General features: G+C 47.0%; 3 protein-coding genes and 3 pseudogenes across 3 annotated transcripts in view; 1 reads left to right on the top strand and 5 right to left on the bottom strand.

Moving 5' to 3' along the window:
- LOC137155684 (olfactory receptor 51G2-like) overlaps positions 1-483 on the bottom strand; it is a 1,008-nt gene extending 525 nt beyond the window's left edge. Inside the window, exon 1 of the mRNA XM_067552032.1 lies at positions 1-483. This exon is cut by the window's left edge and continues 525 nt beyond it. Coding sequence (XP_067408133.1) covers positions 1-411 — 411 coding nt within the window. The 5' untranslated portion in view covers positions 412-483.
- Positions 484-14,974: 14,491 nt separating this feature from the next.
- LOC137155679 (olfactory receptor 52N2-like) lies at positions 14,975-34,721 on the top strand. Its single transcript, XM_067552027.1, has 3 exons — positions 14,975-15,317; positions 15,438-15,891; positions 33,764-34,721. The coding sequence occupies exons 1-3, from the start codon at positions 14,975-14,977 to the stop codon at positions 34,719-34,721; spliced, it is 1,755 nt and encodes a 584-aa protein (XP_067408128.1).
- Positions 34,722-39,208: 4,487 nt separating this feature from the next.
- On the bottom strand, positions 39,209-40,444 carry LOC137155678 (olfactory receptor 52P1-like; annotated as a pseudogene).
- A 7,083-nt stretch (positions 40,445-47,527) lies between these two features.
- LOC137155677 (olfactory receptor 52P1-like) lies at positions 47,528-48,493 on the bottom strand (annotated as a pseudogene).
- A 5,037-nt stretch (positions 48,494-53,530) lies between these two features.
- LOC137155675 (olfactory receptor 52P1-like) lies at positions 53,531-54,289 on the bottom strand (annotated as a pseudogene).
- A 16-nt stretch (positions 54,290-54,305) lies between these two features.
- Positions 54,306-61,151, bottom strand: LOC137155674 (olfactory receptor 52P1-like). The gene is made up of 2 exons (XM_067552026.1): positions 61,061-61,151; positions 54,306-55,287 (listed from the first exon to the last, which is right to left on the bottom strand). The coding sequence occupies exon 2, from the start codon at positions 55,242-55,244 to the stop codon at positions 54,306-54,308; it is 939 nt and encodes a 312-aa protein (XP_067408127.1). The 5' UTR covers positions 55,245-55,287; positions 61,061-61,151.
- Positions 61,152-71,442: the final 10,291 nt, after the last annotated feature.

Raw genomic sequence — 71,442 nt, 5'->3', positions numbered from 1 at the left:
GATGGAAGCATATCTCAGCGGGTTACAGATCGCCACAAAGCGGTCAAAGGCCATGCACAAGAGCACAGAGGATTCAATTAACGTAAGCGAGTGGATGAAGAACAGCTGGGCAAAACAGGCATCGTGGCTGATCTCCCTCGAGTGAAACCAGTATATGCCCAGTGTCGTTGGTAGGGTGGATAATGATAAGCCAACGTCTGTGACGGCCAATATGGAAAGGAAAATGTACATGGGCTCATGGAGGGATGGATCTGTTTTTATAATGAATAGAATTAATGAATTTCCTAATATGGAAATAACGTACATTAAGCAGAAGGGGATGGAAATCCAGACATGGACGTCTTCCAGCCCAGGTATTCCGGTGAGAAGAAACACTGCAGGTTGGAATTTAGTGTCATTGACAGCTGGCATGGTATCCTGTGTGGGACCAAGGAGTTTTGAACTTTACTTCCTGAAAGGAAAAGTAACAGAGACTAGATAATATTGAAGGAGACATCATTCTGCTCTCAGTGCATGTCTAGAGTCTTCTAGAAGGTCAAGGAAGATCAACCAAAAGATCTCTTGAATTTACATATGATGATTACCTGTTCTGTTCATTCCCTCTGAAGCAACTGGCATTGGCCATGTGGAAGACAGGATACTGGGCTTCATGGGCCATTGGTCTGATCCTGTGTCACCGTTCCTATATTCTCATGTACACCACTGATAGGGAATGCCAGATTGGATCAGACCTGTAGTGCATTTAGCCCATTTTCCTGTGGCTAGGAATAGAAGTTTCAAAGGAAGGTAGAAGAAGCCGTACAATAGACAGATGTGAGATAACCTGCTCCCAGGGGGAAATTCCTCTTGACACAGTATGCAGCAGAAGCAGAAGCAGGGCAGACACTGCAACACCCTGCTACAACTGGTTTTGCATGAATATCCAGTTGAGAGTGCAAGTTACTTCAGACATGTTTACATAACTAGTGATGGATGTAAATTACATACAAACACAGTATAATCCCCTTGACTGCACCTCATCTCTACTCTTAACTGAAACATAGACCCGCTGTTCTCTTGTTTCATGACTTTTTGGAATGTCTCACCCAATTGTATCAGAATTATTGTGTGCATAAGTTTGAATGTCACTGTTACATGCAGCTTCTGGTCTCTTACCAGGAGACATAATCATATAACTGCTCACTGAACAAAGAATTAATAGCACAAACCCATTGCAAACAGAATTTGGAATACCTCTGAAATATTTTCTAAAGCAAAAGCCGTTATGTAGTACAGTTACTCCTGCTCCAACACCTCCGCTGCTGGCTTTTGATAGACATGCATGTAAAGAAAATTTGTTTTGTAGTAATTGTATTACAATGAGAATTTTTGGCATAACGTTTCTAGAATCATACTTTAGCACACACGTCAGCCCATTCTTTCCCCTTCGAACTTCTTTCAGGGATGATTTTTCAGGTTAGAAGGGGATCTAAAACCTAACATGTGTCATCTTGAATTCTTGAGAAACTGAAAAGATTGCAGCGTGTTGGCCCTCATTCAATCACCTGTCAGCAAACAAAAGTCTGCAGAATCCTTTGCTGCTGCTACCTTCTCTATCCCTGGGTTCTCCGCTGACTGGTTCTCCGCTGGTTCTCTGTCAATCTGCAGCCTTTATCGGGACAGGTGCAGGGTTTGGGATCAGCATATACAGTATTTATTTCCTGGGATCCCAATTTCTAGTACACTGGTTTTCATCCTTTTTTAATATCCGTACCCCTACAAAATTTCAAATGCAGGCGCGAATAATTTTGGAAATCGTACATATAGTCTGCAGACCCCCAGGCTCTGGTCTAGTCCATTGTACAACCACCAGGTACAACCACTGCTCTAGTAAATTGTAACACAGCACCTGTTACTCAGCTATGATGAGGGTTTGCGGGAAGCATGTTCAAATGTAAAATGCCTGAGTATTTATGGACATCAAACTTCATTTCACAGATGAAAGTCATCTATTGCTCTCTCTCTCTCTCTCTCTGACTGTCAGTGCACTGTATTATATAGTCCTAGTTTAATATCAGGCTGCTGGAAAACAAGCAGGAAGGGAAACAACAGCTCAAGAAAAGCCAGCTCTCACTGCAGGGAGATTAAGAGAGAGCACCTGAGCTTCACGCTGAGACCATCCTATTTCCAGGCTCCAGCCAAGTTACACAGCTTGTTTCGCCAGGGCTAGGAGTCAGTTCAATGGTTGTGCAGCTGGTTCTGTGAAATTCTTTACACACACACACACACACACACACACACACACATAGAGTGTGCGGAAGTTAGAAGATGCTCATTCTCCTTACTCCCAAAGGAGTGGGGGGTGCTTGAGATAAGAGTCACGTACAGACTGTTGATTTAAAACCCTTTTATTCTCCCATGTGAGGCATTTTTTCCTGTTGTTCAGATTAAAAGATAATTTGGTTCAATAAGACTGGCTGGTCACCTCAGGTCACAGACTCCCAAAGGGAAGAAGCAAAGTCACACAACAAGTTTGACCTGCTGGTCAAGCCCAGTAGACCCACAATGTAGCCCAGGGTGAAGTCTGAGGATGGAAGAAAGGTGGGATTCCCCCACAGGAGAGGGAAAGGGACGAGGCTGACATCTGGCATTCAGAGACCAGAGAGGGGGCAGAGATGCAGGATGACCTGTAACTGTGAGGGGTTTCTATAAGACAGAAATACCCATAAGCAAATAAACCTGAGTTGTTTTGGGAAAGACTCATATTCCATTGGCTCTTCCCTGGCCCAGAGCACACGGCACCTCTGGAAATGGGACCCATTGAGAAACCCTGACTTGGGGCATTGGGGTTTTCAAACTCCGAGCTGCCTTTGAATCTGAGATTTCTGTGTACCTGGAATGATCCCACATGGAGCACAGACACATGAAGTGGAGGGTCCCCCAGCTACCTAGTGCTACCTGCTCTCCAGCCCCTGTCACTGAGTCACACCCACAGCCCAGCAGTCAGCTGCCGTTGCACAGAACATCTGCCCACGTAAACAGCTGACAGCCTTTACCCTTCCCTTGGCATTTGAACGATCTAAAGACAGAGAAACCTGGCAACGTACCCAATGCCTGCGAGAAGAGGAGCGGCTGCCAACAGAGATCTGCACCCTAACGGAGAAGGAGTCAGGCAAACTGCAGGAAGCCCAGTCACAGGGGATACTCGGTGATGCCACCGACCTGGACAGCAGCACAATCCCTGCCGCAGGCTCTATTCCTGCAATCCAGGCTGTCAGCGCTGTGCGTACGCCTCAGAGGAGTCTCCGGGCTCCCTCGAGGATGGCCGAGAGGTACCGATGATGCTGTTACAGCTGTAATCTTGCTGCAATGCAGTAAAATAGACTAATAATAGTTATGTAGGGTCAGATTTCTCCCCAGCAGCCCCCTTTCCTGCATTACAAACCCAGGGTGCAGGCTGGGGGAGGAAGATTCCACACAGCTCCTACCTGGAAATTTCCCTCAGATGAGGAATACAGAATGGGAGACGGCATCCATGGATTCCCTCAGCTATGCACAGATCTCCGTGATCCCCTGATAGCCAGGCCCTCCCACCCACCATGTTTGTGCCTCCACAACTGCTCTAGGACCCTCTCCAGCCCCTTGGGAGCCCAGGTTCATTGGCGATGTGCCACCAGGTCCTGTCACAGTAGCCACTGCCCACAGGATCTGCTGAAGGGGCCGTTGTAGGGGATGGAGGGGGCAGCATGGAGATGGGAAGGCTGGTTAGAGTAGCTGTTTAGGCATAGACTGGGTGGGACGTTTAGACCTTTCCATACCCAGAGTGCAGCCATAGACTCAGTGTAAGATTCATTGCTGTTACGAGAAAGAGGCAGATGATAAGACTCCAATTTCTCACGGGGATATGGGCAGGGACAAGGCAACTGAATTTTCAGTTAAAATGATCTATAAGCTCTGCTCTAGGAATTCCCTTGGGCAGGTCTCTGGCCTGTGCTATACAGGAGGTCAGACTAGATGGTCACAATGGTCCCTTCTGGCTTGGGTAATTGTGAACATGTCCCTACAGCACATACGGGAGTCAGCTGGAGGCATTTTGCCTGCAAGCTGGTGCCTGAGTTTACTGAAGGCATTTCTTTTTTTCTCATGACAGGGCTGAATTTCGTCCCAGGGGGAAAACGTCTCAGACTTTGGAGCCTGGAAATCAATATTCTGGTCGGTTTTTCACACGCTTTAGGCATCCCATGAGACACGGCATGGATGAACATTTCAGATGAGAATAATACTAACATGACCCATAAAATCTCTGTCCTGAGGAATGTATGTACAACTGTCCCATTAATGTCCAACAAAGCTGGCTAACCCAGAGAGTGCCGGGTTTAGCGTCTGTGTCCCAGTGGCTCACTGTGTCAGCCGGCGGAGGCCCCTGCATGTGGCTGCTGTATTTACCTAACATTGACATGACCCAGAATTCCCAGCTCTCATTATATCCTGTGCACACCTCTCACCTTGCTCGTTGCTGCTGTGCAGCGGCCCCCGAAACCCCACACGGTGTGTGTGGGAGGAACAAGAGCAGCAGCACAGCACAGGTGCCTTGGCATCTGCTATTCGGGGTGTGACGTTCCTCACCGAAGAGAAACCGTCACTGATCCCCCCTTGCCAAGGGACAGAGGGGATGGGGGCACCTCATCCCTGCAGCGGAAGAGTTGTGGGGAGCTTGGGGCAGCTCAGGGGCTGTGGGGAACACAGGTGACTGGGAAGACTGGAGAAGATGCTGGCTCACAGCGTAGTGTTGGAATCGGGGAAGCCTGTCAGATCTCTCCTGAAACTTGTACTATTGAACCGAATCCTATCTTGATGAATTCCCTTTATGGGAGTGAGGAATGTACGTGCAGGGCATCAAAAGACACCAACCTAAACTGCTCTGACAACAGAAAGGGGAGTAAAGACATTGGCTGCCATCCTGCCCCTGAAGGGTGAAGAATACCTATCAAAGACCCTAAAGTGCAAATTAAAGACCCTAAAGCACAGAAGGTTCCACCCAGGGAACAAAGAAAGTCCAGAAATAAGAAGCTCATCATGCTTGCAATTAGCTGGTAATTAACAACTATACTGAACCCAGAGGCAGCATGACACAGCAAGTCCATAGACTGACATGAGAGCCAGCAAGTATCACAGATGGGTAAAAACATGGAAACTTTGGGTCTCATTCTGCAATTGTCATCTGGAGCATCGGATTCGCAACTGACAGAGGCTCGGCTCCCTCCTCGTACCCAGCTTAGTTGGCCACTAGGCTGGCTCGAGCAACACATAAAAGGACTGGTCATTATATCACACCAGCTTGCAGAACTTTATGGATGTGTGTGTGAATGTGATGGCTTTTTGATATTCTTACGTGCACAATAAACATGGCATAGTGCCTTGTCGCCCTGAATAAGTCTTTTCTTTTACAAGTTTAACAAGAGGACTTGAAGATTAAAAGGACCCAGCACCAGTAACTCTTCCTCAAAACGACACAAAGCTTTAGTATGTACCCGCCAGTTAGAAATCCAGACACAACTTCCTGCTGTTGCTTTTCCATGTTGGCAATTGCTGAAGTTTGGTCACAGGAGGAGGGATGGACTGGTTGGAGGAAGGGGTCAGAGACTGACATGGAAAAGAATCACACTGCTACATTTTAGAATTGGATCGGGAGCAGCTTTAATTGTGACACACACAATCACACAACCATAGATATGGGGAATACTATAGCCATAGGAAAAACCCAGGTGGCTATAGGGAAGTCAAGCAGCATGTCTGGATGCTGGGCACATGTACTTCACCTGGCTACCAGATACAAAAGACTTATATAGGGTTGCTTAGGTTCATTTACATGTCCATTGTATAGTGGAATTTAATTAACAGTTCAGGAAAGACAATTATATGTACAATGGGGTACACCAGCTGTTTTCACAGGAAAGACCAAAGAGCCATTTGATTATACAATGTGTTTCAGGTACCCCGGCTATCACCCAAAGATGGGTGGCTACACAATACATGTTAAAATGCTAATCTGTATGGAGTAAGTTCCTATGGGGCCAGGAAGACGGGGGGGCACATACCCCCGATACTTATCAGAACAGGAGATGTCTGTTCACAGACTTCAGAAGGGCTAGAGTTCACAAAAGGAGTTTGCATTTAAATTGTGGTCCTGAGACATCCTGTGGGATTTTAGCATCTTTATCTCAGTCTCAGTTTGGGGCATCCTGTCAATGATTTAACCTGAGGGCTTCCATCACAGTTCAGGCTACCCAGCTTCAGGCCAGGCCCTCTATAATCAATTTCAGGCCAGGCATTCTATAACCAATTCTCTGATTAATTCTTTGATTCCACAAGACAATCTACTACAGTGTGTCCACATTACATTACAGTCTGAGACACCCCACCTCAGGAGATTGCAGGAGGCCTAGTTACACCTCTTTGGTGTGTGAATTAGGCAGGGTGTCCATTCTCTATTTCGCCCTGTTTCAGGACCCTGTGCCACTGCAATCTGGTTATTACACTTCCCGCCCCACACACACACACACTGTGTGTGCCTGGATCTCCTCCAGTGAGATTTCCAACACTGCCTGGTTTCCTCTAAACCAGAAACATGTTTTTATTTTTACTGCATTGTGGTATTTTACTGCATTTACATCCTTTATGGAACTAGAGAGGCAGGGGAACACAGAGAGCAGACTCCCCCCCACAAAAATTTTACTCTCATTGTTTTGAACCTCTAAACTGTGAGTTTAACATTTCAGCTATTCTCTTGTCAGTCTTTTCCTGCTCCAGATAAGCTCACAAATCCTCAGAGGCCGCAGGACGACTCCAGATGAAGCTACTGGAGGTTCTTGGCTGGTGAAAATTAGACTGTCTATTTATGTCCCTAAATGTGGATTTCGGATGAAATTCTGGCCCTGACGGAAGTTTTGCCACTGATCTCAATGGGACAAAGATTTTACCCTTAGTGTGAAACTTTAGGCTCCCTGCTGTGAAGATCCTGGCTTCAAGTCCTGCAGCAGCGAGAGCTATTCTGTTACGGTGCTGAAAGAGTCTGAAGGAAGATCCCCAATTTATGTGGCATCCTGAGACCTATCATGAAAGATGGGGATTTCAAAACAAAGGGGCCCTGATTTTGCTTAAATCAACGATACCAGTGTCAATCTGGAGTGAGCCACTGAAGGCAGAATGTGAGAGCAGAATCTGGCCAGTGTGTAAAACCCTGTGTGACCCATTCGTGTTCTGAAATTTGGGTATCACAAATACCCACTGCAGAGGTTCTGGTTACACTTCTTAACCTGGCAGTAAAAGTGGCTGAGTTGTAGAACTTGAACGTACCAGAGAAAAAACTCCACAGACCAGAAAAAGGGAGATACTGGGACAGAGGGAAGGATACAGTAAGAGACAAGGAAATTATCTGAAAGAAAATATTTGTCTAAACTATTTACAACAAATCTTCAGTTCCAGTTTTAAAACCCTTCATGTTTCTGACAATATTAAACAGTTCAAGTCTCTGCGCTGGAGAATTCCTGCCCAGATTATTCTTGACTGGAACCTTCCCAAGCTCTTAGCACTAACATTATTGCAGAAACAGGCAACTCACCAGAATCCCACGCAGCAGAGAGAGGAAATCTTGTTACTGCGACCCGAGAATGAGTGTACGAATCTCACATCTGACACTCGCGGTGCTGGACATGGATCTTTATGATTGCCCTGTACAAACCCTGTGGACTCTCAGGTTGGCCAGGACTCCGGGACAATTCCCTGTGCTCTGTGAGAAGTAGGAACAGCAGCAAACAGACCCTGGAGAATTTCAGCCAAAGAGCCTCCCCCGAGAGTGAAGAAATGATTCACTGATAACAAAGAGTTCCAGAGGGGTAGCTGTGTTAGTCTGTATACAGCAAAAACAAGGAGAGTGCTGTATCACTTCAAAGACTAACACATTTAATTTCAACAGGCATAAGCTTTCGTGGGCTTCAGCCCACTTCCTCTGATGCAGTTGGTAGAAATAATAGAGCAAATATTGGCAACATATATAGGAGGCAACATCTACATTTCCAAGGGCATAGACAGCAATGGGGTAGGTGGATGAAAGGCATCAAGCAGACGGCTGTTATGGCCAGTTCCAGGAGGCGTTTGATGACTTGACGGTGTGACCCTGCTGCTAAGGGTGTGGTTCTACACCAAGGGGCTTCAGCTAAGAGCCGTCCCATTCCATAAAACACACAGCGTTTATGGAGTAATACACAGCACACATACACAATAGTAAAAATGCCCTGGATGTGGTTTACCTTACCTAGCTCTGTTCTTGCTGCCAGAGGCCCTCCGGATCACAAGGCCTGGTGTTCCCTGCTTGTCATTCAGTGTCTGTGGAACAAAACAACTCCCCTCTGTGCCCTGCCCGCTACACTCCAAACAAACGAATGCGCTGCACACGTACAAACTTACAAATCAACCTGTCTGGGGACAAACATTTGTCAATGTCCCACCAATAAACAATGGTAACCGCCTACTATCAAACCATTGTCTATGAACTCTGGACGTGGCAGAGCCGCGCTGTCTGCCTAGCTTTGGTCTCGGTGCACGGTCCAAGGGCACAGTTAACTTTCTCTGCAGTGGGGCCACGGATGCGGGAGACGTACAAGCCCTGTTAGGATCCCCAGTCCTGGTACCCACAGTCCTGAAGGTGAGGTCAGGGGGTCTCCGCCACCAGCGCAGGAGAGCGGGGGTTCGGCAGAAGGGCCGGGAGGAGGTTTGCACTATCGGCAGCCACCATGGACCTGGTTCCAGAGACCAGCTTCCAGGTCAGGTAGAAAATCAGCAGCTGCGAGAGCTGTTGTAACAAGGAGGGATTAACCCCATTCCCTTCCCACACCTGCTCTGACAGAGCCAGAAGTCCCTGTCCAACCTTTCTGAGTGAAAGCCCCACTAGTTAACACTAGGTAAAAGACGTGTCCCCCCTGCTCTCCCAGCCCCTCACCGGCAATAAACACATAAACATCATAACATTAAATTAGATGAAAATAATAATAAATCACTCTTACCTGAGTAAGAAGCTGATGTAAGTGGGAGGATGGTCCCGCTACTGTGGGGAACTTTCCTGGCTCACACACTACCCGGGGGAGTTAGCTAGAGAAAAATTCTGAGTCCTCACCTCCACGCCTTTTCCCCAGAGACCAGCCTGACCTTGAGGGTTCCCCTCCCACAGTCCTGTGTGCCAAGGTCCTTGTAACCCCGACAAGGCTGGGCCCATGATCCCTGAGGGGCTCGACCCCCAACCTTGTCATGGTCACTTAGGACAGGGTCAAGGGTGCTCTCTCCGCTGGGCATTTCGCTGACCCACTGATCGCTGCGTATGGTTCAAAGCAAACACAATTTATTAAACAGCCACCAATTAAGAAGAAAGAGAAAGGATAAAGGAAAACACCCAGCGTGTCTCTGTGGTATGAGGGACGTTCACAGTCTGGCTCTCACACGTTGTAGGTCCCCTGCCCAGCCCTGACTGTGCGGCAGGGATGCTGCGGGTGGGACATGTTCTCTGGTGGTGGCCACGCCCCCAGGCTCTAGGGGGCAGGGCCCTTCTCCCAGTGTCGCCCCCATCAAAGTCATGACCCCCTCCCAGACCGGCCTGCATGGCCTCTGGGCTGGGGCATCACCCCGCCCTAGGCAGTGCCCAGGATCCTCCTCGGCCTCCGCAGCCGCTCACCGCAGCCAGCTTCGGACGGCTCCAGCCCCAGCTCCAGCCGCAGATCCAGCTCCAGCTCTGCTTCAGTGCGGCTTGGCTCAGCTCTGCTCAGCTCCCTGGCCTGGCTTCTCTGACCTCCCAGCCGTTGGACTCTTTTCAATTTGTGCACATCTTTTCTGTACTGAGTGGCCCAAAACTGGACACAATACTCCAAATGTGGCCTCACCGGTGCTGAATAAAGGGGAATAATCACTTCCCTCCATCTGCTGGCAATGCTCCTACTAATGCAGCCCAATATAGTGTTAGCCTTCTTGGCAACCAGGGCACACTGCTGACTCATCTCCAGCTTCTTATCCACTGTTACCCCAGCTCCTTTTCTGCAGAACTGCTGACTTGCCAGTCGGTCCCCAGTCTGTAGCTGTGCCTGGGATCATTACATTCATCTTTTGCATGTCCAAAAATGAACTGGTGATTGAAGGCAGATTTCATGCCTTTGGGGGGGACGAATCAGATGGGAAAACTCCAAGTGTCTCCTAGTTCAGAATTTGAGAGTCTGACTTGTGGACACTCAAGATGGAAGGGATTGTTGGGGCCTGTTGCATGACAGAAGTGAGGACCTTGTGAGGGCAGAGAGGGGCAAAAGAGTGAAAGATGGAGGAGAGGGAGGGTATCTCTACACTATAAAATCGATTTAATTTCAGTCGATGTTCACCGACCGAATTCACGAAGTCGGAGGAGCGTTGATCACACCATGTTCATTGCGTGAGGGGATTGCATCCACTAGAGCTGTGCTTGCATTGATAAGCAAAGCAGTGCACTGTGGGTAGCTATCCCTCAGTGCAACTAGTCACAGGGACTTTTGGGAAGGTCTTCATCCTTCTATGATGCAACGTCCTCCCTCCTGCCCTCCCTTTCTTTCCTAAACAAACACACAAACAGTTTTTGCTCCATTTTCTGGGAACCCTGCCTGTGCTGCGTGTTCGCTATTGCCGGAGAGGCGTTGAGCCCCCTCAGCTCTGCACTACCATTGTCAGCATCACAAACACCTCATGACTGATCTTTAAGTACTTGCAAGGCTGAGACAGGAGCTGCAGCATGGAAAATTGTCATGTTACTCAAGCCACCCTGCTACAAGCCATAGAACGAAACAATTCCCGGTTGCTGCTGGTTGTCACGCAGCAGCTGCAGTTGGTGTAGTGCCTCTTCTGGTGCCGGGATACAAGCACTGACTGGTGGAATTACATCGATATGAAGGTCCAGGAAGATGAGCAGTGGCTGCAGAGCTTTTGGCTGCATAAAGCCACTCACCTTGAACTCTGCGCAGAGCTGTCCCCAGCCCTGAAGAACATGAATACTCACTTGAGACCTGCTCTGACAGTGAAGAAGCGAGTGGCCGTCGCTCTGTGGAAGCTGGCAACGCCAGACAGAAATCAATAACGAATCGATAAATCCAGCATGGGAGCTGTTGTGATGCAAGTGATGCAGGTGTGCAGGGCCATTAATAGACTTCGGCTAAGAAGGGTAGTGATTTTGGAAACGTGCAGGACATAATGGATGGGTTTGCCACAATGCGGTTCCCAAACTGTGGTGAGGCGATAGATGGCACGCATATCCCTCTCTTAGCACCGGAGCACCTTGCATACATAAACTAAAAGTGTTTCTCACCAAAAGAAACAAGGGAAGTAACAGAGCACAAAGTCCCAGCCTGGCATGATAGTGTCTGTTTCCATGGGGAAAATGGCTCCTTTCCAAAAGAGGAATTGCATTATGGATCAGACCTATGGTCCATCACGTCCAGTGTCCTCTCTGACCGAGACAAACCCAGGGGCTGCCGAAGAAGGTGTTGGGGGGATAACCTGACCATCATGAGGCTGTCATCTTAACACCTAACAGTCAGAGACTGGCTTTTTTCTGAAACACGTGGGTGTACAGGCTTTCCAAGATATTTATTTAGCTGTAGCTATTGTAACGGAACATTCTTACTATTCATGTACATGTCTAAAACTTGTCTAATTCTTGCTTTGCTCCTGGCCTCAGCTTCATCTTGTGGCAATGAGTTCCTCTGTCTAATTATGCACTGAGTGAAGAATGCATTGTTTTCTAAATCAGTTTTGAATTTGGCTTGTTTCAGTTTAATTAAATGTCCACTTGATCTTGCGTTTTGAGACAGGGAGAACCAGTCAGTATTTTATGGACTCTTCTTCAATCCCCTCGTAAATCTTCCCTTTCTAAAGTAATAATCCCAGTCTTTTCAACCTCTCTCCCTAGGAGAATTTCCCCAGGCCCTTGATCTTTCTCATTGCCCTTCCCTGAACCCCTCTAGTTCTGCAACATCCTGTTTCAGCAGGGTGCTCAGAGCTGCACAGAGGAGTCCAGAGGAGGGTGAAGCACTGAGTGATTGATCTCATGGCATTGTATTTCGGTATTATTCCCCATCCCACTCCTCCTGTGTCTCAGGGTTTTCCTTAGTTTTTGGTCATTCTAGCACTTTGAGCAGGGTACACTGAGCCGTGTGTCATGCGGGCTGGCTTCAGTGGCGGGGCATTTAGTATATTGGGTGACATCAGCATGGCAGAATCACAATGATCCATTTGGAATATGCCATGTCAGATACTGTTAGGAAGGTTATAATGTGCTAAGTAAGATAATAATACTTATGTTCATGTGTGATATTTGAAATGGAAGTTTTAGATGTATTTGTGATATCTGTATTTCAAATTGTTTTGCCTGGGCAACACCCCAGATAGGAAGGCTGCAGAACAATGGCCTGCATAATGGCCCATTAAGGCATTCCCAGGTGTAAGGGGCCCTGAGGGAGAGGCCAGCATCAGCACTGAGTCACCATAACCTACTTATGTGACTCTGGACTCCATTGCAGGCAGCCTACCTGATGAAGCATCAGGACTGTCCCATGTGACTATGGACCCCAGGCACACCTGAGGAGTAACCAGGACTGTCCCATGTGACTCTGGACTCCATTTTGGGTCTTGTGACTGTCCGCAGGCCGCATGGCCGGAGGAGGGGGTTTATAAGATCAAACCACAGGATCCATCTTTGTCTTTGTTCCTGTCCAATCTGCAGACATACACCTATCTCTGGGCCAATTCATCTTGCAACTGACCCGAAGGACTTAGACCCATCCAGATACTGGATGTGAACCAGAGGAAACTATACAAGCCTGCAAATCCACATTTCTTCCATAAACCTGATGTATATGGACTTTTAATCATTTGTATATCTGTGATTCGGTTTAACCCTTTAACATTTCTCTCATGGTTTATTTCTTTCTTTTTACAATAAACCTTTAGTTTAGATACTAAAGGATTGGCTGACAGCGTGGTATTTTAGGTAAGATCCAAACTTATATTGATCTGGTGCTGTGGCTGACCCCTTGGGGTCAGAGGGAACCTTTTTAATAAAGAGCAGAGAGTTCTAGTAACTGGTCTCTTTACTGGACCTAGTGCCGATTTGGGAGCCTGGAGCTGAGATGCAGTAAAAGGGGCTGTGGGCATTTGTGGACTGGCTTCTTGATATCCAGTGTGGGGAAATCAGAAGTAGTTTGTGGCTGGTTGGGAAGCCGGGCTTTAGTGTCACCCACCAGCGTGGGGAGAATCTGCTCTCCTTTTGCAGCCTGCCCTGACCTTGGCATTATCAGCTGGCAACCCTGGGCACGGGTCGTATCACATTGTGTACCATGACACCAGGTCCCTGTCCTTAATTCATATAGTTAAATTAGAACCTTGTAAGGTGTTGGAGGAGTTCAAGTTTTTCCCTTCAATTGGCATATACATTGCCCTGATTGACATTGAATGTCATCTTCCACCATGCAGCTCGGTGTGATGTTAGGTCGAAAAAACCCAAGTAACTTTGCAAGTTGCATGGCCCATCTCTGACCTTTCAAGATATGTTACAGGAAAATACACTGGTAGTGAGGTTATTCCTTATAAGTAGACGAGAGTTTTGATATGCAAGTGTATTGTTGGTAGGTATTTGATGTTATTTACGTATCTCTGTTAGAGGTTAGCAATGTAGATAAACTGCTTTTCTGTCGTTCACTGCTCTATTGATTAAGAGTTGAAAAAGAACATATGAGCATTTAGATAGAGCTTTGAATGTAACAATACTATTCTTGGTATTTCTCTTTGAAGTTTAAGTAGTTAATACCTGTGAATGATTGTAAATGGCCAGTCACCTTGTGCTAAAGTAACTAGTTATAGGTGTGCTCAGGACACAGGAGATGGTACTTCAGAGTCTTGAGTAATCATCTATTAATGGTTCAAGGAGATACCTGCTGTCAAGAAAATATCCGTCAGCCTGCATGGATCTACAAAAGACTCCAGTGGACTGACCTTTTATATCTCAAATCAGTCCAAGCTTGTCAGGGAAAGTTTGGATCACAAGACTGAGATCCCAGCACCAGCCTGGAATCACCCTGATAACTCTCATGGGAGAATTTAAACAAACCCTGCACATGGACTATTTAGTCTTCATTCCTCTGGATCAATTCATCTACAACTGATGCTGTGAATCAAAGGACTGAAACCCATCCAGGTACTTGATGTACACCAGAGGAACTATACAAGCCTGCAAAGCCACAGTTCTACTGGAAACTTGATATATATGGGCTTTCCAATAGTTTGTATGTATCTGTTTACTTTAATCCTTTAACATTTCTCTTATAGTTTCTTTCTTTCCTTTTATAATAAACCTTTAGTTTTAGTTACTAAAGGATTGTCTGACAGCATCGCATATTGGGTGAGATCCCAGTTTAAAATGATCTGGTGTAATGTGGCTGACCCTTTGGGGTCAGAAGAACCTTTTTGATAAAGAGCATAGAGTATCAAATAACTTATCCCTTTACTGGACCTAGTGGCTTCTTGGGAGCGAGAGACTGAAATGCAGTAAAGGGGGTTTTGTATATTTTGTTTTACTTTTTTGGAAACCAGCGTGGGGAATCAGAAGCATTGTTTGTGCCTGGTAAGGAAGTCTGGCTTCAGTGTCAACCAACAGTGCTGGGAGAATCTGCTTTCCTTTTGTAGCCTGTCCTGACCTGAGTGCCCCAGCATTTTCAGGTGGGAACCCTAGGCATGGCAGGTCCCACTAGGCCTAAATACTTTAGTACCATCTGTAAATGTTGTCATCTCACTGCTCACCCCACTTTCTAGATTGTTACTAACTTTAAAATATTTACTGTGCTATTTGTTCTCAAGTGCGTGACCTTCCCCACGCCGCTTCTCTCCCTTCAAAGGCACCTGGAATATTAAGGAGACAGATCGGTGCTTCAACCCTCCTATGGCAGTTTACAACCTCACCTCTTCAGATCCTTCAACATTCATCCTAAACGGCATCCCGGGGCTGGAAGCTGCCCACATCTGGATTTCCATCCCTTTCTCTACGTTCTACATCATCAGCCTGTTGGGAAATTTCGTGTTTCTGTTTGCTGTAAGCAAAGAGCAGCCCCTGCACAAGCCCATGTTTCTCCTGCTGTGCATGCTGGCACTCAGAGACATCGGCATTTCTACTTGCATCGTGCTGAAGGCCCTGTGCATATTTTGGTTCCGTTCCAAAGACATCACTGTGAATGGCTGCCTCACCCAGATGTTCTTCATCCACGTGATTGCTAGTATACACTCAGGTGTCCTTGTGACAATGGCCATATGTGACCCTCTGAGATATGCCACCATCCTCACCAACGCATGAATCACTAAGCTAGGGCTAGTGGGTTTGATACGAGCTGTTCTCTTGATTCTACCAGAGCCCTTGGTACTGAAGAGACTGCCATTCTGTGCCAACCACATTATCTCCCCTACATACTGCGAGCACATCGCTGTGGTGAAATTATTGTGTGGGGACACCAGAGTATATGAGACATACAGCCTGGTGATAATATTTGTGATTATTGGGTTAGACCTGACACTTATTGGCCTGTCTTATGGCACGATCATCAACGCCATCCTCAGCATCTCCTCCAAGAAAGCCGACCAGAAAGCCCTCAACACCTGCACAGCCCACATCTGTGTGATGCTGATGTCTTATACTCCCAGCCTTTTCTCTGCCCTGATACACAGGTTCGGTCAAGGTATCGCTGCCCATGATCATGCCCTCTTGGCCAACGTGTACGTCCTTGTGCATCCCATGCTCAACCCTATCATTTATGGGGTCAAAACCAAAGAACTTTGTGTCAAAGTTGGAAAATACATCTGCAGAATGTGATCACCTGGGGCCACTCACGTTAAACCTGTGTGGTGAGAGGGGGAAACGATCAAAGGTGCTTTGTCCAAATTTGGCTGAGCTCAGCCTTGTAGCAGTTCATAGTTTGAAAAGTTCCTCACACCTAATGTCTTATCACTCCATCACCAAGCAGTGCTCTCTGCATTGCTCAGTTCCATCTCTCCAACCATCACCTGATCTCTTTCAGAATAACCTGTCATCCCCCAGCCACACAAACTCTGTCACTCAGCCTTTCTGTGACTTCAACACCAACAGCTCTGAAGATTTCTCATATGATCTCAGACCTTTTTGCCATCAGTACGGTTGCTGATTCTCACCATTCCTCACTCTCCTCCATCTTTGACTCTTTTGCCCCTCTCTGCCATAACAAGGTCCCCAACTCTGTCTTCCACCAATCCCCACCAATTCCTTCCATCACGAGTCTCCCTAAATCTGACTCTCAAATTCTTAACTATTATGAGTCCATTTTGGGACACACATTGTACACAGACTGGGGTCGAAATAAACAAAAAGTCTATTTAATAGAAAAATCACAGATGCAAAGATGAAGGATGGAAGAATCCAATGCACTGCTACAGATAGGGACCGACTGGCTAGGCAGCAGTTCGGCAGAAAAGGATCTGAGTGTTCGAATGAACAGAAGCTGGATATGAGTCAACAGCATGCCAGGAAGGCCATATTGGGCTGCATTAGTAGGAGCACTGCAAGCAAATCGAGGGAAGTGATTATTCCCCTCTATTCGGCACCAGTGAGGCCACATTTGGAGTATTGTATGCTGTTTCGGGCCTCCCACTATGGGAAGAATGTGGACAAATTGGAGAAAGTCCAGTAGAGGGGAACACAAATAATTAGGGGGCTAGAGCACGTGACTTATGAGGAGAGGCTGAGGGACCTGGGCTTGTTCAGTATACAGAAGAGAAGAGCGAGGGGGAATTTGACAATAGCTTAGAATTACCTGAGGAGGGTTCCAGGCAGGATGGAGCTAGGCTGTTCTCAGTGGTGCCAAATGACAGAACTAGGAGCAACGGGCTCAAGTTGTAGTGTGGGAGGTCTACGTTGGATATAAGGAAAAAGCTTTTCACTAGGAGGGTGGTGAAGCACTGGAGTGGGTTACCTAGAGGTTTTTAAGGTCTGGCGTCACAAAGCCCTGGCTTGTATGATTTAATTGGGATTTATCCTGCTTTGAACAGGGGGTTGGACTAAATGATCTCCTGAGGTCCCTTCCAACCCTAATCTTCTAGGATTCTATGAGTCTATGAAATAATGAGGAAAAGCAAACATAGATGAGTTACACGAAAAATAAACAAAGACACAATCTCAGGCTTTCCACATCTCTACTAGTCAATTTTCCTTATCTAATACAAGATACCTGTACTCGCTGAAGAGTTCTAGCAAAGGTTCTGGGGGGCACATATCACTTGCTGGTGAATTATCTGTACCTTAAACTCATTAAACCATTATTTTACAGAACTTTAATAACTCAGTAACAGCTCAGGATCTATTACAGGAGTGGATGGGGGAGGTTCTGTGGCCTGCACTGTGCAGAATGTCAGACTAGATGATCATATTGGTCCCTTCTGACCTTAGAGTCTCTGAGCCCATGTGTTTTCCTCGTGCCCTCTGTTATCAAGGGGATTCAGTGTTTCCCAGACAGCACCCTGCGAAGCTGCTGCAGAGTGGCACAGTCTGTGACATTTTGGGGATCATCTAGAGCAGTAAGGGTCTGTCCCAATTTGCCTTGTAATGTTGGGGGCCTTAACACTGTGCTGTTATGGCTAACGGTCCTGCACCAGTAACCAGCCCACAAGGATCATAGTCTCACCCTGGCTTCCAGCAGCCGACTTACTCCTTGCAGGGTGATGCCAACAGCCTCTGCAAATCCGTCTTCCCGAGTTCTCATCAAAGGGAAGCCCCAGGGGCCAGAGAAGCAGCCCAGAAGGCAGAGCTGTGCAGGAGGCAGAGCAGCAGTGCTGAGCCAGAGCCGGGCAGCTGGAGCAACCCAGACCAGCTGTGCCAACAGGAAGCCTGGGCTGATCTACAGAGTGGAGCTGTAGGGCCAGAGCTGGGAGAGCGGGTGCTGGCCGTGCCACAAGTATCATGGCAGCCGAGCAGGGTGAGCAGCTGGGGAGAGCAAGGCAGGGCCCTGGGCAGAGGGCCCAGTGCAGGAGACGTCACCAGACAAGAAGGCCTTGTAGGCTGGTGTGACCTACTGTACCCCTTGTGCTGTGGTTTGTCTATCGTTCATGTTCATGTAAGGTGTTTTTGGAATGCTCATGACATTCTGAACATTATTGTTATGGTAGTTTGTTTCGTGCAATGTCGTATGTATAGACGTGAAACTCTGGTAGGCAATATTCCCAAATGTGTGTCTCACATGGGTTGAATAGATCCAGGCAAATACAAAAGCGGAGGGTTCATGTCCCACAGAGACATACAGGAACAATGGACTGGCTTGAGGACTTGATATGGTGATGCTCATTTGATTCAAGTGGAGGAAACCAGACCCATTGCTGGACTTGGCTGAACACCTGACCCTGGGGGTGACGAGGAAATATGTTAAAGGCAGAGGCATTTTTTGTTGCTGGAGCTCTCCCTTGTAATCCATCTATGGAGCAACATCATGTAACTGACAGGCCTAGCTGAAGGACTCAGCTCAGCCAGCCTGTGTGGTAAGATTAACGATCAAGGACTGCAAGGCTACTGAAGTGTTCAGTTCAGTTTAGAATGCGATTTACCATCTTTATTTCTTCCTGATTAATCTGACTCACGTTATTCTGGTTTATAATCACTTAAAATCTTTCTGTACTTAATAAACGTATTTGTTTGTTTTCTCTAAAGCAGGGCATGGGTCTGGGTGTGTGTAGAGACTTTACTTGGAGTGACAGAGCTGGTGCATATCAATTTCTTTGATAAATAGACTTACCAATGAGTTTGCAAATTCCAGTGGGCAGCACTGAACTCTGTAAACAGCAGTTCCTAGGGCTGCATCTGGGACTGAGGAAGTTGACTCGGGGTCACACATTGTATAACCCCATGAGTGATTGGCCAGAAGCACTCATTCACTAGGTCAGGGACGGCTGGCTTGCAGGGGGCAGGTCATCAGCTGACCCAGGAGTGGGCGTTCACACAGCGAAGCAAGTGAGAGACGGTCCCAGGGGTGTGGGAATTGGGGTGACATAGGAATATACCACTCCAGATTTCAAATGGGAACATCACTGCTGGCCTCAGGAGGGGTTGGGTAGAGCGGGAGATGTGACCCCCATAGGGCAGATGCTGGGGAGAAGAAGACACTGACAATACTGACTCTCGATGGCTTTCCATCTGTTCCTGTGTGAGCAGGGTTCTTGCTCAGTTTGACGAACTGCCGCTATACTTTCAGACAGACAAACACAAAGGAAGAAACTATGAGGCTGAACTTCTTTATCACACGTACAGTGACCCGGCTGGAGCCTGAGGGCCTGTGGCCACCGCCAGAGCAGGCATCTTTTTCGTGGCATCGGCGCAGCGCAGCCAGGGCCCAGGAGGGGGGCCTGGGATGTGTGAGGGACACACTGTGAAGTTTTCTTTCATCCCAAAGACTGCCAATAAGGACGTCCCAGTGCCCACAGAGAAGAGCTCCTACTTTCCTTTATCCTTCCCCTTTTTTTAAATTTTTCTTACAGCTGCTGTTTAACAAGCTGTATCATGGTTGAACTTAATGTAGTGATCAGTGGGTCAGGAATGTGGCTGGTGAGGAGACAACCACCCTAGCCCCTGTCCTGAGTGAACACGAAGAGAGTGGGTGTCAAGCACCCCTAGATTCCTGGGGTCCCCTTGTTGGGGTTACGAGGACTCTGCCACAGAGGAGAGAGGAAGGGGAGCTCTCGAGGCCAGGCCGGCCGCCAGGTAAAGGGAGCTGGAGCGAGGACTCAGATCCTTTCGCTGTCGGATTCCACCGGGGCAATGCAGAAGCTCACAACAGCGGGATCTGCCCCCGCTTCCATTAGGGAACCGAGACAGACTGATGGGTTGGATTTTAGTAACACGTAACTTCTGAAACCATCACATCAATGATAAAAGCAGAAATGTGTCACTTTCGGGAACACACGTTCTGGGAAAGGTGAATATAACATCACTGCGTGGGACAGCTTCGCGGAGACTAGTATCGTATCAATACTTTTTCCTGCACTATTTTATTGTTGGGTTAGAGCAGTAAACGTGACTGGCCTCTTGAAAATATTTCATAACAAACGAAAGCATGGTCAAGCAACTGACTATACAAGTTATCAGCCATCATCATGAATCGCTCCTGCCTCTCAGATTTCGGTGCTTAGACATAATGAGGCACTCACAGAAATAATTCTTCTGAACATAAATGCTGTTGAAGGCCACGAGCCTTAGGCATTAAAGAAATGTAAGGAAAATATTCCTGTTCTTTTTCTCATTGTGCACCTAAGAAAGATTCTGGAAACAGTAAATCGTGTTTCAAAACTGCTACAGTCCAAACACACAGACCCCTGGAAAGCAGCAATATTGCTTCCCAATGCCACTAACTTGTAGCTAGTTTCAAACTGAGTTCAAAGAAGCCAAATTTTCAGCAAGTAAGTTATCAGGACAATGGGGCAGGCAAATCAAGATTGAAGAAGAAGAAAAGCGCTTGAGGAAGGCGAAGTGCCATTTTGAGGAGCTACATGAAGGTGTGTGACGGGGTGTACAAACCCCACACTGGGCAGCCAGGGGGAAGGAACTGCTCTGGGCCCAGCCGGCCTCAGCTTATTTCAAGATGGACTTTACATGCAGGCACCAAGGCCTCAAGGTGCTGAATGCATCAAAGTCCTGGCAAACGACAGTATGCAGCCCTGCAGGCTATGCTGGCATCTCGAAACAAGACACCCACCTTAGTATTGAAATCCGGAGACTTTATTCAGAGGAAACTCAATGAGTTAATAGGGCAAAAACATGTTGTTGCAGTGTACAGCACTGTTAACATGAAGGCTATTGAGGCTTCTTACAGTGTGGCTTTGCACACCGCAGCTAGAAATAGCAGTTTCTCACCTACGTTGTATGGCTTAGCAGCTTTGGCAAAGGATATGTGTGTGGTGACAATAGGAGAGAAAGCAGCATGACAGCTAGACAGCTAGCTGTGTCTAACCACACAGTGTCATCCCGCACTGCGGAGAGCCCCACTGATGTAAAAGAGCAGCTCCTAGAAAGTGTTCGTCAGAGTCCATCTTATTCCATTCAGATGGATGAGTCCACAGATACATCAACTGCTGTACAGCTACTGGTGTGTATTCGCTTTGCTACAGCCATAGATTTAAAAGAGGAATCTCTCTTTTGCTGTCCACGTCCAACATGGACAACTGGGGAAGAGCTTTTGAAACTATGAAGTAATTTTGTTCGAGACACAGACCTTGACTGGGGACGTTGGTTTGGAATCTGCAGCGATGGCGCACGGTCCGTGACAGGATGGCAGAGCCGGCTTGTAACAAGGCTGCAGGAAGTGGCCCCTACAGCAACCTGGGATCATTGTATGATCCACGGACAGGCATTGGCTGCTAAGAAGATGCCAGAGGAGCTCGGACATGTTCTGTCAGCTGCAGTAAAAAAGACAAACTTTATACAGTCTCTGACGGCCATTGAAGGTGTGAGCCCCACTGAACCCTTTCCCACATTCAGTGCATTGCTGGGGTGACTCTCCCATGTGGATTGTCTGACGTGTAGAGCATCGTCTCTAGTCCAGCTCCAGGCTTGTTCTGCCGAGCCCACAGGTCTTGCCCCAACCTCATTCCCTCTTTCACCCCCGTTTACTCCGGCTTTGAACCTTGGCTCTGGATCTTGACTCTGGCTCTGATTGTTGCTGCTGGTTCCAGGCCCTGCCTCACTCTGACTCCAGCCACTAGGCCAGACAACGCACAGCCCCAGCCTGACAGTGTGAGGAGGAAGAGGGTTGCAAGTTCCATAGGGATTTGTGGGCCAGGTCTACATTAGGAAATTGCCACTCCTGCCTTAAAGCATTCCTTCAGAAGACAGGAACCTTGAAGGTGCAGAGTGTAATTTAAAATAGCAACAACGAGTGCTGCAAGGAAGAATGATTTTATCTTTAGTGCGTTTTTTTTATTTTTAATTCAAATATGAACCAGTTACATTGACACTGGAAGAGGCTCTTCCTTCTTTGTACTTTGTTACTGTACAGCAAGATCCGTTTGGTAACACGACCGAGTGCTTCTTAGAAACGGGATTTAAATGGTTCCTTTCACCATAGACTGTTCATCTGCAGGAAGTTTGGTTTAAATTGTAGGATTTTTTTGTTGTTGAAATCAGTGTTCCCATTGCAATCCAATTCTGGACATTTTTATACATTGATAGTAAAGCTGTTGAAATGGTTAATGGATCAAAAAATTTGGCTAAAGACCCCAAAAAGATGGAATTAATTTTTTTAAACTAGAAAAAATGAAATCAGAAAATAATAAATCCAAAAATCCACAATAATAAAACACATTTCATAGGCTCTAGGTCTGTACTTCCTGGCACGATGCAGAGAGGAGCATCTGCAGGAACAGCTGTGGGATTCCCATGGGAACAGACCTACCCATAGCAATGCAAATTCCGGGATCCACCAGGACGAGGGGCAAAGTGAAAGGAAATGAGGCAGTCCTACCAACGTGTTAAGGAGAAGCACAACATTCTGTCTGGAGTAGCCTGTTCCAGGGGTGCCCAGGGCCGAAGCATAATTTTTTTTGGCCCCAGTACAAACTTGTAACACGGGCCCCCTCCCACACACATACCACACTCCTTCATCCCATACCAGTCACTACCAATTGCACAGATCGGTGTGGCATCCCAGCAATGTTGGGGAAGGGGCTGGTGCATCCAGTTTTGGGAAATCTCCGGAGCACTGTGTATGCTGCACAACCAACAGGACTGTTTGGTTTATCTTCTCAACATTTGGTTTGCAAGGAGACGGTCGTAGGGTTTTAGCAGGGTGCATTACATGCTCCGCTCGACACCAGTTGAGGGGAGCAGGAAGAGGTGTCAGCCTTGATAACTACAGGGTATGTTCGGGCTTTGTGTTTGCACAGACAACCATGGTTTTGTATCCCCTCCCAGCCTCACTATAGTGCTTGCCAACTGTTAAATTATTTTTCTCTCCCTCCACTGTTAAGGATGATAAATAAAATTTAACTTCTTTGAAATTTGAAATTCTTTATTTATGACAAGCACGGGGAGGAGTGGTGGGGGAAAGGGAGGTGCAGGAACAGTGCTCAAGGGTGGGGGATGGGATGGGAAGGTACAGCACAGATAAGTGATGCACATTACTGTGCCCCATGACAAAAATGGGTTTTCAATGCTTCCCTGAGCTGCAGAGCTCTCAGCATTACACTGGTATCTGGTTGCTCAAAGTTTGCAGCCAGCCTATCTGCCTCCATGACACAACCCAAGGGAAACTTCTCCCCCTTTTTTTTCTCACAGACCTTATGGAGCACACAGCAGGCAGAGATAACTATTGGGATGTTGCTTTCACCCACATCTAACCTAGTGAGAAAACTGCACCAGCGAGCCTTTAAACATCCAAAGCCACATTGCAACATCATTCTGCACCTGCTGAGCCTATAATTGAACCACTCCTTAGCGCTATCCAGGTGCCTAGTGTACGGCTTCATTAGTCAGGGGAGCACGGGGTAGGCAGTGTCTCCCAGGATCACTTTTGGCATTTCAACATTATCAATGGTTATTTTTTGGTGAGGGAAGAAAGTCCCTGATTGCATCTTTTTGAACAGACTTGAGTTCCTAACAATACACGTGTCAGGCATCTTTCAAGACCACCCCACTTTGGTGTCGGTAAAGTGTCCACTGTGATCCACAAGGGCCTGCAACACCATGGAAAATAATCCCTTTCAGTTTATGTACTCTGTGGCAAGGTGATCTGGTACTAAGATAGGGATATGTGTGCCATATATCGCCCCACCACAGTTTGGGAAACCTATTGCGTCAAACCCGTCCAGTATGTTCTGCACGTTTCCAAAGTCACTACCCTTCTTAGCAGAAGTCTATTAATGGCCTCCACACTTGCATCACAGCAGCTCCCACACTGGATTTACTGACTCCAAATTGATTCCTGTCTGGAATTGCTAGCTTCCACAGAGTGATGGCCACTTTCTTCTCCACTGTCAGAGTAGGTCTCAAGTGAGTATTCATGCGCATCAGGGCTGGGGACAGCTCTGCGCACAGTTCAGGGACAATGGCCTTACGCATCCAAAAGCTCTGAAGCCACTGCTCATCATCCCAGACCTTCATAACGATGTGATTCCACCAGTCAGTGCTTGTATCCCGGGACCAGAAGAGGTGTTACACCAACTGCAGCTGCTGCATGACAACCACAACAATCAGGAATTGTTTCATTCTATGGCTTGTAGCAGGGTGACTTGAGTAACATTGCAATTTTCCATGCTGCAGCTCCTGTCTCAGCCTTGGAAGTACTGCAAGATCAGTCACGATGTGTTTGTGATGCTCACAATGATAGTGCAGAGCTGAGCGAGCTTAACGCCGCTCTGGCAATAGCGAACACGCAGCAGAGACAGGGTTCAGGAAAATGGCGCAAAAATGTTTATGTATTGTTTAGGAAAAAAAGGGAGGGCAGGAGGCAGGACGATGCGTCATAGGAGGATGAAGACCTTCCTAAAAGACCCTGTGACTAGTTGCACTGAGGGATAGCTACCCATAGTGCACGGCTTTGCTAATCAATGCAAGCACAGCTTTAGAGGATGCAATCCCCTGATGCAATAAGCATGGTGTGATCAATGCTCCTCCAACTTTGTAAATATGACGGGCAGCCATACCTGGGAAGGGGCCTGGGACAGGTGAGAGACAGACAGTGAACGTCCCTCCCCAGAGATGCTGTGTGGGGGGCCCCGGGCCAGAGACGCATTGGGTGTTTTCCTTTAAGCTTTCTCAAATTTCTTTTTTTGTTAATTGGTGGCTGTTTAACAAATTGTATTTGCTTTGCAATGTATGCAATGATCAGTGGGTCAGGAAAGCACTCAGTGTGTAGAGTGCCCCAAAGTGAGGACACCCCAGACCCTGTCCTGAGTGACCATGACAAGGTTCGGGATTGAGATCCCCAGGGATCCTGGTCCAAGCCTTGTAGGGGTTACAGGGACCTTGACACACAGGACAGTGGGAGGGAAGCCATTGAGGTCAGGCTGGTCTCTAGGGAAAGGGCGTGGGAGTGAGTTCTCAGATTCTTCCGCTAGCCAACTCCCCTGGGATTGTGTGTGAGCCAGGGAAGTTCCCCACAGTAGCGGAACCATTCTCCACTTACATCAGAATCTTACTCAGGTAAGGGTGATTTATTATTAGTTTCATCTCATTTAATGTTATTATGAGTGTTTATGACCAGTGAGGGGCTGGGAGAGCATGGAGGACGTGTTTTTTACCTAGTGTTAACTAGTGGAGCTTTCACTCAGAAAGGCTGGACAGGGACTTCTGACTCTCTCAGAGCAGGTGTGGGAAGGGAATGTGGTTAATCCCTCCTTGATAGAACAGCCCTCGCAGCTGCTGATTTTCTACCTGACCTGGAATCTGGTCTCTGGAACCAGGTCCATGGTGGCTGCCAATAGTGCAAACCTCCTCCTGGCCTTTCTGCCAAACCCCTATCTCCCTGCCCTGGTGGCAGAGGCCATAGGACTGTGGGTACCCAGGACTGGGGAGCCAACAAGGCTTGAACGTCTCCTGCACCCATAACCCCTCTGCTAATTAAGTTAACTGTGCCGTGGGACTATGCGCCGATACCAAAGCTAGCCAGACACGTCCAGAGTTCATAGACAATGAATAGAACCGTGAGCAGGGGCAGGTGGCTGGAGTGGTTCACGGACACCCAACACCTGTGTGTTCTGTGGTGACAAGCAGAGCTCAGCCCACACGGAGCTGCGGTGCGCCAGGTTGCAGATCCTCTCTTGCTCCCCCAAAAGCCTCCTGCTGATGTTCTGGAAGGTCTTCCCCCACACATCTCTTCCCATACACATGCCCATGACCCCATAAAATCTTAACCCCCTGCCTGCCTCGTCAGGCTCCTGCTGGCCCTTGGACTGTGGGACCCAGGACGGGGAAGTTCCTGACAGGGGAGACAGAGGATTCAGCGGTTGTGATGCCTTTCTCCCATCCCTGCGACATTTCATATGTCCTAGCAGTGTTCCTCTGGGCCTGCCCACTGACTCTTCTTCGAGATGTGTTGCTAGTGTCCATTCCAAGACCCCCCCTCCTGCCCCTCAGTTGGAGTGACCTGGCAAGAAGAAACTGAGCAGGTGGAGGGTCGGCAGGGTCCCATATACCAGCGCCATGAGGATACGACTCCAGGGAGCACGAGAGCTGACCTGAAGGATACCACTAGGTACCAGTAGGCGTCCGCAGGCGGAGCACATAATGTGCACACACCTACACTGGAATGGACATGAGACACATAAGTTGAAGAACAAGATTTACGAAATGTTACAAACCGTTTTTCCACTGGCCTGGATGATATGTGATTCCCGATGGCCATATTTTATGCACAGTTGAAAATGGGAGCACGAATGCTGAGAGGCCAATGAAAACAATACAAGGAGACTCTCAAAGCTGTAGATTAAATAAAGTTCCCACAAAACTCGATAGGGGATATTAGCAGGAGTTGTGGGGACCTAGGAGGGGGAGAATGGGGCGCTGGACTGTTCCTGCACTGGCTGGGGGAGGAAAGCACAGTGTGTGGGGCAAGGTGTGCAGTATCCAGATCACAGTGGAGCCTAGTCCTGAAATAGGCAGGAATTCTGCTTGAGATAAACAATCACGGCTGTACCTCTGGATCCTCATATGGCCCTCCTCACTGCTGGTCCCCATATGGGAGCCCCGAGCTAGGGAAGTGCTCTCCCTATATTACAGAGGGGAAACTAAGGTCCAAAGTATATTACAAGATGACACGTCCAGGGTCTCACAGGACATTTGTGGCCAAGCTAGGAATTAACGTTTTCCCCTTAGTTCCACACCAGCTTCTGATCCACTAGACCCCAGGGGGAGGTTGTCATAGGCAAAAGGGCAGTGGGCAGCAGAGTCCCATTGAATGTGGATGGACAATGGACACCTGACTCACCTCTGAACATCTCCCTACATCCTCCCTACCCCCAGGACAGCCCGTGCTGTTACACTAGCTGGGATAAAGAGATAAAGTTCTTCAGTCCACAGGTTTCAGGGCGTGTGCTGATCATTGAAGAGGGCTCAGGAAGCTGCCCTTCCCCATGGTAAGGTATTGCACCCTGAGGGGTTTATGACTAAGCTGGGGCAATCTGTGCTGACCTCTGACACAGAGGCTATTGGATGGGAGGGACTGTTACTGTGTGTGGAAACTTATGTTTGAAACAAGGATGTTCAAGAGCCTGTCCACGTGCACGTCGCTGTCTCAGGGATTCAGCACAGGGCTCATCAGCCGGGAGTAACAGCAGATGCTCAGATTATATGACAATGAGCAGCAGCACAGAAATGCTGATAGATAAATGAGCACATCTAACACTTGGCTCTCCTTTTCTCTCTGGGCTTTTAGCAGTGCAGGACCTCTCTAGTAAGTCTGCAAGACTCTGCTCAGACAGTCTGAGCATCTGTTCTTGGTGAATCATTTCTTCTCTCCCAGGGGAGGTTCTGAGGTTGAAATTCTCAAGCGTCTATTTTCCTCACCTCCCGCTGCTCACGGAGCGCAGGGAATTGTCCCCGAGTCCTGGCCAACCAGAGATTCCACAGGGACCGTATGGGGAAATCATAAAGGTCCCTGTCGAGCCTTGTGAGTGTCAGATGTGAGATTCGTACACTGATTCTCAGGTCACAGTAAGGAGATTTCCTCTCTCTGCTGCATGAGATTTTGGTGAGTTGCCTGTTTCTGCAATAAAGTTAATGCTAAGGGTTCGGGAAGGTCCAAGTGAAGAACAATTGGGACAGGAATTATCCAGCATGGAGATACAAGTTTTATTGCAAATAGTTTAGACAAATATTTGATTTCCTTGTCTCTCACTGTGTCCTTCTATCTATCTGAGTATCTCCCTTTGTTTTGGTCTCTCTGGTTTTTTTCTCTGGTTCGCTCAAGTTTTCCAGTTCAGCAACATTACTGCCAGGTTAATATGTGTAGCCAGAATCTCTGCAGTGGCTATCTGTGAAACCACAGATTTAACATCACGAATGGGTCACACACGGCTTTACAGACTGGCCAGATTCCGCTCTCACATTCTGCCTTCAATGGCTCACTCCAGATTGACGCTGGCATGACTGAGAGCAAAATCAGGGCCCCTGTGTTTTGAAATCCCCATCTTTCATGCCTGGTCTCAGAAACCAACATAAACTGGGGATCTTCCTTCAGACACTTTCAGCACCTTAACAGAATAGCTCTCGCTGTTGCAGGACCTGAAGCCAGGATTGTCACAGAGAGAGCGTAAAGCTCAACACTAAGGGTGACATCTTGGTCCCAATGAGTTCTATGGCAAAACTATCTTCAGGTCCAGGATTTCACCACAAATCCACATTTAGGGACTTAAACAAAAGGCCTGATTTTCACCCAGCCATGAGCCTACAGCGACTCCAACTGGAGTTGTCCTGCAGCCTCTAAGGATGGGTGAGCTAATCTGGACCAGAAAAGAACTGACTGGAGAGTGGCTGAAATCTTAAACTCACAGCTTAATAGTTCAAACCAATTAAGGTGAAAATTTTTTCGGGGGGGGGGGGGGGCTGCTTTCTCTGTTGCCCTGCATCTCTGTTTCTGTACAGAATGAAAAGCACCAAAATGCAGTAAAAATAAAAGGATGTTTTCGACTTAGAGGAAATGAGGCAATGTCAGAAATCTGTTTAGGGGAGATCCAAATACTCACATGTAGTCAGAGCCTCTGAAATGGCTATTGGTGATACAAGAGATATCACAACAGGAATGGGTCACACAGGGTTTTACAGACTGTCCGAATTCTGCTCTCACATTCTGCCTTCAGTGGTTTACTCCAGAGTGACACTGGCATCACTGAGAGCAAAATCAGGGCCCTGTGTTTTGAAATCCCCATCTTTCATGCCAGGTCTCAAGAACCCACATAAACTGGGGATCTTCCTTCAGACTCTTTCAGCACCCTAATAGAATAGCTTTCACTGCTGCAGGGCCTAAAGCCGGGATCTTCACAGCAGGGCACCTAAAGCTCAAGAGTAATGGTGAAATCTTGTTCCCATTGAGATCAATGGCAAAACTCCTATCGGAGCCAGGATTCCATCCCAAATTCACATTGAGGGACTTAAACAAAAGGACTGATTTTCTCAAGTCAGGAACCTCCAAGGACTTCAACTGGAGTCATCCTGCGACCTCTAAGGATGGGTGAGCTCATCTGGAAGAGACGAACCGACAGGAGAGTATCTGAAATCTTAAACTTACAAGTTAGGGGTTCAGAACAAATAGGGTGACAATTTTTTTAGACGGGGGTGGGGTCTGCTCTCTCTCTTCCCCTGTGTCTCTGGTCTAGAGGACCAGAAGCAACAAATATTGTAAAAAAAAAAAGAGCAACTTTTCGACTTAGAGGAAACTAGACAATGTCGAAATCTGGCTGGGGGAGCTCCAAATACCACAATGTGTGTGTGTGTGTGTGTGTGTGTGTGTGGGACATGCACTATCCAGATCACAGTGGCACGGAGCCCTGAAACAGGGCAAAATAGTGAATGGACATCCTGCCTAATTCACACATCAAAGAGGTGTAACGAGGCGTCCTACAATCTCTGGGGCCAGAAGGGTGTCTGTAATGTGGACACACTGTAGTAGACTGTCTCTGACATCTTCCTCAATCCAGACCATCCTTCCTCCTATGACCAATCCCACAACAGCCTCCTGGCAACTTCAGTAATTGTCAACATGGAAAAGCAACACCAGGAAGTTGTGTCTGGGTTTCCAACTGCCAGGAATACGCTAAAGCTTTGTGTTGTTTTGAGGAAGAGTTACTCACGCTGGCTCCTTTTAGTTTCCATGTCCTTTCTCCCCTCTCCTTGGGATCAGGTGCTAGTCTGGAACTCAGGAAACCTGGTCAATTCCTAGTTCGGCCCCTCTCCTCTTCCCTGCATAGAATATAGAAAGAATAGTTCATTGGTTTTGTGCTTTAAGATAGAATAATAAAGTGTATAGCTTAGGAAAAGGGGTGGAAGGACCTGATAAGGGCTATCCGGGCACTAGCACAGCAGATATAGAGGGCAGACATAAAAACAAAAGCTGACCAGAGCTGACTACACCTGGCTAAGTAACTCAGCAGAATTGCTCACTGATTGGTTAAGCTGACCGCAAAAGTGACACTGTTAACTGCTTGGTTATATACTGATTAAGCTGATCAGTTTGGTGATCAGACTGTGGGTACTTAAACCCAGAGTGTGGGTTGTACTTTGGACTACAGCCCGCTGGGATCCTCGGTAGCTGGACTGAGCCCTTCTATGAACCAGCAGCATCCAAAGGACGGCTAAAACTTATCAGAGTCGACTCAGCCCAAGGTGCTTAAGGAGAGAAGTGCTTTTGGTAACGTATGAAAGTAGCACTTGCTTTAAGATAACAAACGAACATCTGTCTGTTTATCTGTCTGTGAAGAGTAACAAGGATTTTACAAGCGACCATCTGTCTGTAAGCATTGAAATACCTGAGAGTTTGCAAGCGACCATCTGTCTGTAAACATAGAATGAACAATAGTAGAATTGTGTACTATGAGAAATGATTGCATGCATAGAAAAATATTAGGCCTTTGTATCCTTCTCTGGATTCATGTTTGTATTGTTGACGTTTATGCTCTTTACTTGATATTAATGACTAAATAAATGAGCCATATTTCTTCAGTTAAAGTCCTATTTGAATTCTTGTTCGGTCGCCCCTGCCCCTCAGCTGAGGCAACTCCTCTTCTCCTAGAGACCTGCGATCCTAAAGCTAAGGCCTTCCAGGCCGCTCTGAGTCCACACGCTGCACATGCTGAGCTGCTGTTGGGATTCCTTCATCCCCGGACAGCCTGTGCAGGCTGCTCCTCTTCCATGCCCCCTTTTCCCCAGAGCAGCCAGACACAGAATTTAACCCAGGCTGTGTAGATATTTGTACGAGCTGTCACTGTGTGGTGTGTCTGGCACCTTGTGTAGGTCCTGTGTGAGTGGAATCACTATGTGCCAGGTAAGGAAGTTGTAGTGGAAAGATTGGGTACAAGGACAGTTGGGCAGCATTACTGAAATTCAATTTTTCTTTCTGATTGTTAGTCCCAGGCCAGTGCATGGAGTTTTCCTGGCCCTGCATGTCACTGGGCTGCTCTCAGGCCTGTTTCCCCTGGTGAGCCAGAGAATTGCAGCCTGATTGTCACAACCATTACTCATTATTTTTTCCAGACCTTATAGAGAAACATCCAGCTTTGGTTTAGAAATTCTCAGCGATGGAGAATCTGCCATGATCCTCGGTAAATTGCTCCAATGGTTAATTTCTCTCTCTGTTTAAAAAGTGCACACCTTAATTATAATTAGAAATTGTCTAAGTTCAACTTCCAGGCATTGGATGTTTTTAGACCTTTCTATGCTAGTCTGAAAAGTCCATTATTCAATATTTGTTCCCTATGGGGGTACTTGTAGAATGTTGTCAAGTCACCCCTTAACCATCTCTCTTAAACTAAATAGATTGAGCTCTTTGAGTCTATCACTGTAAGGCAGGATTTCTGGTCTTTAAATATTCCCTTCCAACTGTAATCTTCTATGATTCTAACATCAATAACAGAAACAAACATACTGACTTTACCCAGCATGCACTGAGCTGGAATGAATACTCTCAAAGGACCCATCATTTCTAGACAACATTCGTATGAATCGTTGGTACTTTCTTGAGACAGAGCCCGGCCTTGAAATTGGCCATAACTGTAAATTTGAGAACTAGTAAACAAACTGGTGTGTGGGTTAATGTGATGTACCTGACTGACTGCGGTACAAAGATTTGCCCAGACCCAGAGCTGTTAGCAAAGGAGACACACCTAGCCAGACAATGGATTCTGTTAGACCACAGAGCCCAGGTTTCAAATCTCCAGGGAATGGGGAGGGGGGAAAATGGGGAAAATTTATCCTGTAAATGAGAGGCACAGGTTAACCCTGAAATATCAAAACCCCAGGATGTAATTAAAACCCTATGCTACAAAGAATACTGAGGTAAAATGAAGGCAACTGGTTAAGTGTTCAAAAATCCAGAAGGGTATTAAACAAACTGCCCCAATGACAAACTATCTGTATTAAAGGCATGGCATAATGAAAAAGATTGCAAGCACACCTTAGTACTAATTTGGATGTAAATATTAATTCTGATGTTAACTCTTGTAATTAATTTGTAGCTGATGCCGTGCCAAGACTGTGGGGCCCTTGAGGTGTATTCAGGAGCTCTGATTACTCCCTCCTACACCAATATCGTGTTGGGAGTGTGATGTTAGGCATGAAAAAACCAAGCAACTTTACAAGTTGATGGCCCAACGCTGAACTTCCAAGATATATTATAGGAAAATACAGTGGTAGTGAGGGTCATTCCTTATAAGTAGACGAGAGCTTTGATATGAAGTGTATTGTTGGTAGGTATTTGATGTTATTTGTATCTCTCTTCTTAGTGGTTAGCAATGTAGATAAACTGCTTTCCTGTCTGTCACTGTTCTATTTATTATGAGTTCAAAAGGAACATATGAGCATTTAGACAGAGCTTTGAATGTAACAATACTATTCTTTGTATTTCTCTTTGACGTGTAAGTAGTAAATACGATGAATGGTTGTAAATGACCAATCACCTTGTACTAATGCAATTAGTTACAAGTGTGCTCAGTACATAGGAGATGGTACTTCAGTGTCTCAAGTAATCATCTATTATTTGTTCAAGAAGATACCTGCTGTCAAGAAAATATCAGTAATCCTGCTTGAATCTACAAAAGACTCTAGTGGACTGACCCTTTATCTCAAATCTGTCCAAGCTTGAGAGGGAAAGTTTGGATTGCAAAACTGAGATCCCATTGTCAGCCTGGAATCACACAGATAATTCACATGGCAGAATTTGAACAAACTCTGCACATGGACTATTTAGTCTTCATTCCTCTGGATCAATTCATCTACAACTGAAGTTGTGAATCAAAGGACTGAAACACATCAAGGTACTGGAAGTACATCAGAGGAACTGTACAGGCCTGCAAAGTCCACAATTCTACTAGAAACCTGATATATATGGGCTTTCCAATAATTTGTAGGTATCTGATTGCTTTAATCATGTAACATTTCTCTTATAGTTTGTTTCTCTTTTTTTATAATAAACCTGTAGCTTTAGTTACTAAAGGATTGGCTGGCAGCGTGGTATACTGGATAAGATATACATTCATATTGATCTGGTAATCTGCCTGACCCTTTGGGGTCAGGATAAACTTTTGATAAAGAGCATAGAGTTTTAAATAACTTATCTATTTACTGGATCTAGTGGCTTATTGGGAGCCAGAGACTGATATGCAGTAAAGGAGACTGTGTATATTTTGTTTTAACTTTTTGATAACCAGAGTGGGGAATCAGAAGCATTGTTTGTGGTTGGTTGGGAAGTCTGACTTGAGTGTCACTCACCAGTGCTGGGAGAATCTGCTTTCCTTTTGCAGCCTGCCCTGACCTTGGCATTTTCAGGTGGCAACTCTAGGGATGAACAGATCACACTCGGCCTAAATAATTTGGTGTCATCTGCAAAGGTTGCCACCGCACTGCTCACCCCCCTTTATAGATAGTTAGTAACAATGGAATATTTACTGTGCTATTTGTTCTCAAATGCGTGACTCTCCTCGCTCTGCTTCTCTCACTTCACAGGCACCCTGAATATTACTGAGCCAGATTGGTGCCTCGACCATCTCATGGCTGCTTTCAACCTCACCCCCTCCAATCCGTCAACATAATCCGAAACGGCATCCCGGGGCTGGAAGCTGCCCACATCTGGATTTCCGTCCCTTTCTCTACGTTCTACATCATCAGCCTTCTGGGAAATTTCACAGTTCTGTTTTTTGTCGGCAGAGAGCAGACGCTGCACAAGCCCATGTTCCTGCTGCTCTGCATGCTGGCACTCACAGACATCGGCATGTCTTCCTGCGTCGTGCCAAAGGCACTGTGCATATTTTGGTTCTATTCCAAAGACATCACTGTGAATGGCTGCCTCACCCAGATGTTCTTCCTTAATGCGGTTGCTGCTATGCACTCAGCCATCCTCGTGATAATGGCCTTCGATCGCTATGTCGCCATATGTCACCCTCTGAGATATGCCACCATCCTCATCAACGCACGAATCACTAAGCTAGGGCTAGTGGGTTTCATACGAGCTGTTCTCTTGGTTCTGCCAGAGCCCCTGCTACTGCGGAGGCTGCCATTCTGTGCCAACCGTGTTATCCTCCACACGTACTGCGAGCACATTGCTATGGTGAAGATGTCGTGTGGGGACACCAGAATCAACAGGACGTACAGCTTGGTGATATCACTAATGATCATCGTGTTAGACCTGACACTCATTGGCCTGTCCTCTGTGCTGATCATAAGGTCCATCCTCAAGATCTCCTCCAAGGAAGCCCACCGGAAAGCCCTCAACACCTGTACAGTCCACATCTGTGTAATAATGATGTCTTATACTCCCAAACTCTTCTCCACCCTGACACACAGGTTTGGTCAGGGCATCGCTGCCCACGTTCACATTCTCTTGGCCAACCTCTATGTTCTTGTGCCTCCCATGCTCAACCCTATCATTTATGGGGTCAAAACCAAAGAGCTTCATGACAAAGTGGTAAAATACACCTGCAGAATGTGATCACCTGAGGCCACTGACTTTAAACCTGCTTAACAGGAGGGGGAAATAATGTCTCCTCATTAATCAAGGGTGCTTTGTCCCAATTTGGCTGAGCTCAACCTTGTTGTGATTAACAATTTGAAAAGTTCCTCACACCTAATGTCTTGTTGTCTGTGAAGAGTTTCCCATGTGTCCTCTGTCTTCACGGAGATTCAGTGTTTCCCAGACAGCACAGAGCAGGGTGACAGCACTGTACTTGGCACAGTCTGTGACATTTGGGGCATCACCTAGACCAGTGAAGGGGTCTGTCAGCACCGGCCTTGAAACCTTGGGAACCTTAACACTGTGCTGTTATGGCTCACGGCTCTGCACCAGTAACCAGCCCACAAGCATTATGGTGTCACCCTGGCTTCCAGCAGCTGACGTACTCCTTGCAGAGTGATGCCAACAGCCTCTGAAAATCTGTCTCCCCGAGTTCTCATCAAAGGAAAGTCCAGAAGGGATGGGAAATCTGCTGGGGTTTCCTCCATTTGCTCCCATGCTGTGGGGGAGACATTATTTGAAGGACATTACTGCCCGGGAAGGAGTGGGACTTTAAAGAAATCTGGCTGGAGGGTCAGGTCCTGAATTCAGGAGAGTTGGGAAAATCCACAAGGGTCGCTCTGGAACGGCCAGGATGCCATCATTTGCCGTATCTAGTGTGAACATCTGCCAACCCTCCGGCAGGGGGCACAAGTACCAGGACTGAGGTTCTGATTTTGAATTTGATTGTCCGCTCATAGGTTTCTGGATAATGTGGAGCAACTCCTGTAGCACAGCTTGGATTAAATAAAAAAAGCTGTGTCTCTAATGAAAGATTAAATTTATTATTTGATGTAGAGATCAATGTGTTAATAACAAAAGCTATGTTTCAGTAAGTAGTTTGGGCTATTCTGGAATGGTGAGTGCTGGCCGTCCACAAGAAACATGGCAGCCGAGCTTGGTGCGCATCTGGGGAAAGCAAGGCAGGGCCCTGGGCAGAGGGCCCAGCACAGGGAGATGTTGCCAGACAAGTAGGCCTTGTTGGCTGGCCTTGACTGTGCACTTTCAGACAGCCAAAGAGAAGGAAAGAAACTACAAGGCTGAAATACTTGATCACACGTACAGTGACCTGGCTGGAGCCTGAGGGCGTGTGGCCACTGCCAGAGCAGGCGTCTTCCTCATGGCATCAGCGCAGCACAGCCAGGTTCCGGGATGGAAGCCTGGGTGTGTGAGGCACAGATTGTGAATTTTTCTTACATCCCAGAGACTGTCGGTTAGGGGGTCCTGGTGCCCACAGAGCAGGGCTTCTTCTTTCCTTTAACCTTCCCCTTTTTTTCCTTATTTTTCTTACAGCTGCTGTTTAACAACTGGAGGACACACGCACAAGGATTGGGGTTTGGGAAGGCAGGGGCAGGACAGTGGGGAAGGAGAGGACTACCTTTGAGGCAAGACCCCACTGGTGTCCAACAGTGGCGGCCCTGGCTCCCTCAGCACTCGAGCGGGGTGACATCATGCGATGGAGGGGGAGGGGCAGCCACAGGGACTGGACAGCCTTGTCGGGCCAGGGCATAGCCTGGCAGAGGTAGCACCGTGCCTCCCCTGCCGAGTAGAGGACCCGATACTGAGCCCCTTGATGGGGCACCAGAAACAGCCCCTCAAGTGCATCACCGTGTCGTGCGGGCCTTGCAGCTGAGAAGAATAGGGCTAATCACTCAGAGGGGCTTCCCCAGGGTGAAGAGGAGAGGCAGAAGGGCAGCACTGGGGAGGAAGGGCGAGATGGAGGTGAGCACCACCCGTACTCCCAGGTCCTCAAGGGATTTCCCCCAAGGCAGCAGACAGCACTGCTCCCCACAGGGGGAACCACAGCGGAAAACGCAGGTACAGCTTGGGGGCAGGACTGATACTGCTCCTCCCTAGGGCTGCACCACCACGACTGCAGCCCCACTGAAGGAAAAAAGGAGAGGTACTCTGCTGGGATCTAGGAGGTCAGATTTAACACGCCTGCCCCCTCCATGGGTGGGAGGGGCATTCCTCAGGCCCAAACCACGGCCCACTCCCAACACGCTAGGACAGAGATGCTGAGGGGAGAAGCAAAAGGGCTCACCGGCGTGGGGCAGATTGACCCCAGGTCCATCCCGCCAGAGGAGGCAGCCCTGACCCAGAAAGACGGAGAGGGAGCTTTGCCACAGCAGCAAGTGCTCCACCTGGGACCAAAGAGTTTAGGTTCTGAGGGTCCCCAGAAGAACCCCCAACCCAAGCGCCAAAGGTTTCATGTTGTTCTGCACGTCCTGTCCCAAATGTCTCTGGACGGGGGCTGTGAGTTTGAGACAGTTGTATGAATATGCACACCCGTAGTTAATTTAGGTGGGATCAGACTAGAATGGTGAACTATCATCATGCTTCAGGGCATAAACTGAGCACCAGCTGGGGTCAGGAATCCTTCTGCATGGGGTAATGTTGTACAATTTGGTATATGACAACTGCTTATGGTCCTCCTCTGTAGTATTCAACACTGAGAGCTTTGAGAGGCAGGATTCCAGCTTAAATGGGTGAATGCCCAGATCCAGGATGGAAAATTCTCATGTTCTTATGTTTAATGCTTGCTGTGTTTGAGTGGCCGGTGTGGAAGAACCCAAACTCAGGGGTCCTTACTTACATGTCCGTTGCCCAGCAGATGGTCCAAATTACACCAGACAACAGATTAGCAAAATCAAGAGTTTATTCCTTACGTAAAGAAGGTGGTCCCTATATGCTAGGGGAGACTTTGAAACATTCATTTCTAAAAGCTTTTATAGCCTTACACAAACAAATCTTTTTACATCACAGTTTCCATGGCCATACATACTAAAAAAACCTGCTTATCTAGGAATTTTTTTTTTTTTGCTCAGTACTTTCAACTTTCCCTATCTAAGCTGCAAGGTCTTTCTCCGCATTCCATCCCTGCTGGCGCCTAGGCCCCAAAACCATTTTATTACTGCTGAACATTCTAAGATTAAATAACTGCTAGAAAGACATTTTCCATCTCGGGCTTTTGCAGCCATTTCTATAGATCAGTTCTCATAAAAAACAGAGACTCCATTTCCTTTTCCCTCCACACCGGTAATCTCCTCCGTGCAGATCGCTTATAAAAATGGAAAAAGAAAACACCTGTCAGCCAGTGCTCTCTGAAGCCCATCACCCTGGAATTCCACATTATGCCTGTTTGGCTGGAATTCCATCCTCTGGCTTATTTCTTTTAACATCCTGTATCCAGTTAGTTTCATGTGAATAATAAAGATGTGTTGTTTCAGGCTTAATAATTTCAAAATTAATTGTTGTTGCATGACTTTCTGGGGTAGCCCTCTTGCATTTCCTTGCCTCATCAGTGCTGTATCTCATTTCAAACTTTAGCTAATAATATAACTTAGAATCCTAGAATATTGGGGTTAGAATCATAGACTCCTAGAAGATTAGGGTTGGAAGGGTCCCCAGGAGGTCATCTAATCCAACCCCCTTCTGAAAGCAGGCCCAACTGTGACTACATCATCCCAGTCTGGGCTTTCTCATCTGTCCCTTAAAAAAATCTAGGATGGACATTCAACCATCAGACAAAGCAACCCATTCCAGTGCTTCACCACCCTCTTAGTGAAAAACCTTTTCCTAATATCCAAATAGTGGGGAATCATCACTTCCCTCAATACGCTGGCAATGCTCCGACTAATGCAGCCCAATATGCTGTTAGCCTTCTTGGCAACATGGGCACACTCTTGACTTATATCCAGCTCATTGTCCATTGTAGCCCACAGCTCCTTTTCTGCAGAACTGCTGCCTTGGCAGTCAGTCCCCAGTTTGTACCAGTGCATGGGATTCTTTGCATCTGTGATATTTCTATTAAATACACTATTTGTTTATATTGGCCCCAGTATCTGTGCAATGTGCGTCCCAAAATGAACTGATAATTGATAGCAGATTTCATGGCTCTGTCGAGGAGGAAGCAGAAGGAAACTTCAAGCGTCTACTAGTTAAGAATTCAGATAGCGGGAGACTCAGGACTGGAAGGGATTGCTGGGACCTGGGGGATGGCAGAGTTGGGCACCTTGTGATGGCAGAGAGGGGCAAAAGAGTAAAAGGTGGAGGCGAGTGAGGAATGGTGAGAATCAACAGCCATACTGATGGCAAAGAGGTCTGAGAGCATACGAGAAATCGTCAGCACTTGTGGTCTAGAAGTCACAGAAAGGCCGAGTTCATCTGGGGGATGACAGGTTCATCTGGGGGATGACAGGGTGATTCTGAAAAAGATCAGGGGATGATTGAAGAAATCGAAGTTAGCAATGGAGAAGGCAGTGCTTGGTGATGTAGTAATAAGACATGTGGTGTGAGGAACTTCTGAAACTGAGAAATTCCTCAAGGCAGAGCTCAGCCAAATTGGGACAAAGCACCCTTGATTAATGAGGAGACATCCTTTCCCCGTCCTGTCAAGCAGGTTTAAAGTCTTTGGCCCCAGGCGATCACATTCTGCAGGTGTATCTTCCCAATTTATCACGAAGCTCTTTAGTTTTGATCCCATAAATGATAGGGTTGAGCATGGGAGGCACAAGGACATAGAGGTTGGCCAAGAAGATGTTAACATGGGCAGCGATGCCCTGACCGAACCTGTGTGCATCACCACTGAAGAGGAAGGAAGTATAAGACATCAGCATCACACAGATGTGGGCTGTGCAGGTGTTGAGGGCTTTCCGGTGGGCTTCCTTGGAGGAGATCCTGAGGATGGACCTGATGATCAGCCCGTAGGACAGGCCAATGAGTGCCAGGTCTAACCAGTGTTCAAAATTGCTATCCCCAGGCTGTACGTCCGGTTGACTCTGGTGTCCCCGCATGACATCTTCACCACAGCGAGGTGCTCACAATATGTGTGCGGGATAATGTGGTTGGCACAGAAAGGAAGCCTCTGCAGTAGCAGGGGAACTGGCAGAACCAAGAGAACAGCTCGTATCAAACCCATTAGCCCTAGCTTAGCGATTCGTGCATTGGTGAGGATGGTGGTGTATCTCAGAGGGTCACATATGGCGACATAGCGATCAAAGGCCATTGTTGAGAGGACGGCTGATTGCATAGATGTAAACACGTAAAGGAAGAACATCTGGGTGAGGCAGCCATCCAAGGTGATGCCTTTGAAACCAAACCAAAATATGCACAGTGCCTTCGGCACGACACAGGTCGACATGCCAATGTCTGTGAGCGCCAGGATGCAGAGCAGCAGGAACATGGGCTTGTGCAGAGACTGCTCTTTGCCAACAACAAACAGAAACATGAAATTTCCCAACAGGCTGATGATGTAGAACAGAGAGAAAGGGATGGAAATTCAGATGTGGGCAGCTTCCAACCCCGGGATGCCATTTAGGATGAACATTGGCGGGCCAGAGGGGGTTAGGTTGAAAGCTGCCATGAGAGGGTCGAAGCGCCGATCAGGATCTGAAATGCTCAGGTTGCCTGTGAGGAGAGAGAAGCCTAGACAGGGGTTAGGCACTTGGTAACAATTAGCACGGTAAATATTTTATAGTTATTAACAATTCTCCACCCTGAGGAATGTCTGTACAACTGTCCCATTAATGGCTAACAGAGCTGGCTAACAAACGATCCCAGAGAGTCCCAGATTTAGCGTCTGTGTCCCAGTGGCTCACTGTGTCAGCCACTGGCTAGTGTCTCGCCTGCACATGCCAGCTGTAGTTACCGAACACTGACATGACCCAGAATTCCCAGATCTCATTATTTACTAGGCACACTTCTCAGCTTGCTCGTTGTTGCTGTGTAGTGGCCTCTGAAGCCCCACACGGTGTGTGTGTCAGCAACAAGAGCAGCAGCACAGCACAGGTGCCTTGGCATCTGCCACTGCGTGTGTGACGTTCCTCACCATAGAGAAACCGTCACTGATCCCCAATAGCCAAGGGAGGAGGTGCGACGGGGGCACCTCACCCCTGCAGAGAAAGTGTTGTGGGGAGCTTGCGGTGGCTCAGAGACTTTTGGGGCCATGTGTGACTGGGAAGCCTGGGGAAGATGCTGGACCCCAGCGTAGTGTTGGAATCGGAGCAGCCTGGGAGGGGGAAGGAGATTATAGATGGGTTCAGATCCGATGGGTGAGGGACCCAGCTGAGGAGCAAAGATCAATGGTTCATTCCACTAGAGAAATGCCTGAAGTTGCATAATTAACATTCAACAACCATAAAAAAAACCTGGAAACAAAAATGAGCAAAGGTTGTGTAACCCATGCTGCAATTCTCTGGCTCACCAGGGGAAAGAGGCCCTGAGATCTGCCCAGACTCAGTCGAATTTCAGCAGTGCTGCCCACCTGTCCATGTACACCCTCCTCCCCACTCCTACAATGCCCAGGACTGCCACACAGTGATCCCACTCACCCATGACAAACACCAGGTGCTGGACACACGACACAGTGACAGCTAGTACAAATATCTACACAGCCTGGGTTAAACTCTGTGTCTGGCTGCGCTGGGGAAAGGGGGGATGGAGGAGGAGCAGCCTGCACAGCCTGTCCAGGGGTGAAGGGAACCCCAGCAGCAGCTCAGTGTGTTAAGGGAAGAGGAGAGGGACAGACCGGAGGGGAGGGGAGAGAGGACGTGGAGACTAAAAGGAACCAGCATGAGTAACCATTCCTCAAAACAACACAAAGCTTTAGCGTATTCCTGCCAGTCAGAAACCCAGACACAACTTCCTGATGTTGCTTTTCCATGTTGGCAATTGCTGAGGTTGCCAGGAGGCTGTTGTGGGATTGGTCACAGAAGGAGGAATGGGCTGGATGGGGAATGTGTCAGAGACAATCTACTACAGTGTGTCCACATTACAGTATTGTGTCCAGTTTGGGCCCCCCACTACAAAAGGGATGTAGACAAGCTGGAGAGAGTCCAGCGGAGGGCAACAAAATTGATTAGGGGGCTGGAGCACAGGACTTATGAGGAGAAGCTAAGGGAACTGGTCTTGTTTAGTCTGCAAAAGAGAAGAATGAGGGGGAATTTGATAGCAGCCTTTAACTACCTGAAAGGGGATTCTAGGGAGGATGGGGCTAGGCTGTTCTCCGTGGTGGCAGATGACTGAACAAGGAGCAATGGTCTCAAGTTGCAGTTGGGGTGGTCTAGGTCGGACATTAGGAAAACGTTTTTCACTAGGTGGTGAAGCACTGGAATGGGTTACCTAGGGAGGTGGTGGAATCTCCATCTCTAGAGGTTTTTAAGCTGAGGCTTGACAAAGCCCTGGCTGGGATGATATAGCTGAGGTTAGTCCTACTTTGAGCAGGGGGTTGGACTAGATGCCCTCCTGAGGTCCCTTCCAACTTTAATATTCTATGATTCTATGATTCTATATTACAGCCTGAGACACCCCCTGCCCGGGGAGATTGCAGGAGGCCTAGTTAAAAATCTTTGGTGTGTGAATTAGGCAGGAGGTTCATTCCCTATTTTATCCTGTTTCAGGATTCTGCTCACTATGATCTGGATACTGCACGCCGCCCCCCCCCTCCCCCACACACACACCATGAGTTCCTGGGTCACTCCCAGTCAGATTTCCTACACTGCCTGATTTCCTCTAAGCTGAAAACATGCTTTCATTTTTTCTCTATTTTGGTGCTTCTTGTCCTCTACAGAACTAGAGATGGAGGAGAGCAGAGAGAGCAGATCTCCTCCCCAAAAAATTGTCTCCATAATTGTTTCACAGATAGCCACTGCAGAGGCTCTGACTACACATGTTAACCTGGCAGTACAGTTGCTGAATTGGAAAATCTGAGAAAAACGACAGAGACCAAAGAAAGGAAGATACCGAGACAGAGAGAAGGACACAGTAAGAGACAAAGAAATTATCTTAAAAAGGAATATTTACAATAAATGTTTAGTCTCCGTGGTGGAGAATTCCTGCCCAAATTGTTGTTCACTTGAACCCCTCCCGAGCCCTTAGCACTAAGTTTATTGTAGAAACAGCAACTCATCGAAATACCACGCAGCAGAGAGAGGAAATCTCCTTTCTGTGACCTGAGTATCCGTGTATGAATCTCACGTCTGACACTCGCAGTGCTGGACAGGGACTTTTATGATTCCCTCGTACAGTCCCTGCAGACTCTCAGATTGGCCAGGAGTGCTGGACAATTCCCTGCACTCCGTGAGCAGTGGGAAGGACAGAAAATAGACCCTGGAGAATTTCAGGCCAAGAATTCCCTGAGAATAAAGAAATGATTTACCGATAAGAGACTCAGATTGTCAGAGCACTGAGGCTTGCAGGCTTGCTAGAGTGGTCCTGCACTGCTAAAACCCAGAGAGAAAAGAAGAGCCAAGCACGTCCCGACCCCCATCCCACACACACACCGTGCATTCCTGGGTCTCCCCCAGTCAGATTTCTAGCACTGCCTGATTTCCTCTAACCCAAAAACAAGCTTTTATTTTTACTGTATTTTGGTGCTTCTCGTCCTCTGCAGAACTAGAAATGGAGCAGAGCAGAGAGACAGCAGATCCCCTCCCGCAAAAATTGTCACCCTAATTGTTTTGAACCTCTAAGCTGTGAGTTTAAGATTTCAGCTACTCTCCTGTAAGGTTTTCTCTGGTCCAGATGAGCTCACTCATCCTTAGAGGCTGCAGGACGACTCCAGTTGAAGTCACTGGAGGCTCATGGCTGGTGAAAATCAGACCTTTTATTTAAGTCCTAAATGTGCATTTGCAGTTAAATCCTGGCCCTATTGGGAGTTTTGCCATTGATCTGAATGGGATCAAGATTTCACCCTTAATGTTGAACTTTAGACTCCCTGGTGTGAAGATCCTGCCTTCAGGTCCTGTTGCAGCGAGAGCTATTCTGTTAGGGTGGTGAAAGAGTCTGAAGACCCCCAGTTTCTGTGGCTTTCTGAGACCTGCCATGAAAGATGGGGATTTCAAAACAAAGGGGCCCTGATTATGATTTCAGTGATGCCAGTGTCAATCTGGAGTGAGCCACTGAAGGCAGAATGTGAGAGCGGAATCTGGCCAGTCTGTAAAACCCTGTGTGACCCATTTGTGATGTTAAATCTGTGGTTTCACAGATATCACTGCAGAGGCTCTGACTACACGTCTTAGCATGGCAATAAAGTTGCTGAATTGGTAAACTTGAGCAAAGCAGCGAAAAAATGACAGATCAAAAAAAGGAAGATACCGACACATAGAATTACACAGTAAGAGACAAGGAAATGATTTTAAAAGAAATATTTGTCTAAACAATTTATAATAAATCTTTAGTTTCTGTGCTGGAGAATTCTGCCCAGATTGTTGTGCACTTCAACCCTTCCCAATCCTTTATCACTAACTTTATTACAGAAACAGGCAGCTCACCGAAATACCAGGCAGCAGAGAGAGGAAATCTCCTTACTGTAACCTGAGAACCAGTGTACAAATCTCACGTCTGACACTTGCGATACTGGACAGGGACCTTTATGATTCTCCCATACAGTCCCTGCAGATTCTCAGGCTGGCCAGGACACAGGGACAATTCCCTGCGTTCCATGGGCAGAAAATAGACACTGGAGAATTTCAGTCCAAGAATCCCCTGAGATTAAAGAAATTATATACTGATAACAGAGCCTCAGATTGTCAGAGCACTGAGTCTTGCAGACTTGCTAGAGTTGTCCTGCACTGCTAAAACCCCAGAGAGAAAATAAGAGTCGAGGGTTAGACGTGCTCATTTGTCTATCAGCATTTCTGTGCTGCTGCTCATTGTCATAGAATCTGAGAATCTGCTGCTACTCCCAGCTGATGAGCCCTGTGCTGATTCCCTGAGATTGCGATGTGCACATGGATAGTGTAACTGCACAGGCTGTTACTGGGGAAGGGAGGATGGAGGAAATGTTCACAGTAGCTGCACGTGCTGTCACTGGGGTGGGGAGGGTGCAGGGAGATGTTTAGAGGCGACTGAGGTGCCCATTGTCCATCCACATTCAATGAGACTCTGCTGCCCACTGCCCTTGTGCCTTTGAAAAGCTCCCCCTGGGGTCTAGTGGATCATGCGCTGGTCTGGAACTCAGGGGACCTGGTCAATTCCTAGCTCGGACACAGAGCTCCTGTGTGACCTTGAACGTGTCATCTCGTAATCTACTCCGGGCCTCAGTTTCCCCTCTGTAAAATAGGGAGAGCACTTCCCTGTCTCAGGGGGTTGTGAGGATAAAAAACGCTTCATTATAGGGTGCCCAAATTGGGGCCAACATTTAGGAGGGCCATATGAGGACCTAGAGGTACAGCCGTGCTTGTTTATCTCCAGTAGTACAAAGGCCCTACCTTCAATCAAATGTACACGTGACCGTAAGCCCTGCCCTACTGGCCTCTATCACCGGAAGTCCCACACCATCCGGTCACCTGACGTCCGGTCCCTCCTCGGGTTATGACTTCCTGGTCAAGATGGGGCACCTGACCGGAAGCGGATGGTGTGACCGCCCTCCGAGAACACCTCCCTGACTGCTCCCCACCAATGGGAGAGGGTTTCGCCCTGAAAGCGGGATTGCCCCCAGATGGTCACATGACCGGAAGCGATCGGTGCGACTCCTCCATCAATCGGCAGGTGTTTCACGCCAAGAGCTGGGATTGGCCCAGCAAGGGTTTTTGAATTTGTGCCAAGAGCTGGGATTGGCCGAGCAAGGGTATGGGGAGGAGTAGGATGCCCCCCACCCCTGAAGCGGAGCCGACTTATGTCATCCCAGAAGGGAAACGTGAACCAAAGGGGATGTTCGGGCGGTGGCGGCACAGGCCCCGGAAGTTTTGGGGCCCTTAAAGCATCTTGTTTTTGAGACCGCATGGTTCACAGCTTGTGGAAAAACGCCGAGAGGGGAACATGGACACCTTCACCACCTCCGTGAGGCCTTTGAGATTTGTTCTGGCTCCTAAGTTTTTGGCCCCCAGGCATAGAAAGTGCTACATTAGCGACAGTTCCGTCATGCTTCAGGGTATAAACTGAGCTCCAGTTAGGGTCAGGAAGGAATCCTGCTCCCTCTCCATGGGGTCATATTGTACAATTTGATACATGACAACTGCTTATGGTCCCACTCTAGAGTATTCAACACTGGGCATTTTGAGAGGCAGGATACCAGCTCAAATGGGTGAACGCTCTGACCCAGGATGGGAAATCCCTATGTTCTTATGTTTAAGGCTTGATGTGTTGGAGTGGTCGGTAACCTCCACTCTGCAAATCGTTTGTAAAGATGGAAAAATAAAATACCTGTCAGCCAGCGCTCTCTGAAACCCATCACTCTGGAATTCCACACTATGCCTGTTCGGCTGGAATTCCATCCTCTGGCTTATTTCTTTTAACATCCTGTATCCAGTTAGTTTCAGGTGAACAATAAAGATGCATTGTTTCAGGCTGCATACTTTGAAAGTTCATTATTATTCCATGAGCCTCTGGGGGGACCTCCTTGTATTTCCTTCCCTCATCAGTACTATATCTCATTTAAAATTTCAGCTAATGACATAACATAGAATCATAGCATCCTATAAGATTAGGGTTGGAAGGGACCCCAGGAGGATATTTAATCCACCTCCCTGCCCAATGCAGGACCAACTGTGACTATTTCATAACAGCCAGGGCTTTGTCATGCTGTGTCTAAAAACATCTGTGATGGAGATTCCTCCACATCCCGAGGAAACTCATTCCAGTGCTTAATCACCTTCGTGGTGGAAAAGATTTTCCTAATATCCAACCACTGCAACTCGAGACCATTGCTTCTTGTTCTGCCATCTGCCACCACCGAGAACAGCCTAGCTCCATCCTCCCTGGAACCCCCTTTCAGGTAGTTAAAGGCTGCTATCAAATCCCCCCTCACTCTTCTCTTCTGCAGACTAAACAAGACCAGTTCCCTCAGCCTCTCCTCATAATTCATTTGCTCCAGCCCCCTAAATATCTTTGTTGCCCTCCCGTGAGCTCTTTCCAATTTTTCCACATCCTTTCCATAGTGGGATACTCAAAACCAGACACAATACTGCAAATATGGCCTCACCAATGCCGAATAGAGGGGAAAAATCACTTCCCTCAATCTGCTGGCAATGCTCCTACTAATGCAGCCCAGTATGCCAACAGCCCTCTTCACAACCAGGGCACACTGCTGACTCATATCCAGCTTCTTGTTCACTGTAACACCCAGGTCTTTTTCTGCAGAACTACGTCCCCAGTTTGTAGCAGTGCATGGGATTCTTCCGTCCTTCATCTTTGCATCTGTGATTTTCTGTTCAATAGACTTTTTGTTTATTCTGAGCCCAGTCTCTGTGCAATGTGAGTCCTAAAATGAACTGATAATGGAGGGCAAATTTCATGGCTTTGTGGGGGATAAAGCAGAGGGGAAAACTCCAAGTGTCTGCTAGTTTAGAATTTAGAGAGACAGATTTGGGGAGACTCAGGACTGGAAGAGATTGTTGGGGCCTGGTGCATGGCAATGTTGGGGACCCTGTGATGGCAGAGAGGGGCAAAAGAGTGAAAGATGGAGGCGAGTGAGGAATGGTGAGAATCAACAAGCATACTGATGGCAAATAGGGCGGAGAGCATATAAAAAATCATCAGTGCTGGTGGTCTGGAAGTCAAAGAAAGGCCGAATAACAGGAAATATGGGGCTGGGAGATGATAGCTGATTCTGACAAAGATCAGGTGATGGGCAGAGAGATAGAACTTAGCAATGGAGAGGACAGAGCTTGGTGATATAGTGATAAGACATTAGGTGTGAGGATCTTCTGAAACTGTGACTTTCCTCAAGGTTCAGCTCAACCAAATTGGGACAAAGCACCCCTGATTGACGAGGAGAGATCCTTTCCCCCTCCTGTCATTCAGGTTTAAAGACAGTGGCCCCAGGCGATCACATTCTGCAGGTGTATTTTCCCATGAAGCTCTTTGGTTTTGACACCATAAATGATGGGGTTGAATATGGGTGGTGCAAGGAGATAGAGGTTGGCCAAGAGGATGTGAACATGGGCAGCGATGCCCTGACCAAACCTGTGTGTCAGGGAGGAGAAGAGAATGGGAGTATAAGACATCAGCATCACACAGATGTGGGCTGTGCAGGTGTTGAAGGCTTTGTGGTGGGCTTTCTTGGAGGAGATCCTGAGCACAGCCCTGATGATCAGCCCGTAGGACAGGCCAATGAGTGTCAGGTCTAATCCAATGGTCACTAATATTATCACCAGCCCATACATCTGATTGACTCTGGTGTCCCCACATGAGATCTTCACCACAGTGATTGGCTCTCAGTACATGTGGAGGATAACGCGGTTGGCACAGAATGGCAGCCTCCGCAGTAGCAGGGGAAAAGCCAGAATCAAGAGAACAGCTCGTATCTAACCCATTAGCCGTAACTTAGCAATTCATGCGTTGGTGAGGATGGTGGCGTATCTCAGAGGGTCACATATGGCGATGTAGCGATCGAAGGCCATTGTCACGAGGACAGCTGATTGCATAGCAACAAACACGTAAAGGAAAAACATCTGGGTGAGGCAGTCGTCCACAGCTATGTCTTTGAAACCGAAGCAAAATATGCTCAGTGATTTCGGCATGACACAGGTAGACATGCCAATGTCTGTGAGCGCCAGCATGCAGAGCAGCAGGAACATGGGCTTGTGCAAGGTCTGCTCTTTGCCAACAACAAACAGAACCACGAAATTTCCCAACAGGGTGATGGTGTTGAACGTAGAGAAAGGGATGGAAATCCAGATGTGGGCAGCTTCCAACCCCGGGATGCCATTTAGGATGAATGTTGGTCGGCTAGAGGAGGTCAGGTTGATAGCTGAAAACTTATTATCCATCTGCTCCTTCGGACTCCGTGGACTCAGAGCGGCCAGTAAGGCTTTAGCTTTAGGATCGTGGGTCTCCGGGAGCAGAGGAGTTGCCTCCACCAAGGAGTGGGGGCGACCGAACAAGAATAAAAACAGGGCTTTAACTGAAGCAATATGGCTCATTTATTTAGTCATTAATATTAATTAAAGAGCATAAACGTAGAAAATACAAACATGAAACCAAAGAAGGATACAGAGGCCTAATATTTTTCTATGCATGCAATCATTTCTCATAGTACACAATTCTACTATTGCTCATTTTATGTTTACAGACAGATGGTCGCTTGCAAACTCTTGGCTATTTCAATACTTACAGACAGATGGTCATTTGTAAAATCCTAATTACTCTTCACAGACAGATAAACAGACAGATGTTCATTTGTTATCTTAAAGCAAGTGCTACTTACATACATTACGAAAGATGCTTCTCTCCTTAAGCCCCTTGGGCCAAGTCGACTCTGATAAGTGTTAGCCGTCCCTTCGACGCTGCTGGTTCATAGAAGGGCTCAGTCCAGCTACCAAGGATCCCAGCAGGCTGCAGTCCCAAGTGCAACTGACTTTCTGGGTTTAAGTACCCACAGGCTGATCACCAAACTGATCAGCTTGCTCAGTATGTAACCAACCAGTGAACAGTGTCACTTTTGGGTCAGTATCATGATCAGTGAGCATTTCTGCTGAGTCATCCTGACTTGTAGGCAGTTTCAACTGTTACTTAGCCGGGTGTAGTCAGCTTTGGTCAGCTTTTGTTTTTATGTTTGCCCTCTATTTGTGCTGTGCTAGCACCCGGACAGCCTTTATCAGGTCCTTCCAGCCCTTTTCCCAAGCTATATACTTTACTATTCTATCTTAAAGCACAACACCCATTAGCTATTCTTTCTATATTCTACAGACTCATCCTCGGTATGGTTGTCTTAGCGATTCTCTTTCTTGGCTTTTCTCCTTGTTGGAGATATGGCCTGGTCGCTGCAGCCCTTCCTTGGGTCCAGATTCCAGGGAAGACCACAGCGCCTTCCTAAATAGGGAATAGCGTCTCCTTATGAGTCATAGTCCGGCCTTCAGGCAGGGTGGACAGTCAAGCAGTCTATTGCCCTGGCTCTCAGGCAGTTTAATTTTACTCTGTAAGAGTGTTCCGTATTCCATGTACTGCCTCATGCCTTTTTCTCACAGCTATTATCCCCTTCTGGTTGCTCTGAAGCAGACGTGGAAGGGTGAAGAATCACGGGCAATCCCCTTCTGGTTGCTCTGAAGTAGACGGTCGACGGAGTCAAGAGTGCACCAGGAAAGAAATACTAATGGACTTTATTATTTTTATAATATTTTAATCACTTTGTGATTATTTTGTGGTGTGTTTCTTATATTAAGGGGATAAATTGTTTTAGAATTAGTGTAGAAGATAGATTTGTTATTCTTGATGATGTTTTTAATTAATTTAAACATGGACAATGCAGATTTTAAAGCCAATTTATTTTATAAATTGATAAAGAATTTAACTGCATCTTGGGAGGTCAAAGATTGTTGGGTGTGCTCCTTTATGGCAATCCATCATCGGGAAGGAATACCCCTAATACCTATTCCTGTGCCAATTAATGAAGGGGAAAGTTTGGCCTGGACTAATCCCATGGGAATAGTAATAGGGAAAGAACACCGGTTGGGAATGAGGGTTGATCCCAGAGACTTAATTCTCCTGGGAAGGAAACCAGCAGCACCAATATGTGTGCAATAGACACAACCTGTATCGGTAACAGAATTAGACAAACTCTGGTTAAACGTTACCTGTGAAGTAAGGAATGTAGGGAAATATCCAAAATGCAATTACATTATCCATCTACCTATGATGGAAGGGGGAAAAATCAGTAAAACTTTGATACAGAAACGAGGATCCAATGCCACTAAATTGAATAAGAAGAGAGTTTATAATTGTACGCTAGATTCCATCTGAGGAATTATGTGTAACAAGACCCACAAATGGTGGATGAAGCTAGAGAATATGTGTCATGCGGGCTGGTTTGAGAGGGGGGGCCATTAGTATGTTGTGTGACATCTGGATGGCAGAATCATAATAATCCATGTGGGATATGCCATGTCAGGTACTGTTAGGAAGGTTATAATATGCTAAGTAAGAGAATAATGCTTATGTTCATGTGTAACATGTGAAATGGAACTTATAGATGTAATTGAGATATCTGTGTTTCAAACTGTGCGGCCTGGGAAACACCCCAGATAGGATGGCTGCAGAACAATGGCCAGCTCAATGGCCCATTAACGCCTTCCCAGGTGCACGGGGCCCAGAGAGAGAAGCCAGCATCACCAATGAGTCACCAGAACCTGTTTACGTGACTGGACCCCAGGCACACCTGAAGAGTCACCAGGATTGGCCCATGTGACTATGGACTCCATTTTGCTTCTTGTGACTGTCCACAGGCCGCATGGCCGGGGGGGGTATATATGATCAAACCACAGGGTCCATTTTGGTCTATGATCCTGTCCAGCTGCAGACACACACCTACCTCTGGATCTATTCATCTTGCAACTGAACCGAAGGACTTAGACCCATCCAGGTACTGGATGTGAACCAGAGGGAACTATACAAGCCTGCAAATCCACATTTCTTCCAGAAACCTGATGTAAATGGACTTTTAATCATTTGTATATCTGTGATTTACTTTAACACTTTAACATTTCTCTCATGGTTTCTTTCTTTCTTTTTACGATAAACTTTTAGTTTAGATACTAAAGGATTGACTGCCAGCGTGGTATTTTAGGTAAGATCTAAACTCATATTGAACTGGTGCTGTGGCTGACCCCTTGGGGTCAGAGGGAATCTTGTTAGTAAAGAGCATAGGGTTCTAGTAACTGGTCTCTTTACTCGACCTAGTGCTGATTTGGGAGCCTGGAGCTGAGATGCAGTAAAGGGGGCTGTGGGAATTTGTGGACTGGCTTCTTGATATCCAGTGTAGGGAAATCAGAAGTAGTTTGTGGCTGGTTGGGAAGCCGGGTTTCAGTGTCACCCACCAGCGTGGGGAGAATCTGCTCTCCTTTTGCAGCCTGCCCTGACCTTGGCATTATCAGTTGGCTGCCCTGGGCACCTGTCGTATCACAATATGAATTTATATAAAAATGACCATTTTAGAGAAGAGATTTGGATCATTCAAAAGGCTACTACCATCAATCAATATGTAAATAATACCTGGTTTGAATGGGCTAACATCATGCTACATGTGCTATACCAAGCCCATTCCAATCATTGCAGAGGAGTTACTCCAATAGAGGAAGGTGTATGGTGGGCATGTAGAAATTGGGCGGGAAATACTTTACCACCAAGGTGGAAAGGAAGATGTACTTTAGTATATCTCTGGCCTGGACGTGTGCATCCAGTTCCTCTACATGAGGTTGTATATCATCACCGACCTAAGAGAAATTTTAGGCCCACCCTGGATGCTCACCATTATAACCCATTAACTGAACACTCTTCGGCATTCTGGAGAGGATGGAGAATGTTTTTTCCCTGGCAAGGAGTGGGTGATTTGGAGTATGCACTAAGAACTGTTTCAGCAGAATTTGAGATATTTGCCAATGTAACTGGAGATGCTATTTTAAAATTACAGGCTGAAATTGAATCATTGGCACAAATGAGTATTCAAAATAGGTTAGCCCTAGACCAATTCTTAGCTCAACAAGGAGGAGTTTGTGTAATGTTGAATTAAATCTTTTGTTTTTATAAAAATGAATCAGGTCAAATCGAGATGGATGTACACAAAATTTGGAACGTCAGCAGATTTTTCCATGAATTCGCTAACCCTCCAATGCCACCATCTGGCATTGATATTTTATGGTCATCCATCTGGAATGCTCTGACTTCTTGGTTACCAGACTTATCATGGCTTAAAAAATTGTTTGTAGGTATAATAGTGTTTATGATAAGGTTAATGTTAATGTTTTGTTGTATGCAATGTTACTGTTCATTATTCCAGCAAAAAAAGTTTAAAATCCCTAGGAGACAAATGGTGCAAAGGTCAATACGGTATTGGAATATCGGCAAGGGAAATGAAGGAATATATCATGATTGTGTTCCTAGTAGTAGAACTAATAGGAACAAAGTGGGGACTGTGAAGGGAAAAGAAGATGGAGTCTCTGTTTTTTTGAGAATTGATTTTTAGAAATAGCTGTAAAAGCCTTAGATGGAAAATGTCTTTCTAGCAGTTATTTAATCTTAGCATGTTCAGAAGTTATAAAATAGTTATGAAGCCTGGGTGCCAGCAGGGATGGAATGCAGAGAAAGACCTTGTAACTTAGATAAGGAAAGTTGAAAATACTGAACTAGAAAATTCCTAGATAGGCAGTTTTTTTTAGTATGTATGGCCATGAAAACTGTGACGTAAAAAGACTTGTTTGTATACGCTATAAGAGCTTTTAGAATTCTGTGTTAAGGGTTGCCTCTAGTATATAGGGACCACCTTCTTTACGTAAAGAATAAATTTGATTTTGCTAATCTGCTGTCTGGCTTACTTTGGATCATCCAGTAGGCAACGGACATGTTAGTAAGGACCCTTGATTTTCAGTCTTCCACAACACTCAGGACTGGAAGGGATTATCGGGGCCTGGTGGAGGGCAGAGATGGGGATCTTGTGGAGGCAGAGAGGGGCAAAAGAGTCAAAGATGGAGGACAGTGAGGAATGGTGAGAATCAACAACCATACTGATGGAAAATAGGGCTGAGAGCATATGAGACGTCATCAGTGTTGGTGGACGGAAAGTCATGGAAAGGCCGAGTGACAGGGTGTGTGGGGGTTGAGGATGATGGGTGACAACGCTGAACGAGATCAGGTGATGGTCGCAGAGAGCAGTGTTTGGTGATGGAGTGATAAGACATTGGATGTGAGGAACTTCTCATCCTGTGAACTTCCACAGGGCTGAGCTCAGCCAAATAGGGGCAGAGCACCCTTGATTAATAAGGACACATCCTTTCCCCCTTATGTCACACAGGTTTGAAGTCAGTGGCACCAGGCTATCACATTCTGCAGGTGTATTTTCCCATTTTGTCACGAAGCTCTTTGGTTTTAACCCCATAAATGATAGGGTTGAGCATGGGGGGCACAAGGAGATATAGGTTGGCCAAGAGGATGTCAACGTGGGCAGCGATGCCCTGACCGAACCTGCGTGTCAGGGTAGAGAAGACGAGGGGAGTACAAGGCATCAGCATCACACAGACGTGGGCTGTGCAGGTGTTGAGGGCTTTTCAGAGGGCTTTTTTGGAGGAGATCCTGAGGACGGCCCTGATGATCATCCCATGTGACAGGCCAACGAGTGTCACGTCGATCCCGATGTTCACTAATAATATCACCAGGCTGTACATCTGGTTGACTGTGGTCTCCCCGCATGACATCTTCACCACAGTGAGGTACTCACAGTACGTGTGGGGGATAACGCGATTGGTGCAGAATGGCAGCCTCTGCAGTAGTAGGGTCATGGGCAAAACCAAGAGAACAGCTCGTATCAAACCCACTAGCCCTAGCTTAGTGATTTGTGCATTGGTGAGGATGGTGGCGTATCTCAGAGGGTCACATATGGCAACGTAGCGATCGAAGGCCATTATGACGAGGACGGCTGACTGCGTATTACTAATCACGTAAATGAAGAAAATCTGGGTGAGGCAGCCATCCATGGTGATGCCTTTGGAACGGAACCAAAATATACTCAGTGCCTTCGGTGCAATGCAGGTAGACTGGCCAATGTCTGTGAGCGCCAGCATGCAGACCAGTAGGAACATGAGTGGCCCCAGATGATCACATTCTGCAGGTGTATTTTTCAATTTTGTCACGAAGCTCTTTGGTTTTGACCCCATAAATGATAGGATTGAGCATGGGGGGCACAAAAAGATAAAGGTTGGCCAAGAGGATGTGAACGTGGGCAGAGATGCCCTGACCGAACCTGTGTGTCAGGTTGGAGAAGAGGTAGGGAGTATAAGACATCAGCATCACACAGATGTGGGCTGTGCAGGTATTGAGGGCTTTCCGGTGGGCTTTCTTTGAGGAGATTCTGAGGACAGCCCTGATGATCAGCCCGTAGGTTAGGCCAATGAGAGTCAGGTCTAACCCGGTGGTCATTACTATTATCACCAGTCCGTACATCCGATTTATTCTGGTATCCCCACATGAGATCTTCACTACAGCCATGTGCTCGCAGTACGTGTGGAGGATAACACAGTTGGCGCAGAATGGCAGCCTCTGCAGTAGCAGGGGCAAGGGCAGAACCAAAAGAACAGCTCGCATGAAACCCACTAGCCCTAGCTTAGCGATTCGTGAATTGGTGAGGATGGTGGTGTATCTTAGAGGGTTACATATGGCAACGTAACGATCAAAGCCCATTGTCACGAGGATGGCTGACTGCATAGCAACAAACACGTAAAGGAAAAGCATCTGGGTGAGGCAGCCATCCACAGTGATATCTTTGAAACCAAACCAAAATATGCACAGTGCCTTTGGCTCAACACAGGTAGACATGCCGATGTCTGTGAGCGCTAGCATGCAGAGTAGCAGGTACATGGGCTTGTGCAGGCTCTCCTCTTTTATGACAACAAACAGAACTGTGAAATTTCCCACCAGGCTGACGACGTAGAACAGAGAGAAAGGGATGGAAATCCAGATGTGGGCAGCTTCCAGCCCCGGGATGCCGTTAAGGATGAACATTGGCAGGCTGGAGGAGGTCAGGTTGAAAGCTGACATGAGTTAGTGGGGTCGCCGATCAGGCTCATAAATGCTCAGATGCCTGTGAAGGGAAGTCCAGTGAGGGGGTTACACACGTGATAACAAATAACACAGTAAATATTTTATATTACCAATGGTATAGAAAGGGGGTGAGCAGTGAGGTGACTACATAATTCCCCTTTAGACAGCATGGGTAAGCTAAAAATTGGAGTATTCTGTCTAGTTTTGAGTCCCCCACTATAGGAAGAATGGAGAAATTGGATAGAGTCCAGTGGAGGACAACAAAAATTATTAGGGGGTTAGGGCACATGATTTATGAAGAGCAGCTGAGGGAACTAAGCTTGTTTAGTCTGAAGAAGAGAAGAACGAGGGGGTAGTTGATAGCAGTCCTCAACTACCTGAAGCAGGGTTCATGGAGGATGGAGCTAAGTTGTTCTCAATGGTAGCAGATGATACAATTAGGAGCAATGGTCTCACGTTGCACTGGGGGACGTTTTGGTTGGATATGAGGAAAATATTTTTCACTAGGAGGGTGGTGAAGCAGTGGAATGGGTTACCTAGGGAGGTGATGGAATCTCTATCCTTTGAGGTTTTAAAGGCCCAGCATGAAAAAGCCCTGGCTGGGATGATTTACTTGGGTTTGCTCTCATTTTGAGTACGGCGTTGTATTAGATGACCTTCTGAGGTCCCTTCCAAACCCAATATTCTGCTCTTTCCACATGTCAGGAAATTAGTTAGGCCACAGTCCAGTCCAGAAATGTTCTCAGAGGGAGCTCAGCAAGCCCGGTGAATGAGTAGCTTGATGGAAGATGATGCTCGATGCCAATAAGTGAAACATATACACCTACTTGAGGGAATAACTTGAACTCCTCAAACACCTAACAAGGTTGCAAATTAACTGTATTGACAAAAACTAAGGCTTCGGCTACACTGACTGAGGCAAAGTCGCCGCTGGCAGATGGATTTCTCTGGATCGACTGAGCGGTCAGTGAAGACCGCTCAGTCAATCCAGAAATCAACGTACTAAGATCACCTTCGCAAATGGCATGGCGCTGCATAGATGGGAACACTGTTCTCGTCGGCGCAGTGCAGTGAAGATGCCATGCAGAAGAGGAGCAGAGAAATCAATGGGAGTGACGTAAGTTTTTTGAGTAGCTTGCGTAACTGCCTTCGACTGCTGCCGAATCCCAGAGGTAAGTGTAGACGAGGTCTAAGCAAAACATTGGGACACAGGAGGAGTGGGATGGGGAATAATACTGAAAATACAATGCAATGTGGTCAATTAGTCAATTCTTCACCCTCCTCTGGACTTCTCTGTGCAGTACTGAGCACCCTTTTGAACAGGATATTGCAGAACTAGAGTGGTTCAGGGAAGGACAACAAGAAAAATCAAGGGCCTAGGGAAACTCTCCTAGGGAAAGAGTTTGAAAAAACTAGGATTGTTACCTTAGAAAGAAGAGAAATAAGAGGGGACTTAAGAAGAGTCTATAAAATACTGACTGGTAGAGAGTATATGAAGAATCTGTTCTCCCTGTCTCATAACACAAGGTCAAGAGGACATTCAATTAAATTGAAACATGGCAAAGCCAAAACTCATTACAAATTGAATGCTTTCTTCACTCAGTGCATTATTAGACAGAGAAACTCATTGCCACAAGATGAAGTTGAGGCCAGGAGCTAAGGAAGAATCAGGAAGGTTTTTGGACATTTACATGGATAATAAGAATCTTCCTTTATAATAGATACAGCTAAATAAATATTTTGGAAAGCCTGTATGCCTGTGTGTTTCACGGCACAAGTCAATCACTAGCTATTAGGCGTTAAGGTGACACCCTCAGGATGGTCAGGTTATCCCCCCAACGCATTCTTCGGCAGCCCCTGGGAAGTGGCTGTCAGAGAGAGAACATTTGACTAGATGAACCATAGATTTGATTTACAATGCAATTCCTTTTTTGGAAATGAGCCACGTTCTCCCCATAGAAATACACATTATCATGCCAGGCTGGGACTTTTTGCTCTGTTTCTTCCATTGTTTCTTTTGGTGAGACACTTTTTTGAATGCATCCAGCTTTTTCTGAGACATAACAAGTACAGTGATTTCGTTATACTGCCTTGTTAACTGACAAGGGAAAGCAGAGACACCCGTCGGTAACTCAGCTGCTTACCCTTCTTATGATCAAATAGTGATAATGTTTGCATTTGTTGAAAAAAATTGGAGGATCATAAACAATGAGTTCCTTGGCTAGTAGTTCAATGGCCCAGCCCTTAGGCAGGGCAAGGCTGGAAGTGGGTCCACTATCCGTAGCGGTAGGGAAGAGTACCCTTTCCCCGGGTGGTGAGGGAAGGGGGGAGGTGGACACAGGCCCACCCGTCTCCACTGCATCCCAGCCAGGGCCCCAGCAGTGGCAAATATCTTTGCCACTGAGTCGGCGGGGCTCCCGCTGCAACACGCTGACGGTGTCTTGCCCCTGACTCATCCACGGCTATGGCTGTTCCTGGGCCACTTCCTCCCTGTATCCCCAGGTACCTGTGTCCTCCAGGTCCTCGGGGTCTCTGGGATACACGGCCTGTGGCAAGCTCACCAGTCCCTCCTCATCCACTGGTAGCAAGGCAGGGAGCTCCTCAGCAGAGGGCAGCTCCTCTAGGTCACAGGGTTCCTGGGGTTCCTCTGCCGAGAACAACTCCTCTAGGTCACTGGGCTCCAGGCTTTCAGCGTCAGGAAGCTCCTCCAAGTCAGGACCGGCCTCAGAGGGTATCTCCCAGCCCTCAGGCTCAGGGGGCTTGATCCAGTCGCTGGGGCCTAGAGGCCCAGTCCAGTCCTTGGGGCCTGGTGGTCCAGTCCAGTCTCTGGGGCCTGGAGGCCCTATCCAGTTTTTAAGGCTCGGTCGCTTGGGCTGTTCCCAGGGCCTCTGTTCTGGGGCCGCTCGCTTGGGGCAGCGGCTCGGCTGGATTCAGGCCTTTGCTGAAGCCGGCGGGACAGCACGTCTGCCTCCAGCGGCAGCCTGTTTCCCACTGACCTGTGGGGCCTGGTTTTGTACTCACAGCGCTGGCGGAGGCTCTGCCCCTCTGTGGTGGGATTGGCCATTCGGCGGGCCCTATCGCTAGCCAGCTCCCTGCCCTGCCGGCCCTTCCACTATCTGCTCTGGTCGTTATGGCCCTTCCTCGGGCCCAGGCTCGGAGGAATCCACTACACCTTCCTACATCATGACAGTGCTGAATTTATCTCCACAGGGAAAAAGTCCAATGTGACTTTGAAGCTTTAAAAACAACACTTTAGGTGTGTTTTTCACAGGTGTGAGGCTTCCCGTGAGCCACTGCATGGATGAGAGTTTCAGATGAGAAAAATGCTCACGGGACCCTATAAATTCTCCACCCTGAGGAATGTATGTACAACTGTCCCATTAACGGCTAACAGAGCTGGCTAACAAATGATCTCAGGGAGTCCCGGATTTAGCATCTGTGTCCCAGTGGCTCACTGTGTCAGCCAGAGGCCAGGGTGTTGCCTGCACCTGGCAGCTGTATTTACCTAACACTGACATGACCCAGAATTCCTAGCTGTCATGATACACTGTGCACACTTCTCAGCTTGCTCGTTGTTGCTGTGCAGCAGACCCCGTGTGTGTGGAGCAACAAGAGCAGCAGCACAGCACAGGTGCCTATCTGTGTGCACCCCCCTCCCCACTCTCACAAACCCCAGCCCTGCTACACATCTTCTACTTGGGGTGTGACATTCCTCACTGGAGAGAAATTGTCACTTTTGCCCTCCTAACAAAGACAGCAGGTGGAACGGGGGCACCTAACCTCTGCCGGGGAAGAGTTTGGGGAGCTTGGAGTGGCTTGGAGGTTGTGGGGGCCAGGGGTAACTTTGAAGCATGGAGAAGAGGCTGGCACCCAGCATAGTGTTGGAATCGGGGCAGCCTGGGATGGGGAAGGAGAATATAGACAGGTTTCCAGATCCAATGTGAGAGAGAACCAGCTGAGGAGCAAATATCAATGGTTCTTTCCACTGGGGAAGCTGTGGAAACTGAAACTGAAGATGTATAATTAACATTCAACAACCATTAAAAAAAATGGAAAAAACAATGAGTAAGGGCTGTGACACCCAGGTTGCAATTATCTGGCTCGCCAGGGGAAAGAGGCCCTGAGACCTGCCCAGACATACTCGGTGCCAAGAACAATTCCAGCATTGTCCTGAGACCAACAATGAGAAAGAAAAATTGAATTTCAACAGTGCTGCCTTCCTGTCCGTGTCCACCCCCCTCCTCACCCCTCCAGCCTCCAGCCCTGCCACACAATGATCCACTCACCCAGGACCAACACCAGGTGCTGGACATACCACACAGTGACAGCTCATACAAATATCTACACAGCCTGGATGGGGCAGACCTGGGGGACAGGATAGAGGACGTGGAGACTAAAAGGAGCCAATGGGAGTAACTCCTCCTCAAAACAACACAAAGCTTTAGCGTATTCTCGCCAGTTAGAAAACCAGACACAACTTCCTGGTGTTGCTGTTACATGCTTGCAATTGCTGAAGTTGCCACAAAGTTGTTGTGGGATTGGTTACAGGAGAAGGGATGGGCTGTATAGAGGAAAGTGTCAGAGACAATCTACTACAGTGTGTCCACATTACAGACACCCTTCTGGACCCAGAGATTGCAGGAGGCCTTGTTACAACTCTTTGCTGTGTGAATTAGGCAGGATGTCCATTCCCTATTTCACCCAGTTTAAGGATTCCATGACACTGTGATCTAGATACTGCATGTCGCAACCCACACACACACATTGTGTGTATTTGGATCTACCCCAGCCAGATTTCTGACACTGCCTGACTTCCTCTAAGTCAAAAACATGGTTTTATTTTTACTGCATTTTGTTGCTCCTCATCCTCTATAGAACAGGAGATGCAGAACAGAGATAAAAGCCTCCCCACAACCCCAAAGACATTGTCACCCTAATTATTTTGAACCTCTGAACTGTGAGTTTAAGATTTCAGCTACTCTTCTGTCTGTTTTTCCCTGCTCCAGATGAGCTCATGCATCCTCAGAGGCCGCAGGATGACTCCAGTTGAAGTCACAGGAGATTCATGGCTGGTGAAAATTAGGCTTTTTAGTTATGTCCTTAAATGTGGATTTAGCATGAAATTCTGGCCTTGATGGGAGTTTTGCCATTGATCTCAAAGGGACCAAGATATAAACCTTAGTGTGGAATTGTAGGCTCCCTGCTGTGAAGATCCTGGCTTCCAGTCCTGCAGCAGCGAGAGCTATTCTGTTAGGGTGCTGAAAGAGTCTGAAGGAAGATCCCCAGTTTATGTGGCTTCCTGTGACCAAGCATGAAAGATGGGGATTTCAAAACATGGGGGCCCTGATTTTGCTCTCAGTGACGCTAGTGTCAATCTGCAGTGAAGGCAGAATGTGAGAGCAGAATGAGGCCAGTCTGTAAAGCCCTGTGTGACCCATTCATGCTGTGAAATCTCAGGTATCACAGATAACCACTGCAGAGGTTCTGGCTACACTTCTTAACATGGCAGAAAATGGCTTAATTGGAAAACTTGAGCGAAACAGAGAAAAAACCTCTGAGACCGAAAAAAGGAAGATATTTGACAGGTGGAAGGACACTTTAAGACACAAGGAAATTATCTTAAATACAAATATTTGTGTAAACTATTTACAATAAACCTTTAGGGCCATTTTTATGAGGTAAATCCCTTGATATTTCTGACAATACAAACAATTCAAGTCTCTGTGAATGAGAATTCCTTCCCAGATTATTCTTGACTCGAACCCTTCCTGAGCCCTTAGAACTAACATTTATTGCAGAAACAGGCAACTCACCGAAATCCCACTTAGCAAAGAGAAGAAATCTCCTTTTTGTGACCTGAGAATCCATGTATGAATCTCACGTCTGACACTTGCAGTGCTGGACAGGGAGCTTTATGATTCCCCCGTAGAGTCCCTGGAGGATCTCAGGTTGACCACGACTCGGGGACAATTCCCTGTCGTCCATGCGCAGTGGGAAGTGCAGTAAATAGACCCTGGAGAATTTCAGCCAAAGAGCCTCCCCTGGGAGAGAAGAAATGATTCACCAATAACAGAGGCTCAGATTGTCATGGCAACTAAGACTTGCAGACTTGTTAGAGTTGTCCTGCACTGCCAAAACCCAGAGAGAAAAGAAGAGCCAAGGGTTGGACGTGCTCATTTATCTATCAGCATTTCTGTGCTGCTGCTCATTGTCATAGAATCAGAGCATCTGCTGCTACTCCCAGCTGATGAACCTTGTGCTGAATCCCTGAGACCGCGTCATACACGTGGACAGGCTTTTGTGCATCCTGGTTTCAAATGTAGGATTTCCACACACAGTAACAGTCCCTCCCATCCGATAGCCTCTCTGACAGAGGGCAGCACAGATTGGCCCAGCTTAGTCATAAACCCCTCATTGTACAATATCCTGCCATGGGGAAGCACAGATTCCTGAGCCCCCTTCAGGGAACACGCATTTGAGAGTGGTCTTTGTCCCTGTAATGCATGTCACACCTGTCAGGAGCCCCAGGGTCTCATCTTGAGAGCACCCAGAATGTCCTGGTTCAGTTTGCAGGTTTTCTGGGCTCTGAGTGGGACCCTTCAGCTGAAACCTTCTTAACACACAGGGCTAACTCTCCTGGCCTGCTGAGCTGTGCCTGCAGAAAGTGCAATGGACGGGAGGTGGATTTTAACCATCTGTGTGGTGCTTAGATCTTGGGGCAAACTGGGGAATAGCCTGAAAGTTGCTCACTCTTATGCCCAGCTTCTCATGGCCCCTAAAGATATTCTGACTGCTGGGAATAGCCAGATCACAGAGGCTCCCCTTTCTCCACAGAACCTGCGCCAAAGGAATCTCTGTGTTCTCAGTTAAGCTGGGGTTGGGCCCTGAATCTGGCCCACGGACTCCGTCCTGCATAAAGCCAGATGCTCACCTTATTCTGGGAGCTCGACAAAGAGATCATGGGGAGAATGTCGCTCTGGAGCCAGTACTGCCTGCCCAGGAGACTCCCCAGTTATGCCCACGTCTCAGCTCCCTTCTGCACTGGGATGTTTTATTTATTCCTGTTACTTGTTTGCAAGAGGCTCAGCTGGCGGCACGCTGGCTCTGCTTTCCACAGATTCAGAGTGGGCTGCATTAGAAGTAGTAGTGCCAACATTACTCAGCAGACCTGGCAGCCAGCGTTTGCAAACTCATGATGGGCTGAGGTGCCGCCCTGCTCTGAGCAGATTGGCTGAATCATAGAATCCCAGAAGATTAGAGCTGGAAGGGACCTCAGGAGGTGTCTAGTCCAGTCCCCTGGTGAAGGCAGGACCAGCCGCGACTAAATCATCCCAGCCAGGACTTTGACAAGCTGGGCCTTAAAAACCTATAAGGATGGAGATTCCACTACATCCCTAGGTAACCCATTCCAGTGCTTCACCACCCTCCTCGGGAAAAACTTTTTCCTAATAGACAACCTAGACCTCCCCAACTGAAATTGGAGACCATTGCTCTTTGTAAAGTCATCTGCCACCACTGAGAACAGCTTAGTTCCATCCTCCCCCCTGCAGGTAGTTGAAGGCCACTATCAAATCCGCCCTGACCCTTCTCTTCTGCAGACTAAATAAGCCCAGTTCCCTCAGCCTCTCCTCATAACTCATGTGCTTCAGCCCCCTAATCATTTTTGCTGTCCTCTGCTGGACTCTCTCCAACTTGTCAACGTCCTTTTTGTAGTGGGGGGCCCAAAACTGGACACAATACTCCAAATGCGGCCTCACCAATGCCCACCAATAGAAGGGAATAATCACTTCTCACGACCTGCTGGCAATGCTCCTACTAATGCAGCCCAATATGCTATTAGCCTTCTCGGCAATCAGGGCACACTGCTGACTCATATCCAGCTTCTTATTCACTGTAACCCCCAGGTCCTTTTCTCCAGAACTGCTGCCTAGCCCGTCAGTCCCCAGTCTGAACCTGTGCATGGGATTCTTCCGTCGTTACTGCAGGTCTCTGTACTTGTCCTTGTTGAACCTCATCAGATTTTTTTTGGCTCAATCCTCCAATTTGTCTAGGTCACTCTGTATCCTATCCCTACCTTCCAGGGTATCTATCACTCCCCCTAGCTTAGTGTCATCTGAAAACTGGCTGAGGGTGCAATCTACCCCATCCTCCAAATCATTAATGAAGTTTTTGAACAAAACCAGCCCCAGGACCGACCCCCGGAGCACTCCGCTTGTTACTGGCTGCCAGTTAGATATGGAGCCATTGATCACAACCCATAGATCCCAATGATCTAGCCAGTTCTCTATCCATTTTATAGTCCATTCATCCAACCTGTACTTCTTTAACTTGCTGATAAAAATACTGTGAGAGACCATATCAAAAGCTTTGCTAAAGTCAAGGTATATCACGTCCACTGATTTCCCCACATCCACAGAGCCAGTCACCTCTTCATAGAAGGCAATCATGTTGGTCAGGCATGACTTGCCCTTGGTGAATCCATGTTGACTATTCCTGATCATCTTCCTCCCTTACAAGGTCCCCTAAGGTGGGCTGTAACTTCATTCAGTGCCTTTCTCTTTGAAGTTATAGTTGCTAAACCTGAAATCTCTGCACTTTGTGCCTTCCTAAACTCACTGCCATGTTCTCTGGCTCTTCTCAAAATCTGCCTACTTTGCTCAAAGTAGTGTAGTGCTAGTATCACGTCTCTTTGTATGGGGTGGGAGAATATAATGCTCTGAGCTCTACCAATAAGTGTTTGTGGGTTGTCTCACATTTTTAGAAAGGTACAGAAGGCATGCTTTAGAAATAGAATGGGTTCATCTTTGACTCCACCTTAAAGGACAGCCCTAAACCTTATGTAAATTCATCTTTCTTGGCTGTCTCTCTCTCTCTTCTACCTTCTATGAAAGATCATTTTTTCTTTCAGGCAGTTTAATTTTACTCTGTAAGAGTGTTCCGAATTCCATGCACTGCCTCATGCCTATTTTTCAGAGCTATAGCAGGCTGAACAAGTTGAAACCCTTCTCAAAGATTCGTTTTTGGCCCGGATTATCTGACACATTTGCCTAATAATGGTACACTTCGCTTCTGACCATTCCCAAGGAGTAGAGGTGCCTTGGATAGGCCATGGTCTTAGAAATGTAGGTGGCTGGGCTCTCTCTTTACGGGGTTAGGGAAATCCTACACTTCAACACAGTTATAATGGAGTTCCTGTCCATGCTGTCACTAGAATCTATCCCCGTTTTTCCCGACTCTGACACACACTAACTGCACTTTTTTTGTCATGCAGATTGGGTATGGAATTTGTGCACTTTTTGTCAAGTTTAAGATCTTTGTCTGCCAGGCTGGATTAACCTATTGTGTGCCTGGATTAACCTATTTGTGGGCCCCCATGTGGAATGATTGTAAAAGGCAGGAGATGACACAGAAGTTGTCTTTGACACAGCACACAGCGGTACAAGATTTATTTATTCCCAAGGCACGGAATCCTTAAACAGGGCAAAATAGGGAATGGACATCCTGCCTAATTCACACACCAAAGAGGTGTAACGAGGCCTTCAACAATCTCCGGGGTAAGAGGGGCGTCTGTAATGTGGACACATTGGATTGTCTCTGACACCTTCCTCCATCCAGCCCATCTCTCCTCCTGTGACCAATCCCACAACATCCTCATGGCAACTTCAACAATTGCCAACATGGAAAGCAAGATCAGGATGTTGTGTCTGGATTTCCAACTGGCGAGAATATGCTAAACCTTTGTGTCGTTTTGAGGAAGTTACTCGTGCTGGCTCCTTTTAGTCTCCACCTTCTCTCTCCCCTCCCTTCGGGTCTGCCCCATCTCCTTCCCTGCACACACTGAGCTGCAGCTGGGGTTCCCTTCACCCCCGGACAGGCTGTGCAGGCTCCTCCTCCTCCATTCCTCATTTTCCCCAGTGCAGCTAGACACAGAGGTTAACCCAGGATGTGTAGATATTTGTACGAGCTGTCACTGTGTGGAGTGTCCAGCACATGGTGTTTGTCCTGGGAGAGTGGGATCACTGTGTGTGAGCGCTGGAGGTTGTGAGGGTGGGGAGAGGGTTTTACATGGTTAGGTGGGCAGTGCTGCTGAAATTCAATTTTTCTTTCTCATTGTTGGTCCCAGGTCAGTGCTGGAAGCATTCCTGGCCCCGAGTGTGTCTTGTCAGTTCTTAGGGCCTCTTTCCTATGCATCTTTGCACAGAAGCCTGGGGAGGGCTGGGTGTGCGCCTGATTTCCCCTTTGGTGAGCCTGAGGGGACGATGCCTCGCCTGCCTGGTGGGCGAGGTGGAAAGTGGCACCATCACACTATGTGCGTTGGTAGTGGGTGGGGGTCGACACAATTTAGAGATCTGGCTGGCCCCAGAACAACTGGATTCACAGCCTCTCCCAGGCAGACCGCCCCCCCTTACACTCAATGCCCTCTCCTGGAAAGAAGCGGCCCCTCCCTGCAGCGCCCAGCTGTCACTCCTGCCTCTCCCCACAGGGCACAGCTCCCAGCTCGCCCGGCCTCTGAGGTCACTGGACTGGCTCAGCTCCAGCCAGATGCTGCTCAGGGAGGTTCTGGGAGCACCATGTGACCGAGCGCAGAGTGGCTCTGAGTCGACAGGAAAGCCATGCACGGGAGTGGGGTGGCCCTACCTTGGCCGCTGGAGTTTGGGTGATTCCAGCCGTGATTTCAAAGACCCCCCTGATTTCAGACCACTGCTTATTAGCCAACCTGTGGACATGGCTAAATCCCCCCACTCACCGAGTCCCTGCGGAAGACCCAAAAAACACCGGGGCAGGTGCTTGGCCCCACAGGCCAGCAGTGACTCTGCAGCAGGCTCAGCCTGCAAGCCTCAGGCAGATGCAGAATTTGTTCCCCCATTTGTGGCCCTGTTCATGTGGCTGGGTCTGCCCCCCAAATATAGAAGTCAAATTATGTCTGGAATATGGGGTCGTTGTTCCTACCCAAAGGGGAAGTGGTAGCAGCTGCAGGTGTAGTGTTCCTGCTTTTGTTCCACACCAGAGCTGATGGCATGTCTACAGTGGATGAGTGCGTCTGTCTGGAATGAGGTTTGAGGGATTCTTCTGGATAAAAGAGGCTGTTTATGTAATTAGCCATCTCTTTTTCAAACCAATGTTCAGTTGTCTTCATATTCAAGCCCAAGCAGAGCCTTAAACATGCAGGGTGAGGCTCTGCACAGTGTGTGTACATTTTTTCACCTGCTCAGTTTAGGAGTGTAAATCTCCTGGTGCACACATCATTTGGGAGTGGTTCGCATCATTTTTGTGGACACATGCAACATGGGCCACACTTGTATCCGTCCTGTTGAGGGTTTGACCCACACTTTTTTAAGTAGATGTAGAGATTAACACCCACACAGGAGGAAAGACAGGGGTTAATCTGCATTCATCACTTGCTGTGACTCCCTAGGCTCGAAAGCAAATGTACTGCTATAATGACCCAAATCTCTGAACTCCCATCAGGGGAGTAAAGTCAGCAAAGTGTCATTAGAAGGTATAAATACTCCTCCCCAGTCGATCCCGGCTGAGTAGAGAGTCATGCAGTTTGTGTCTGACTGCAGCGTTTGCCGAGGGTGAAGAAGACACAGAGTTCAGGTGAGCTGGGGTAGTTTGTATTGAAATTAATCAAGAATCCTTCTTATAGGATATTTTTCAAGAAATTGGGAAGCTTAAGGCCAAATGCGCTGTCAGCCACACTGGTGTAAAACTGGAATGATTATGGATTTACACCTGTATAAGTGAGAGCAGAGTGAGGTTGGTCATTTAGAAGTGAACTATTTAATTCCAGCAAAGAATAAAAACAAATCTATGCCAAGAAACCATTTCTTGAAACAATTCGGGGTGTTAGGGTTACACAGCTACTCTTGGTTCTCTTCCCTTGTAGAAGTGTGCTGTGAGAGGCTCTTTGTGCTGTATCTGTGTTATTGTGGGAGATTTCAGTCTGGAGGAATATGTGTTGGGGGGGTCTCATACTGCCACTAGTGAAACTTTCTGTTGCTGATGTGAGACCTGTGGCTATTCAACAATCTCGTCAGTGTTTTGGAAGTAAATCTAAAAACTGTGCTGACAACCTTTGGTGATCACAGAAAGTTTGGTAGTTTGGCACATAGTTATTAGGACAGGACAGTCCTATAGAATGATCAATAGCTTCCAAAACTGGGCTCGCTTGGACAACATGCAGTTGATTACAACTAAATGCAAAGTCACACATCTAGGACCCGAGAATGTAGATCCCACTTACAGGATGGGGTACAATGTTTTAGAAAGCACTGACTCAAAAAGGAATTTGAGGTCATAAAATATAACCAACTCTACATGAGGTCCCAGTGGTGGTGAAGACAGCAAACGCCTTCCTGAAATGTTTTAAGTGGAGGATTATCGAGCTGAAATAGAGAGGTGTGTGGCTGGGAAAGACCATAATGGGACACTGTTCTAGATCCAGTGTCTACATTTCTACAAGCTTGTTGACAAATTGAAAGGGGTTGTGAAAAGAGCTACAAGAGTTATTTCAGATCTGGAAAACATGGCTGATAGCCAGAGGCTAAAGAATCTCAGTCTATTAAGTTTATCCAAAGGAAAGCTAAAGGTGACTTGACCTCAGTCTTTAAGTCCACACATTGGAAGAGATTTCTGACTGTAGAAAGATCTTTAATCTTGCAGATGAAAGTAGAATGAGATCAAATGGCTGGCAGCTGAGACTAGAGAAATTCAGACTAGAAACAAGATGCACATTGCTAGAACAAAGCAAAGTAATACTTGGAATAACATATTTAGGTATTTGGCTGGATCACCATCACTTGAAGTCTTTACGTGAAGACAATGCTTTTCTCAGAGATCGGGTCTAGCTCAAAGAGAAGTTATGGGCTTGATGCATTTGATGCACTTGGTGATATTCTGTGGCCTGTGGTATTCAGAAGGCCTGATTAGATGATCGTAATGGTTCCTTCTTGCCTTAAAAATTTATGAATCTAGAATTATTTTATCACATTTTTTTTTCATTTCAGGAAAGAGCTAAACATTTTCCTAGAACTTTAGATAAACCTGGGATGTTGCATTTCATAATATTTTCCCCTCTTTGCTCCTGGAACTGAAGGTATGCCTACCTTTACGGCAGCAGATAGAGGGCAGACTCTGCACACCCATCTGGCATGGGTATAAATAGTAGTGTAGACGGTGATGCTCTGCTTAGGCGAGTAGAGTTACACAGGCATGCCGGAACTGCCAAGTATACATCCTACATAGCTCTCTGCACACCCACGCAGTCCCATGTTTACCATTTAGTGTCCCGCTGTCTCCATACCACTAGAGCCTTTCACTGCCATGTGTAGCCACACGCCTGCTTTTCACTGCAGTGCGTAGTCACACGTACAGTACACGCTGCGGCAAGTGTAGACCAGCCCTCAGGAATATGCTACATAAGTCAGACTTCCTTGGTATGACATTTCTATTTTTCTCCATAGCAGAAGCACAATTTCACAGTCCTGCAGTACTTTGGTGTAGGGCATGCTTCATAGGCCTGGAAACAGGGAATTTTAGCAGTGATACTGACTAGTTTTGAGGCCTCTGACAAGTATCGTACATGTTACATAAGAACGGCCATACTGGGTGAGATTGATGGTCCATCTAGCCCAGTGTCCTCTCTTCTGACAGTGGCCAGTTCCAGATGCTTAAAGGGAATGAACAGCACAGGGCAATTATCGAGTGATCCATCCCCTGTCATCCAGTCCCAGATTCTGGCAGTCAGAGGCTAAGGACACCCAGATCATAGAGTTGCATCCCTGATCACCTTGGCTAATAGCCACTGATGGACCTGTCCTCCACAAACTTGTTTAATTCTTTTTTGAACCCACTTAGACGTTTGGCCTTCACAACATCCCCTGGCAATGAGTTCCACAGGTTGATTGTGCATTGTGTGAAGAAGTGCTGCCTTACATTTGTTTTAATCTTTCTGCCTGTTAATTTCATTGGGTGACCCCTACTTCTTATCAGAGAGTCATAGAATTGTAGGACTGGAAGGGACCTTGAGAGGTCATCTACTTCAGTCCCCTCCACCCGTGGCAAAATTAAGTATTTTCTAGACCACCCCTGACAAGTGTTTGTCTAACCTGCTATTAAAAATCTCCAGTGAAAGAGATTCTACAACCTCTCTTGGCTATTAATTTCAGTGCTTAACTATCCTGGCAGGAAGTTTTTCCTACTGTCCAACCAAATCGTCCTTGCTGCAATTTAATCCCATTGCATTTTATCTTAGCCTCAGAGGTTAATGAGAACAATTTACCTTCCTCCTCCTTATAACAACCTTTGACGTACTTCAGAACTGTTATCATGTCCCATCTCAGCCTTCTCCAGATTAAACAAACCCAATTTTTTCAATCTTCCCTCATAGGTCATGTTTTCTAGACCTTTAATCATTTTTGTTGCTCTTTTCTGGACTTTCTCCAGTTTGTCCACATCTTCCCCGAAATGTTGCAGCCAGAACTCAACACAGTACTTCAGTTGAGGCCTAATCAGTGCAGCGTAGAGCAGAATTATTTCTTGTGTCTTGCTTACAATAGTCCTGCTAATACAACCCAGAATAATATTTGCCTTTTATTTTTTGCAAGAGTGTTACGCGGTTGACTCATATTTAACTTGTGATCCATTATAACCCCAGATCCCTTTCGAAAGTGCTCTTCCCTGGACAGCCTTGTCTCATTTTGTACATGTGAAACCGATTGTTCTTTCCCAAGTGGAGTACATTGCAATTGTCCTTATTGAATTTCATCCTATTTTCTGCAGACCATTTCTTCAGTTTGTCCACATCAGTTTGAATTTTAATCCTAGCCTCCAAGGCACTTGCAACCCCTCCCATCTTGGTATCATCCACAAACTTTATCAATGTACTCTCTATGCCATTACCTACATCACTGATGAGGATATTGAACAGAACCAGACCCACAACTGATTCCTGTGGGACCCCACCTGATATGTTCTTCCAACTTGACTGTGACCCAGTTTTGTGTGATGTGAGAGAGTAAATAATACTTCCCTGTTCCCTTTCTCCACTCCATTCTTGATTTTATAAATCTCTATCATATCCCCTGTTAGTTGTCTCTTTTCCAAGCTGAACAGTCCCAGTCTTATTAATCTCTCTTCATACAGAAGCTGTTCCATAGCCTGAATCAATTTTGTTGCCCTTCTCTGTAGCTTTTCCAATTCTAATATATCCTTTTTGAGTTGGGGCGACCAGAGCTGCACACAGTGATCAAGATGTGGGTGAACAATGGATTTATACAGCAGCATTATGACATTTTCTGTCTTATTGTCTATCCCTTTCCTAGTGATTCCCAATATTCTGTTAGCTTTTTTGACTGCAGCTGTACTTTGAGTGAAAGTTTTCAGAGAACTATCCACAGAGACTCCAAGATCTCATTCTTAAATGGAACAGCTAATTTAGACATCTATCATTTTATACGTATAGTTGGGATTATGTTTTCCAGTGTGCATTCCTTTGCATTTAGCAACATTGGTCCCTTTGTAACTCTTCAGTCTGTTTTGGGCTTAACTATCTTGAGTTATTTTGTCTCATGAGCAAATTTTGCTACCTCACTGTTTACCTCTTTTTCCAGATGACTTATGTTGAAAAGTACTGGTCCCGGTAGAGATCCCTGGGGGGCCTAGCTATTAACTTCTCTCTATTCTAAAAACTGACAATTTATTTCTATCCTTTGTTTCCTGTCTTTTAAGGAGTTACGGGGCACCACACTAAGAATAGCTGTGTAGATGTTGTAGCTCAGGCTCTGAAGCTGGTTGGCTGAAGCTCCAGCTCAAGCCACAACATCTACAAAGCCAGTTTGAGGTGGTACCCTGAGCGCCACGCCCCCTGAGACTCGCTGCCGTGGGCTGCTCCTCACTGTGTAGATGTGCCCTTGGTCTCACTTTCCCCATCACTGGCACCATGCATGTTGCCTGATTTACTACATATGTCCAGGCTGAATACCCAGACTGTGCCGCTGTACATCTTGCTACATGCAGCTTGACATGCCAAGAATTTCTCTACTGAAAGCATGTGCGATGTGGCCAAATATACTAGGAGAATGCACACGAAATAATGTGCTGCTCATACTATCAAGCTGCACCAGATAGGATATTGCATAATGTACCTAATTAATTTGTAACCAAATGAGGTTCATTACTTGTGACTTGCAGT

This window comes from Emydura macquarii, unplaced genomic scaffold (genome assembly GCF_026122565.2).
Source record: "Emydura macquarii macquarii isolate MOO-44397 ecotype Brisbane River unplaced genomic scaffold, CSIRO-AGI_Emac_v2 contig_1369, whole genome shotgun sequence".
NCBI classification, from domain to species: Eukaryota; Metazoa; Chordata; order Testudines; family Chelidae; genus Emydura; species Emydura macquarii.
Note: the sequence above shows the minus strand (reverse complement) of the source record. Positions and strands in the feature narration are given on the sequence as shown.

Excerpts from the sequence above, each read along its gene's own strand:
- LOC137155679 (XM_067552027.1), top strand. The coding sequence starts at position 14,975 with ATGGCAGTTTACAACCTCACCTCTTCAGATCCTTCAACATTCATCCTA. Across the intron at positions 15,318-15,437 it reads GATTGCTAGTATACACTCAG|AGCCCTTGGTACTGAAGAGA; the intron begins GTGTCCTTGTGA and ends TGATTCTACCAG. Across the intron at positions 15,892-33,763 it reads GGAAAATACATCTGCAGAAT|ATTGGTGCCTCGACCATCTC; the intron begins GTGATCACCTGG and ends TTACTGAGCCAG.
- LOC137155674 (XM_067552026.1), bottom strand. The coding sequence starts at position 55,244 with ATGTCAGCTTTCAACCTGACCTCCTCCAGCCTGCCAATGTTCATCCTT.